The 72,089-nt window shown below is 39.8% G+C and overlaps 2 protein-coding genes across 5 annotated transcripts; both read right to left on the bottom strand.

Moving 5' to 3' along the window:
- Nucleotides 1-52,032: 52,032 nt before the first annotated feature.
- LOC104234556 (transketolase, chloroplastic-like) lies at nucleotides 52,033-57,734 on the bottom strand. Its single transcript, XM_009788134.2, has 7 exons — nucleotides 56,152-57,734; nucleotides 54,951-55,041; nucleotides 54,456-54,561; nucleotides 54,098-54,380; nucleotides 53,846-53,994; nucleotides 53,614-53,767; nucleotides 52,033-53,116 (listed from the first exon to the last, which is right to left on the bottom strand). The coding sequence occupies exons 1-7, from the start codon at nucleotides 56,866-56,868 to the stop codon at nucleotides 52,148-52,150; spliced, it is 2,469 nt and encodes an 822-aa protein (XP_009786436.2). The 5' UTR covers nucleotides 56,869-57,734; the 3' UTR covers nucleotides 52,033-52,147.
- Nucleotides 57,735-59,373: 1,639 nt separating this feature from the next.
- LOC104234557 (superoxide dismutase [Fe] 3, chloroplastic) lies at nucleotides 59,374-68,767 on the bottom strand. Of its 4 annotated transcripts, XR_011407634.1 has the most exons (11): nucleotides 68,242-68,745; nucleotides 65,885-66,049; nucleotides 65,591-65,752; nucleotides 65,420-65,509; nucleotides 64,904-65,095; nucleotides 61,925-62,096; nucleotides 60,376-60,449; nucleotides 60,239-60,265; nucleotides 60,059-60,082; nucleotides 59,682-59,977; nucleotides 59,374-59,600 (listed from the first exon to the last, which is right to left on the bottom strand). XR_011407634.1 is itself a non-coding variant. In XM_009788138.2 (10 exons), exons 3-10 carry the CDS (start codon nucleotides 65,696-65,698, stop codon nucleotides 59,852-59,854), a joined length of 813 nt encoding a protein of 270 aa, XP_009786440.1. In that variant the 5' UTR covers nucleotides 65,699-65,752; nucleotides 65,885-66,049; nucleotides 68,242-68,767; the 3' UTR covers nucleotides 59,374-59,851. The 4 variants fall into 4 exon arrangements, 3 of the variants coding, with proteins under 3 accessions (XP_009786440.1, XP_070030654.1, XP_070030655.1); XM_009788138.2 differs by having other exon boundaries at nucleotides 59,374-59,977; nucleotides 68,242-68,767; XM_070174553.1 differs by having other exon boundaries at nucleotides 59,374-59,977; nucleotides 65,885-66,000; nucleotides 68,242-68,659.
- Nucleotides 68,768-72,089: the final 3,322 nt, after the last annotated feature.

The following is a 72,089-nucleotide window of genomic DNA, read 5'->3' as shown; positions in this document are numbered from 1 at the left end:
GTTGCCTAGATGACAAGGACAGTAGTAAAACCATTCGTAAGAGCTGTTCGATTATGAGACCGATAAGTGCATCAGTCAACATTTAAGGACGAATGTTCCAAAGGGGGGAATGATGTTACGCCATGCAGTATTATGTCGATGTTATACTCTACAGTATTATATTACGATGGCCCCACAGTATTATATTACTACGATATTACACCATGTAGTATTGTACGTTGAATTTGTAGATAATTGACATCAGTTCAATGACAAGATTATTTGGAGATTATAAGTATTATTCTATTCAAACAAGAGATAAGTAAATTTGTGAAGGTCAGAGGGTAAGCAAATTGAAGAAATGAGTTTCATCGAAGTTTGACATTTTGAGATAAAATACGGTCCAAGCTATAATGCCCCGTATTTATGGACTAGTGCTATACAAGGTACCACGTGACCATGATAGCAAGATGTATAAAGTGTGTTAAAAGTGAGTAATATTATAAGTAATTTGAGATAATTTTTAATTATGTGGGTAATTATTTAATTATTGGTTAATGAAAGATTAACAAATTAATTAAGAAATTGGTGGATAATTAGTTAAAATCTTTAGATAAGCTTATGGAACCTTAACGTGGAAGCAAAGTCTTTAGTTAATTAGTGACTCTTTACTCATGTAACAAAGGTGGCAAATGTAGAGGAAAGTTTGGCTAAGTCATACTAAAGTGGGGCCCACTCCCAAAAGGTTAAGATAACCTCTTTAATTCATTATTGAATCTCTACATGTCAAAGAATGCTTCAACAAACTAATTCAAAGTATTAGCAACGTAATTTGCTACAAAGTTCATACAAGACTACTTCGCAACGTGAGAATTGTGATACTAAGGGAGTACGGTGCAATCTTTCTCAAGAATATCATATGAATTTTTCCCTACTTCGATCCGCTGTTACATGATTTGTCGCAATTGACGTGTGTTAGAGGGATTATCAAGAGAATCGGCTCATGTATGTTAAGGATATCCTTTCTTTCCTTTTGGCATGATCTACACGACACAAACGAAACGAGCAAATGCACAACTTCCATAAATGACTTTATTCATAGAAGTATTAGAGGTGCCTATGTTCTTGAATTCCCATGTGTCTTATTATTACATCTTGTGTTCATGGGTCTCAGAAAAATATTTAAGTTGAAAAGAGTTTACTTCATGATATTACTCAAAGGCATAATGGTCATATGACATTCCGAGAGATTTTATTGACGTACTTCTCATGCATTGCATTTATTTATACATGTACATTGACCTATGATCAAATGGTGTTATATACGCGTATATACGTTTATTATATGTATATGGGATATGGGAAAAGGTTACGACGTTATATACCACCACCACCTGATCAACTGGTATACGTTGATGCTTTTGCCTATAGTGGCCGAGATGATATAATGGGATGCCCTCAGAGGCTTGATGATATTGTGAACACATGTACCTATGCATGGCATGACATTCATATGCATATTCATGACATTATAAGTATTTTAGGAGTTATAGAGTTATCCAGACTTATAGGTTAAGTCATTTACTCCATATTTTTTCCATATCTTTTATACTTATTTATGTGCCTTACATACTCGGTACATTATTCGTACTGGCGTCCTTTTGTTGGGGACATTTCATTCATGCCTGTGGGTATAGACAATAAATTTAACGAGCCCTTATAGTAGATGTGGTTAGTATTCAGCGAAGGATCGGTAAGACTCCACCTCATTCACAGTGCAACCGAGTTTATGAGTCATCGTGTCAGAAATTTGCTACAGACTTATGGGTAGGCCGGTACCCTATCCCATTTGATGTCTAATACTCTTAGAGGCTTTATATACGGAGGTTCATTTTGTACAGTATGTCAGAGGTCTTGACGGCCCATATGTACTCATGTTTTAAGAAAGATGGTTCATTGTTACAATGCTTTCCCACTTATAGTAATACATAATGAGTTGTGTCCATGTTGGCCCAGTTACCAATGACAGTACTGTAAGAAAGATATGTTAGTTGGTACTCGGTTGAGTAAGGCATCGGGTGCTCGTCGTGACCTTTCGGTTTGGGTTATAACATTACAATTATGCAGAGAGAATCATGAGGCATACCCATGTGCAATGCAAAATATGATGACACATAAGAATATGTAGAACCTGTATCAAACAACCTTGAAGCATATCTATGATAGAGAAAGATAATACTTGTAATAACTGCATCAGGCGACTCTACTTTAGGCCGACCCAGAAAGGCGTAACAACGAGGCTAAACCCTACCAGTCTATCCTCCACATGTATGATGGCTTCTACCTGGATGACCTCTACCTCTAGCTAGCTAGCTTCCACCCCTGGATAGTTGACCCCCCACCCCTAGCTGGAACAGTGGGTAACATAGCAACCGATGCTAGAATTAAGGCAAGAGTACCCTATTGTGCCATATTGCTTTGTGATTGAGGACAAAACCTCACGACTTGCCTCGAATCCCTAAACACATAGAAATCCCTCTACTTACGTGGCTACTGAACCTAAACTTTTCCCTGAAGACCCGAATAACCACCATGGTAACTCTATATCGTATGTGCACCAAATGGTGGTTGCTAGGAATGAGGTCCATGTGCACTATGGCATCTGATGTACCATGTGAAACCTCGAGTGCTGACTGTACTGGTCGAATAACATGTCCTCAACCAAAATGACCCTTGCCTCTAGATGGGGCAACATTGAATCCTCCAAAATGATGAGGCCTTTTATCAAAGGCCATCTCTCTCACCTGGCCTCGAATGTGCTCAATCCTCCTAGAAATATCCACTATTTGAGTTAAAGAAGTCTCATTCTTGGCCTCTATAGCCATCTAAAGTCGGATACTATAGGTAAGACCCTGTATGAACCTCCACACCTTCTCTTTCTCAGTAGGGATCAAGATAGCTACATGGTGAGACAAATCAAGAAATCTTATCTCATACTAGGTGAATGTCATAAACACTATTGAAGATGCTCAAAATGGATGGGTATCTCATCTCTCTGAGTGAGGGGAATAAGATTCTCCAAGAAAATTGTGAAAACTGAGCCCATGTAAGAGGAGGTGATCCTGCTGGTCTACCTATCTCATAAACCCGCCACCACCTCTTGGCTGAACCATGCATCTAAAAGACAATGAGATCCACTCCATTGGGCTCAACTAGTCCTAAATTGCAAATAATCTCATGACAACGGTCCAAGAAGTCTTGGGCATCATCTATAGATGCACCGTTGAATTAAGGAGAAGACAACTTCAGCAACCTATCCATCCTCTTCAGCTCATCAGCTGACATAGCGGGCATAACCTTAGGCTATGCGGCAGTGATTGGCTAAACTACCCCAACTAGTAACATTCCTAGGTCAAATGGAGGTTCACGTTCGGGAGGTTGAGTGGCCTGACCCATCGCATTCGTAGAGGGCGGTCGCGATCACGGTTGGTGGTTTCCTTTCGTGTTCGCATGGTGCTAGACGCATTCGTGATGGTTTGGTATCTGTGTTCATCATGTTCGCGAGGTTAGTGTAGCGAACGCGTAGCGTATTTTCTGGTAGTGTTCATTTAGTACATCATGATAGCAAAGTTGATCTCGCGATCACATTGGGTTTACCTAGAGCAATTGTATAAGTTTCTATTTTTAGACTTGGAACTTTGTTTTAACATATTTTGAGATATGGAGCTCGGATGTGGGCGATTTTTGAGATAATTTCCGTCACTTGGATTGGGGTAAGTGTTCTTCCATCGAATTTGATTGTTATTCATGATTCTATCTTTGATTTTGGCATTTGATTGATGAATCTAAAAGAGAAAGTGGAGGTTTTTGAAAAACGTTTTCTCATATGAAAAATTGAGATTGGAAAATCAATTTTGAGTATCGGATTTGGATGAAACTTGTATGGTTGGACTCGTATTCGAATGGATTATCAAAACTTGGGAGTTTTATCAAGTTTCAAGAGGTGGACCCGGGTTAAATTTTTGGTTGACTTTGAGTATTTGATAAAAGATTCTACATGCAGGGGTGATGTATATATGAGGTAGCAAGTGTATACACATATGCCATGGGTATTCATATTCGGGGTAGATTCTAGCTTACTCTATGTTTTATTTGATCGTGTGTTCCACTTGATTATATGTATTGTTCCATTAATCGACTATGTGAGCACTATAAATTATGCTAAAGAAATGTTGAGGCTATTGATACCTTATGTTGAACATGATGAGCAAATCTTGAGAGTTATGCTGAGCTTGCTTCGGAGTTACATACTCGTTTGTTATGAACACACTTTCATACTTGTTCTTGTGTTGAGCCTTGATTGGGACATGTGTACTCTATGACACATATGTGATCCTTTATATGACTACTTGAACTTGGTTTCTATATTCTGATTTTATTGTAGTCATATTTTATATGTTGAATCCATCTGCACTTTTGTTGATTATGTCCTTATGCACTTTATTGATGAGTTATGAGGGTATTCTTCTTGACGATGATATGTTATTTTTCATTATTGTGTGTTCATAAAAACCCAAAAAATCAAACCAAACCGACGGAAAAAATCGATACTTTTTTGATTTGGTTTGGTTTGGTTTTGATTTTGAATTTTAAAAACCGATCAAAGTTGGATTGGTTTGGTTTTAATAAAAATCGAACCGAACCCAACTGTAGAAGTAGCTATTTAAAATTTATTTTTATACCGATATGTATGTATATTTTTATACAAATTTTCTAAAACTTTATGGTACATATTAATCGTTTGCACTTTTAGTCTAGTTCTTTGCTATTATAATAATCTAGTTCGTTGCCATTACATTCTAGTTTGATCAACAATTTTTTTGCTAAGTACAAAAAATTATTTCATCTTAAAAATAATCTATTTTAATTTTAATTGAGTCCTTAAATTATTCATTACTATTTGATTCAATTATCATCAATATATCTTCGTAAATGATAGTTTTCTCAAAGAGAAATTAGTTTAATAGTGTTAAGATAAAAATGTAGTCGCTGGAATATGTGTTTGGTAGTGTATATCTCATATTTGAGAAAAATCAATATAATTAAAAAGGCAACATAAACCAAATCGATAAAAAATTGACTTAATTGATTTGATTTGGTTTCGATATTTGAAAACTAACTTACTTGATTGGGTTTCTTTTTAGTGAGAAACCGATCCAAACCGAACCATGAACACCTCTAATTGTAATACATGTAGACATGTTGGGTGAATTATTGGGTGTTGGTGCGAGGTTTCTGTTGTGCTATTGTTATTATTGATATTGCACATGTAGAGATACAATGCGGGCTATATTGGATTTGCACATATGGCAAGACAAGGTGGGATGATATGTCAATACTCGTGTGGCGAGACAAGGCAGACAATTACTTTATTTTAGCACACACGGTTAAATAAAGGTGGCATTGTGGGGGTGTTATGTGGTAGCCTGAGGCTTTTATTGATTATGTTTGTGTGGTGGTACAAAAGGGTCATTCTTGTTTGTGCTTATGACTTCTTTATGTGTGTCATGCATATTTACATGAATTATTACATTGTTTCTAACATGTTAATCTATGCCTTTGTTATTACTTGATGATTTAGTTGCCAAGATGCGTGAAGTTGTTATCTCATATTTTGTTGTGTTGTTGGTAGTGTAGGATTGAAGTAAAAAGAAAGTTGTTATCATGCATTACTATATTTGATTCTTGAAAACTTCTCTTGAACATATTATTTGGTAGTTGACATGGAATCGAATTATAATGTGGAATGAGGTCTTTGCCGTGCAAGTGTGATTTATATTATGGCACAAGGTCCTTGTCGTGCGGGTGTGGCATATGTTGTGTCATAAGGTCTTTGTCGTGCAAAGGTGATTGATAATATGGGTACGAGGTGCCTTATGTGTGTGATTCCATTTAATGACTTGTTGTTGAAGCTGAGCCGTTACTTGTATTAAATTATTATCATTTGTTCTGATGAGATTATAGTTATTGTTTTCTGCTATACTTCCTCTTGCAGTTTTGATATATTGCACAAATTATTTGACTAGTGAGTATCTTTCGACTTAAAAACCTCGTCACTACTTCTTTGAGGTCAGTCAAGATACTTAATGAGTACATGGAGTCATTTGTACTCATACTATACTTATGCACCTTTCGTACAAATTTCTGGAGCTGAATAGCTATGAAGACAGAGCTTTGCTTTTGAGGCGTAGAAGCATGTCAGATTCATTCTACTTTTTTGTTCATGATAGCTTAGGTTCATTTCTGTTTATGTAGTTTTTAAACAGATATTGTATATATTATTTTCACCAAATTTGTAAATTAAAATTATAGTGGATCATGACTTGTACAACCAGTCCTTAGGGTAATTGTATTAAAATATTTTGCGGTCTTATTTATAATATTGATAATTTCTCATTATAGTAGTAGCTTATACGGTTTGGCTTACCTAGCGGGTTGGGTTAGGTTCCGTTATAATATTGGTGGGATTTTTGGTCGTAACACTCGTTGATATACTTTTCCACCAACAACCAATTTTGTTGAAGCACATGACTTCAACACTCGTTGATGCACTTTGTTACCAACACTCAATTTTGTTGAAGCACTTGTCTTCAACTCTAGTTGATGCATTTTGTCACCAACATCCAATTTTATTGAATCACATGTATTCAACTCTCGTTGATGTACTTTGTCACCAACACATAATTTTGTTAAAGCACATGTCTTCAACTACCGTTGATGCACTTTGTCACCAACACTCAATTTCATTGAAGCACTTGCTTTAACTTCCATTGATGCACTTCTCTTCAACATTTAATTTTCTTTCCTACTCCCAATTATTTTAATTTTTTTCTCTCCAACCTTTAGAAGAGTCTCTTCCTCTTGTACCATATTTTCTTGTACCTTTTTAAGCTTGCATTTTTTTTTTGGTAATCCTTCTCAGTGTGACTTTTTTTAATGCATGAATCATTGGCTCGGCTTTTTCCAATATAATCATTGGCCATGCGTTTGCCAAAATAATTTTTGTCCAGACGGGCGACACACATTTTCTAGTGCTGCCTGCCGGAAGCGGAAGCTACCTGATTCTCTCTCATGATCGTAGAAGCTATGATACCAATACGAAGAAAAATATATTATTATAAATCTCTCCACATGTCTCAACACATAAAATAAGCTAACAATTCCTCTATTTATAATAGTACAAAACTTATTTCAACTAGAAATATGAAAACCTATTCCTATATAATTCTGACAACAAATCATATTTAAATATAAATTAAATAAATTAGAAAATATCAAATCCTAAAAAATTAAGATTTCCTACTACAATTTTGTATTAGTTTTCCAGCAGACTTTAATATTCTTGTTTTCTCTTTCTGCCTTCATTTTTTTTTTCTTGGCTCCTCCTTTATTTCCTTTTGTGTAAAGGGGTGGGGTTGAGGTGAGGGAGGGACTTTTTGTGCAATTCCAACCTTGCTATTCACGATTAAAGGAGCTAAGTGGGACAACAACTTGAGAATTGATTAATGTACAAATTTTTTTCTTCTTGGTTTACCATCTGATGTCTCGTATCAACGTTGGGGCCCAAATAAATTCAGATTCGCACCAGAAAGTTTCACTGGGTAAAGCGCTCCCTAACAAAGGCGATTCCATATTCATGAAATCGAACCCGAAATCTCTGGTTAAGGATGAAGGAGTATCTACCACTCTACCACAACTCTTATTGGCGTGGACAAATATGTATAGCCTTTGATATGATCAATATTGATCTTGTGCTATGGATTCTTTTATATACATCCAAATCTTTTCTTTTTCTAGAGTAATGACTGATTTTTATTGTTATTGGTGTCTTAGTTTCAATGCTCAGAACCAAATGCAACTATCTTTACTTCCGTGCATTATTTTACGGTCATAAAATTTGAATTTCTGTCGTTTCAATTTATGTTAAAATTCTTTTCGAGATGTTCCAAAACGTTTTATACTTCAACTTTCATGATTCAAACTCATATAACTTATTCAAGTTTTAAGCTTTGTTGTAATGCTTCTCTATCGAACTAACTTCCCAACTTTTACTTCAATATTTTATTTTATTTTTCTAACTGTAATTTTATAAATAGAGTTAAATATTATTCTGTACTATAACTAATATAATATATTTTCTCCATTCAATTTATGTGAACGTCTTTCCTTTTTAGTCTGTGCCAGAAAGAATGTCCACTTTTTATATTTGGTAACAATTTATCTTTATGTAATGATATATATATATGTCTCATTTTACACCACAAGTTCAAACCTCTCATCTTTTTTCTTAAACTCGGTGTCTAATCAAATAAGTTTGCATAAATTGAAACGAAGAAAGTATAAGTCAAATTAATATCTTAAGTTGTGTGCATATTCAAACACATGACATGAATTGGACAGAGGTAGTAATAAACATCCACCTTGAAGATGAAGTTGCTCATGATTAATTCAATTTTGATGGGAAAAGCTTAAATTTGTTGGAATTGTGAAAATGGTTGAATTAATTTGAGGATTCTTGGGGAAGATAAGTTTTGATTTGATTGTACAAAGTATGAATTGTTTCTGACTTCACTCACATGTTGGAACTGGCTGTGATTGAAATGAAAGTAGTAAATATACGGGAATATATGAGCTAAGATAACAGATATGGTGGGATTGGGGTCTTGTGAGTTGAAGTCAAAGAGATAAGGATCATGGAGTGGAGTCAATGTTAATATGCAGAGCAATATTTCCCTAGTTTTCAGCTCACCGATCGAGTTGTTTGTAGCAATATTCCACCCCTTCTCATCATTTCACTGTCCATAGCTTTGTTACGAAAAGACTCCATAGTAGACTCTCCAAAATACTCCTTGACACTCTCGTTGAGGCATCTTCAACCTTTACCCAATTTTTGGTCTCAAAATGAGGATTTTTCCATTTTGGGACAACTTACTCCAACCATTCACTCATTTTTTCTCCCAAACTTTATTATATTCTTTTCTCTCTTCTATATTATATTATTATCTTTCATTTTAATTTTATTTTTTAATTTCCATTAAACAAATTTCATCTTTTATTTTTATTAATTTGTAATTTCCATTAAAACAATTCCATAAAATTTCAACTAATATAATTTGTAAGCAATTATTATAGATTAACTAATAATTCAAATAAAAGTGCAATCATTGCGATACAAGATTAATTAAATACATATTACATAACGATAAAATTCATTCGAAATACTACATAAACATTCAACTTCAACCTCTAATAAAATTAACTTACAATTTTAGGTAAAAATAATAAATACACGAAAATTAAGTTACCAAAATTATACGCCAAAGTTATGATGTAAAATTAATATTATAAAGATAGTGCCCTCACAAGAAAGAAAGTCCCAAAATTACCATATTTACAATAATAACACAAGGGGCAAATGCACAAAGACGCTCACTCTCAACAAAGAATTTCAAGTGTTACAAAATATCATGCCATAAGCTTGCCCTTATTTTAATTCGCCGCCTATTCAAGAACATTCGGTTGGAGATCCCATAAGGACTTTTTAAGCTTGTAATATAGGTTTAGGAAAGGGTAGGATAAGCATTTGGGATACAAGTGACTACACCCTCCTTGAACACTACTCACATTTATTTTTCTTTTTGCACTTTGCTTCTTTTTAAATCACATAGCCTCTATTGGCATCTTATTACCACATAGAACCACCTTGAAGTTCCTATTTAATTTTCTCAAAGCTCCATATATATATAACTACTTCGTTTTGGAGCTTGAGTAATTATACCTCAATGTAAAACCTTACCAATTTTCACTTTGACACCAACACCCCCAAATTAGGCTTTTAGCCTCATTCTCAATATCCAAGGAGGGACGGGTCCAAAAGATGGAATTATTTCACAAAAGGGTAAAAAATTGCAATGAGGTAGCCAAAGAAAAGGTTGAAGGCTCAAATGGGGTAAGATAGTGATAATATTTATGCAATGGTAGGCTTGAAAGACAAAAGAGATTTTTCAAAGATCACAAAGAATGCCTAAGGTCATCCCTCCAACCAAACATAACTAACATTAGCATTGAAAGACAAACCGGGCAAGTTCTAGATGATATAAGTAAACAAAAGAATTATTTCTAACAAGAACTAACACACATGGCATATGAACTAGTCAAGATTATTTTATTTCACTTTTTTATTAGAGTATTTAGAGCAATATCATGCCAACTAGTGGAAAAAGAGTCACTAAAAGAGCCAAAAAGTATCATAGAAATTATTTCTTCTCATGCATTTACTTTTTCAATTTAAAATCAAAATTCGGAGGGGTATTCTTAATTCATGTTTCACATGCAAGAGATTAATTCTATTAGTACCAAATAATCCAAAAGTCTCCACATAATAAACCAAGACTAATTCTCTTAAGAAAGTCATCACGTCATCCATCATAGAGAGAAGTCACCCGGTTCAACACAAAAATATTCTTCGGAAAAGAGCCGTAGCATAAAGAAAACCCAAGGAACTACTACTAAAAAAATAAAATAATCAAAATTACTAAAAAAATTATTAACAACAACAACTAATATTAAAGGAGCAAAAACTAACATAAATTACAAACTACTAAAGAATAAATAAAGGAGGGAAGAAAAATAACATAGGACAACAAAAGTGACTAATTTGCACATATATAGCTACTCACACTACGCTCGGCAAGAGCACATGATACACAATATCAAAACAATCCCGGCAAGGGCACAAAATATCCATACAACAGACTAAGCTCGATAAGGGCTCAAGTAGAAATGTATAAACAAAATGTACGCCACCCCCAACTAACAACATTGCAGTGTCCTTACTGCACAATATCAAAAATAAAACACAAGTAGTTTGAGGGTCTCCCTGAGGTCTGCATCAGACTAGCCTGATCAATGCTGTGCTGAACTCATAGCCTCATCATCATCAGTCTTATCACCAACAACGTCTGACATGAAGAAATACTCCTCGCTATCATCTTTAGCCTCCACTGGTATCTTCTTGCCCGGCTGCCCCCATTTGAAGATGGCATTTATGCCTCTCCACATCTTGATCATGAATTTGCTCTTCTTTTTGTTCTTCACCTTCTCCTTCTAGAAGTCTAACTGAAGATCTGCATGCGCCTTGGCCAAGTTACCATAGACTGTCTCGAGTCTGCCAACTGATGCTGCTATCTTCTCCTAAGACTCTGCCTGATTTTTCTATGCATCTAAGTATCTCCTTATGTCTTCCCTGGAGAAGTACTCGGGCCCAGGCTGGGAGGATGAGGGCCCACTAGGGAGTTGTAACATTAACTCCCGGATGGATGTCAGCTGGGGGTTTAGTACCCTAAATGGTCCCTCAGGTGCAGCTGCCTGTGAGGATGACTCTGGACCGGCAACAGTAGTGGTGACATTCCTTTTCTTGCTTTTTACTGCACTACCCTCACCCATTACTCTCACTGGATGAAAGGGTTTATCGGTTGGTAACCAACGATTGGTGCTACGCACCTCAACCTCTGCCCTCATGCATAACTCTGTGATCAGCAAAGGAAACTTCAACCCTGCATCATTGGCCAACAAGTACTCTCTCAGCTCCCGCAAGATATAGTAACCGACATTCACAGGAATATCGTCCAGGATGTATACAATGATCAAGGCCCTGGTGTAGGAGACATCTGAGATATTTCCATAAGGTGACACCCTATTACAGAGGATGTAGAGCCACATTTTTGCTTCAGCTGTAAAGTCAATTGACTTCAAACCCTTTCTCATGTTTCCCCATTTTGCTCTCATGCTTGGAGGGTAGAGTTTTGAGACAATCCATTCCCCGTTATCGCACTGATCCTTCTCTCGCACTGGCACAAGTGGATAGTTAGCAATCCCAAGTGTGTCATTAATCTGCTCCATCCCAAACCTTACTAATTTTCCTCTAATGATGAGTTGTGGGTTGGCGAAGTTTGTGCGCTTAAGATTTGGGTAGAATTCGCGTACCCACTCCTCATTAGATTTGTACGTAGTGGGAATGAAACATGACCATCTGGAGGCTTGGAGACGGGCATAGAAATCTGGGAGCCGCTTGGCTAATTTTTCCTCGGCGATCCCTTTTTCAAGCACTATCATTTATGACGAGGTTGTCAAAATATCTACTTTGATAGTTAGGCGAAATGAAGCGTGAGTTATCAAATGGTTCATCAACTCCTCCTCAATTTCATGATGTTGCGGAGCATTTTCGTTCATGTTTGGGTCCATTTTTCTCAAAGTACCTTCACAAAATCAAAACAATGTTAGTCGGATAATAGAATCATGTTAAGCAATTTAAAACACTCCAATTATGCTAAAGAATTAAGTTGAATGGGCCCGGGAGGCTTCAGTTGCAAAGCCACTGGAATTTGGCAAACTGCCCAGTTTCCGCACCTACGAAAAGACTATCGCAAGTGTGATCTCGCTTCTATGGGGTTTTCCTCCGCATCTGTGGTTTTGAACAACATGCCAAAAATTGCACCTGCAGAACAGTAAACGCAGGTGCGAAACCGCATCTGCAGTAAAAGTTTTTGCATCTGCGGTGTTCATACAAGGGTTCAGACACCCAGAATATTTCAACATTTTTCAATTCTTAAACCCGATTTTGGCCCCTAATTTATGCTCAAGACTTTTAAATTGGTGCAATACAAGAACCAAGTCTCTATTAAGACTAATTTTGTGGCACTTAGCATACAATTTTCTTTTGGACAATTTATCAAACACAATGCAAGCAATGACAACATATGCTTTTTGAATTAAAATTGGTACTCAGACTTTCCATCATTTTGATTCAGCAGTAGCAGCACACACACATGCACTCTCAACCAATTTCCTTACCCTAATATCAACATAAATCAGAGGGAAATGGGGAATTAGGGAAAGCAGCCATGAGAACTCAGAAATGGAGAAGAAAAAGAAGAAAAGAGAAGTAGGCCAAGTTACCTGTGTGGTCTTGTGCTTGATAAATTCGAGTGAGATCAGCGTGAGGAACAGTAGTGTGAGATATGGGGGAGTTTGGGGTTTTGGGAAAAGAAAACTTTTCAGAGACTACCTGAGGAAATGAGAAACCTATTTTTTTTAAACCTGTCCGATTTCCGCACCTGTGGAGCTTTTGCGATGCTACTTATGTGGCCAAAGAACCGCATCTGCGGACCCGCATCTGCGAGCATAGTTTCACAGATGTGGTTACACCAGATGGCTGGTGCCCAAATTTTGCAGTCACTGCTTTGTGCCATTCCAACATCCCAAACTTTTTAATTCAACTCCAAAAAATCTGAAACTTGGCAAATTAGTCAAAAATAATATAATAAGCTATTCTGAAAAAGAAAATTTCAAAAATGACTAAAAGATATTTTGAAAAATGATGTGTTGCCTCCCACCGAATGCTGCATTTAACTTCGTGGCACAACGCAAATCAACTTTACCACTTTTTTAGCCACCTGGACGATATGAATTGGGCACCAAACTTGGAATCAAGCTTGTGACCCCGAGCGGTGGGGGGTGGTAAGTAGATGATCAAGCCAAGACTTAATTTCCTCATTTTCACTTCTTGGCTTTCATGTGAGGAATGTCATTTTGCCTTTTTGTTCCCTCAAATTGTAAAATGTATGGCCTTTGTCTTTCCTCCTCGCAATCCCCCATTGACTCGTGCAGTTCAATTCCCATATCACCACACAATTCCAATGTTGAAAAATGCTTGGAATGTGATTTCAAACCTCCACATTCCAATTCTTCCCGGATTTTGATATCCTCTTTTTCCCCCGGACTAGAGTCAATCTCAACCAAATTTTCATTTACACCGGTTGACTCTAATTCCATATTTTTCTTGAAGTCACTAACACTCATGGAGTCGGTTGGCGGATGTTCAATTCTTGACTCCTCAAAGTAGAGCTCACTTTCTTCCTCGTAGTCGGACTCTTCTTGACTTCTTTCCACACTCTCAAGTTGGTGGGCATAGTGGGCCTCAACCGATATTGTCATTTGACTTTCCAAAGCGTGGATATTATCATTATTTTGAGTGCAGACTTGTTTCAAGTCCTCGAGTGCAAAGTTGTGCTTCTCCTCATTTGCAAGAATGGTCTCTAACATGAGCATCATCTTCTGATAACTACGGATTATAGTTCATTTTACACTCCTTTTTGCTTGACTTTTGATTAAAAATGCATACAAAATAGTCCCAAAGGCTTACATGTTGTACTTATTTGCAGGGTTTAGCCAAAAAGGTGACAAATAGTCAAAACCGGCTCAAAAAAGGAGTGAAACATGCACAAGTGCGAAGAACAAGTCCAAGCACAGTTGCAACAGATCCACTATGGCCGCACTCCATTTAGTACGGTCCGCAGTGAGGAGATTCAGAGACATGCATATTTTGGAAACTCAAGCACTACGACCGCAAACCATTTTGTGTGGACAGTAGTAGACTCACCACAGCCGCAATCAAGTTTGTGTGGTCCGCAAAGATGGGGGTTCAGAGAGTTGGGAGTATGGAGGTTAATGCCAATGCGGTCCGCGGTCCTTTTTGTGCGGACCGCAGTTGAAGCCACCACGGCCGCAGTGCATTTTATGCGGCCCGCGGTGGCCAAGTTCAGAGAGCAGAGACTTGAAGCCAAAAAGCCTCACCGCGGCCGCACTCCATTTCTTGCGGTCCGCGGTACCTTCGCAGGGTATTTTTGTCCAAAAAATTAGGCCTAGTATAAATAGTTTCTTTTCACATTTTTAGGTCATCTTTTATAATCTAACTTTTAGCTGAGCACGTGAACGGTGGTTTTTAACTATTTTGAGTAATTTTATAGTGGGTTTATCATTGAATCTTCAATTATTAGCTTGTAATTGAATCTTATGGGTTATTCTTCAGCTATTTCTTTATTTTCTTCCATTATTATCAGTAGCTAGACCCATTAGCTAGGGTTGTGGATCAACCATAGTGTGGGTATTTGATGGATCTTTCAATTTAAGGCTTAGATATTTATGGGTAGTTGATATTTGGATTGATTTGTGTTTTTCATGTTGAATTAGTGGTCGCAAACACTAATTTGTGCCTATTTGACTTGGGTTCTTCTTGAGAAAAAGAACTTGAGTCTAGAAAAATTAATACAATAAGGAATTGGGGTGTAATCAAGAGATTGATAGCCCCAATTAAAGGGTTAAACCTAGAGATAGTAATACCCGACTTGAGCCTATATTCTTTGCACAATTTGGACACCCAATTGGTCTTGAGAAAGTCAATTAGGGCAAAGTCACTCAAGTTACCGAGAGGTATAGTGTGAGTAATTTCGTGCATTGGCTATATCACAATTCCCAACATAACTTCTTTACCTTAGGCTTTTGATCCCATCAAGTATTCACCTAGGAGAAAGTCACTTCCCTAGTGCCTCTTTAACTAATTAGAAAACCCTATAAGTAATCATTCTTAGTTTATTTTAGCTTATCAGTAGCATAAATATTAGAAGTAATATCCAATCAAAAGATGATTGGAAGAGTAATTAAGAGTACTACGCATCTCTAGTTTAGATAGGAATCCAATTCCCACTTATAGCTCCATGTGGATTCGATCCCGACCATCTCGGATAAAAGCTGCTTCGACCGCTCTAGCCACTTTGTAGTGGTGTAGGGTTGGCTGCGATCACTTTTTGGCGTCGTTGCTAGGGCGATAAAGGTTTTGGCTATCTATCTAAATATTTTTGTGTATTGTTCTTCTTTCCTTCTACGTTACTAATTTGTGTGTGTCGCAACTTCAGGTACAAAATGGTAGCAAACAACACAGCTCTTGGAGATCTTCCGCCAGGGGAGGAGGTAGATGACAATATTGATGATGAGGTTCCTATTGTGCCTCAAGGACAAAGGAGAGGCCGCCAGGCCAATGATAATATTCCAGACCCTCCCCCAGCACCTCCAAGAGTGGCTGCTCGAGTGCTCCCCAACCAAGGATATGCTAGTGCAATTGTCCCACCCTGGATCCGGGCGGGTAATTTTCTAAGTACTAATGTGATGCTGACATTGTTGGAGCAGCGAGGGTATTTCACGGGTGCTCCCAATCAGAATGCTTACAAATATCTCAAGGTTTCGTAGATACCTGTTGGGGGAGCAAGCAAACTAATGCGTCAAAGGATGCACTTTGGTTGAGACTATTCCCCTTCTCACTTAGAGGGAAGGCATTGGATTGGCTCTAACGACTTCCTAACCATTCCATCACTACTTGGGATGAGTTGGCGGATAAATTCATTGCAAAGTTTTCTCGTCGGGGCACATGGCAGCATTGAGAGATGAGATCTTAGCTTTAAAATAGGAGCCCACCGAACCATTACATGAGATATGGGAGAGATATAGAACCATGGTAAAGGAATGCCCTAATAATGATATGATTGAGGTAATGATACAACAGACTTTCTACCGGGGCATTAACACAACAAATCAGTGTATAATGAACTAACTTGCTGGGGGTAATTTCATGAAGCTGTCTTATGATGAGGCTTGTGACATTCTCGACGAGATGGCTGACACGTCTTCTGCTTGGCACAGTAGAGTCAATGTGCCACAGGGTGACCCCACGGTCACTCACTTGCACAAAGAGCTACATGATCATGGGCAGGCTATAGCAGAGCTGACAACAACAATGAACTATCTAGCAAAGGCACAATTATAGCAGGTTCAAAATCCACGCCAAGTAAATGCTATGGAGGGTGCCAACATGCTAGTGAAAAAAAGAAGACAAAGAGGTCAACAGAACCAAGAGAATTCGGACCAATATGACAATGATTGTGGTGGATTCCAAGATGATGGTTATGATGGGCAGAATGAAGAAGTGCAATATGTGAACAATTATCAAGGCCAAAGGGGAAATTCTTCCAACCAACAATAATGGAAACTCCAAGGAAATTGGGGCAATCAACAACAACAAGGGAATAGTAATTGGGGAAACAACAACCAAAATTCCAATTGATGCAATCAGAACAATAATTAGAACAATCAGGGTAATTGGAATGGAAACAATAACAACTGGGTGGTAACAACAATCAGGGGGGTTGGAACAATGACAATCAAGGAAATCGGGGGCTAGGCTTTCAAAGGCCCCCAATGTATCAACAACCGAACAATCCAGCCCTATTTCCATCCCAAGGTCCTACTTCTTCCAACAATGAAATGGGGAGAATTGAAATGATATTTGAACAGATGATGAAAAAGAATGCAGACTCTGATGCTCAGTTGGCTTCCCACAATACTTCAATCAGAAACTTGGAGGTTCAATTAGGTCAAATCTCACAATCCTTGAATACTCGTCCTAAGGGGGATCTACTAAGTAATATGGTAGTTAACCCTAAGGGTGGGAACAATCATGTTATGGTGGTAACTATAAGAAGTGGACGAGGCGGTGATGTGAATGACTCCAAACAAAGAGAAATTTTGAGTGATGAAGTTGAGTTGCAAGAGAATGAGATCCATTTGGTGGTTGAAAATGTGATTGATGAGAACGTAAATGAGGAAGTGATGATTGATATTCAAGATGCCGAGGTGGAGACTCAGAATGATGTGAACCCATCTAGGGAACACGTAATAAACATGCTGGAAACGGTTGTGCCTAAAGCCAAGGCTCCTTTGCCAAGGCCACCTCCACCTTATCCTTAAAGGCTCGCGAAGCAGAAAAATGAGAATCAGTTTAAGAAGTTTATTGACATGATGAAGAGCTTATCCATTAATGTGCCTTTGGTGGAAGCTCTAGAGCAAATGCCGGGTTATGATTAATTCATGAAGGACTTGGTGACAAAGAAAAGATCCATGGATTGTGAAACTATCAAGATGACCCACCAAGTTAGTGCAATAGTGCACTCAATGACCCCGAAGCTAGAAGATCCCGGTGCTTTCACCATTCCTTGCACTATTGGGAGTGCGGACTTTGCAAAAGCTCTATGTGATTTGGTGGCAAGTGTCAACTTGCTGCCCTACTCAGTTTTCAAGACTTTGAATATTGGGCAACCGAGGCTGACCTCCATGAGATTGCAAATGGCGGATAGATCTATGAAGATACCATTGGGTATCATTGATGATGTTCTTGTCCGGCTGGACAAATTTATCTTGCCAGCTGATTTTGTGATCTTGGATTGTGAGGTAGATTATGAGGTTCCAATCATATTGGGAAGACCTTTCCTTGCTACTGGGAAGGCCTTAGTTGATATGGAAGCAAGAGAACTCACCTTCCGGGTGGGTGATGAGAAAGTGATCTTTCATTTGTGCAAGTCAATAAAGCAGCCCAACAGTTTGGAGATGTGCTCCTTTATGGACCTTGTCACGGTAGTGATAGTTGATGATACTAGTGCAATGATCAATATGGAGGGCCCTCTAGAGGCAGTATTGTTGAATTTTGATGTAAATGACGATGAAGGCCCAGTGGAGTGTGTGAATGCTTTACATGGAATGGGCTCTTACTCTTATGAGACTAGGAAGCTCTCTTTGGATCTTAAGAATCGGAAGACTCCACCAACAAAACCTTCAATCGAGGAACCTCCGGTGTCGGAGTTGAAGCTGTTGCCTCCACACCTCAGGTATGAGTTCTTAGGCCCTAGTTCAACTCTGTCAGTATCTTCTTGTCTTACTAACATGTAGGTTGATGCCACATTGGCGGTGCTTCAAAAGCAGAAGAAGGCAATTGGATGGACCTTAGCTGATACTCGGGGGATAAGCCTCGCATCTGTATGCACAAGATTATTCTGGAAAATGATGCAAAGCCCTCCTTGGAGCATCAAAGGAGGTTGAACGAGGTAATGTAAGAAGTTGTGAAAAAGGAGGTGATCAAGTGGTTGGATGCTGGGGTTGTATACCCCATCTCTGATAGCTCTTGGAATTCACTGGGGCAATGTGTGCCAAAGAAGGGTGGTATGACTATGGTTACAAATTCGCAGAATGAGTTGATTTCAACAAGGACTGTCACCGGGTGGAAGGTATGTATGGACTACCGCAAGTTGAATAAAGTGACCCTCAAGGATCACTTTCCATTGCCTTTTCTTGATAAGATGTTAGATCGACTTGCTGGGCATGCCTTCTACTGCTTCTTGGATGGGTATTCTGGGTACAACCAAATCTTGATTGCTTCGGAATATCAGGAGAAGACCACCTTCACTTGTCCATATAGCACATTTGCCTTTTCTAGGATGCCTTTTAGGTTGTGTAGTGCACCGGCTACATTTTAGCGGTGTATGATGGCCATTTTCACCGACATGGTGGAAGATATTTTGGAGGTGTTCATGGATGACTTTAGTGTTGTGGGTGACTCGTTTGATGAATGTCTGAAAAACCTTGATAGAGTGTTGGCCCGTTGTGAAGAAACCAATCTTGTTCTTAATTGAGAGAAATGTCACTTCATGATGGAGGAGGGCATAGTTCTTGGGCATAAAATTTCAAAGCATAGTATAGAGGTGGACAAAGCAAAAATTGATGTGATTTCAAGGCTCCCTCCCCCACCTCTATCAAAGGAGTTAGAAGTTTTCTTGGGCATGCGGGGTTCTACCGGAGATTTATCAAAAACTATTTGAAGGTAGTGAATCCCTTATGCAAGTTATTGGAGAAAGATGCCAAGTTCGTGTTCGATGAGAGATGTATGCAAGCTTTTGAACTTCTCAAGCATAAGTTGACCACCACACCTATTATTACCGCACCCAATTGGAACTTGCCTTTCGAGCTTATGTGTGACGGAGTGATGTTGCGGTTGGGGCGGTCATGGGTCAAAGAGTGAACAAAATGTTTCATTCGGTGTACTATGCGAGAAAGACAATGAATGATGCTCAAGTGAACTACACGGTGACTAAGAAAGAGCTTTTGGCTATTGTGTTCGCAATGGAGAAATTTTGGCCATATCTCATGGGTGCCAAGGTCATAGATCATACCGATCATGCCGCACTCCGGTACTTGATGATGAAGAAGGATTCCAAAGCTAGACTGATGTGATGGGTCTTGTTACTTCAAGAGTTTGATTTGGAGATTGTCGACCGGAAGAGTAGTGAAAACCAACTGGCGAACCACTTGTCCCGCTTGGAGGACGAGGGGAGGCCTCTTGATGGCCTAGAGATCAATGATTCATTTCCTGATGAGGAAGTCCTTTCTATGTTGGTGAATGGTATGCCATGATTTGCTGACGTTGCTAATTTCCTTGTGACTGGTATAATCCCATGTGAGCTCTCTTCTAACCAAAGAAAGAAGCTCAAACGGGTTAGTTTGGACTTCTATTGGGATGAGCCATACTTGTTCAAGATCTGCACGGATGGTGTGATCTAAAGGTGTGTCCTAGAGGAGGAGCAATTGAGTATCTTAGAGGCTTGTCATTCCTCTCCCTATGGTGGCCATCATGGCGGGGCGAGGACGACTTCCAAAGTTCTTTGTTGTGGGTTTTATTGGCCAACTTTGTACAAAGATGCAAGTGAAATTGTGAAGAGATGTGACGAATGTCAAAGAGCGGGTGGAATTTCGAAGAAAGATGAGATGCCTCTCAATACCATTCTTGAAGTTGATATTTTTTATGTATGGGGCATTGATTTTATGGGCCCTTTTGTTAGCTCGTGTGGGAACACATACATTCTTGTGGCGGTTGACTATGTTTCAAAGTGGGTTGAAGCTGTGGCTTTATCCAACAATGAGGCCCAGAGTGTTGTTGCGTTTCTCAAGAAGAGTATTTTTACAAGGTTTGGCACTCCTCGTGCAATCATAAGTGATGGGGGTCTCATTTTTGTAATAGAGCTTTTGACACTTTGCTTGCAAAGTATGGTGTCAATCACAAAGTTTCTACTCCTTATCATCCTCAAGCGAGTGGCCAAGTTGAAGTCTCAAACAGGGAAATCAAGAGTATATTATCAAAAACGGTCAATGCAAATATGACCGATTGGTCAAAGAAGTTAGATGATGCTCTATGGGCTTATAGGACTGCTTACAAGACTCTGATTGGTATGTCTCCATATCGGTTGGTGTTTGGTAAAGCTTGTCATCTACCGGTTGAGTTAGAGCACAAGACCATGTGGGCTTTGAGGAAGCTAATCTTGAATAGGATGTCACAGCAAATCTTCGTGTGGAGAAGCTTAATGAACTTGATGAATTCCGATTCCAGGCCTACTCCAGTTCGTCCTTGTACAAGGACATGATGAAGTACTTTCATGATAAATATGCTTGTGGAAAGGAGTTCAATGTGGGTGATTTGGTTCTCTTGTTCAATTCTCAGTTACGTCTGTTTCCGGGAAAGCTTAAGTCGAAATGGAGTGGACCTTTTGAAGTGGTGTTTGTGACTCCGTTTGGTGCATTGACTTGAAGAACAAAAATGGGGAGGTATTCAGAGTTAATGGGCACAGGGTCAAGCACTACTTGGGCAAAATTGATGACAGCCATGTGGTGGCACTGCTCCATCTAAAGTGATTTGATTGTAACCTGCGTCGTACCACGAAGTTAAATCAGACGCTTCTTGGGAGGCAACCCATGTTTCTTTCTTTTTGTTTTTCTTCAATTTTCTTTATAGTGCAGGATTTGCTTTTTGACTAACAGGTTGTGAGATATGTGTAGGATTGTTTTGATGCAGTGTCGGACCAAGTTAGGAAAAATATGCACTCTCTGAAGTTTGCACTGCGACCGCATTGCATTTCTTGCGGTCGCAAAGGCCTTGGTACGGGGCAACATTTCAATGCGGTCCGTAGAGTTAATTGGTCAAGAATGGGGTTCTCTGAAGTTTGCCACCGCGGTCGCAATGCATTTTGTGCGGTCCGCGGTGGACCACTGCAGCCGCATTGCATTTCTTGCGGTCCGCAGTGGACGTCTCCTCAGTGACTCATACTTGTGAGTATCGCGGACCACAGTGTCATTTTGTGCGGTCCGCGTTGGGTAGGTGAAGCGGGCCCCAGGTTCTTTTTCTATAAATATGACCTCAGGCCCTCATTTCGAACTTTTTGATCCTTTGCTCTCAATAGTAAAAAAAGTATTGTTCATCACGCCTAGCTGCACAAATTCAATTGCTGAGTCTTATTTATCTACATTGCATCTCATTTCTGGTATTTTTAATCTTTCTGTAGCTTTTAATTGTGTTTATTTTCTTTTAATTGATTATTTAATACATCTTCTTCCCTTTTTTTAAAATTTTTAGCTTAGGGTTACATACTGTGTTTAGTTTAGGATTAATTAGTTACCTTAATTAACAACCTAGTGGGATCATAATATATGCATTTAGGCTTAAATTGAGCAAAATATAAAACCCTAGGTTGGTATTGCTGGTTGTGGTTTACCGCGGTCTGCAATGCCATTTTGTGCGGACCGCGGTGGTGAAACTTCTGAAAGTTGAGAATTGAGGATCGTGGCCGCGGTGGATTTTGTGCGGTCCGCGGTACCTTAATATGGACCACGGTACCATTTTGTACGGTCCGATGTAGCCTTTGTCAGAAAGTGGGTAGTCTGACCCCCACCTCAATGCGGACCGCGGTGCTATTTTGTGCGGTCCGCGGTGGTCCCTTTACGGTCGCACTGCATTTTGTGCGTCCGTAGTCTGCAGTCTGCAACTATTTCTTCTATGTTTGCACTTGTTTTCTTTTCTGATTCGTCTGATATTGTGACACTAACAAGCTTCAACTGAATTCCACTTGCAAACAATGGTTCAATCATGAGGCGGTGGTAGAAAACAACAAGGAAAAGGAGAGTCCTCCCGTGGTAGAGGAAAAGGCATGATCAAATTGACTCCCCAAGTCTGACAAGCCATCAAAGATACCAAGAAGACAATAAGGGTTGTTGATAGAGCTGCTTCCTATTCGGGAAGTAAGTATGTTCCCTCCCGGGAGGCATCCGTCTCAGACTCCGTGCCAGAATATGTTTTTGACTAGCCGGAGAGGAACGGATTGAGAGATACACCTCCGGCACCCCTACTACCCAAGCATCAGTGCAAATTTCTTCTAAGTCGTCTAAGAGCACTACGCATCTCTAGTTTAGATAGGAATCCAATTCCCACTTCTAGCTCCTTGTGGGTTCGATCCCGACCATCTCGGGTAAAAGCTGCTTCGACCGCTCTAGCCACTTTGTAGTGGTGTAGGGTTGGTTGCGATCATCTTCTCATTTTAAGCATTTGAGAGTTCTTCTTGGTTTTGATCAAGTGCCAAGGAAGGATTTTCGGCTTCCACCTCTAAGAAAAATTCTTGGCTATCATTAACTTCCAAGGCTTTTTGGACCTCTAAAAATTCAAGTATTTTTCCCATTTGTGAGTGCAATCTTTCAAGTGCCAAATCATTTTGGAAACTATTTTCCAAAAGCTCCTCTAAGGCACTTTGCTCTTTGTTTCCTCCTTCAAGTAGGTATTCTAACTTTAGCTTGAACTCTCCATTTTGACCATGCTCAATTTCTTCCACTTCCATAGCCCTATCATTTTCATCACAAAAAGTAGAATCGTCATAGCGGGGGCTTGGGGAAGGGAAGGAAAAATAATCACAATTATCCCAATGACCATTTTGATGACCACACTTATCACAAATACTCCACTCATGAGTTTGAAATTGTGCGCACAATCCACTTCCGGGAGAATTTAAACAATTTTGCCACGAGTGTGGTCCTCCACAATAAGGACAAGGGTCATCAAAGTATGAACAACTACCATCCGACCAATTTTTATTATATGATGCCATTTTTTTTCAAAAATAAGAAAATAAACAAGAAACAAACAAGAAAAATAGACCAAGGTAAGAAAAATAATTACACAAATATTCACAAGTTTGGACCAAAGAACTTACGCTTATTTCTGAAACAACCTAAATTATGCCAAATTGTTCCCCAAAAATGGCGCCAATTTTGATGACGTCCAAATCTACTACTAAAAAGTAAATGGACATGGTCGCATGCAATATAATTTGCCCAACTATGAGTCGGGGTCGAATCTCACAGAGAACAATACGTAGGCGATTAGGAATGTAAGAGAATTATCACTTGTTATGCAATGCCAAACATTTAGAATTGGTTTTCAGAAAATAATTATACCTAAATACAAAAATGTAAACTAACCTAGAAAGCAAGTAAAATGATCAATGGCTACAAGTATGGATGCATCGGGAATTACACTCAAGTAACGATCCAATGTATTTTCATGATATTACAATTATGAGCGAGTTTATGTTAATTAGCCACGAGTAATAATTCTATATTAGCTTCTTCTAAAGACTAACAAGACTTCCAAATTGAATTATCCCTAAAACAATTAAGAGATTAAGCACTTTTGGATATGTCTACAAGTAGTTCAATCCTATCCCTAGGTAGAATCTATAAAATGAGGGTTAAAGCCTCAAGTTCTTGTTAATTAATCTTTCCCAACCCCAAATAATCTTTCCCAAAATTAATTCGGAGTTAATGGGCGAGTCCTAGGGTTAGCTAATCCCTTTAGAAACATTAAAGAATAAGAATAATTAAAGAAATAATAACTCACTTCATAAAAAGATAAAAATCATTCAATACATAGGCACAACAAGGTATTTAATCCACACATTAAATATTATTATTTCCATAAACAAGATTCAAGTGTTGGATAAAATACTACACACAAAGGAGTAAGAAATTCTTAACCACAATCTTCAAATCTTCAAAACCCTAGTGTAAATGCATAAACCCTAGCTTCCAACCTTGTTCTCTCTAGCCCTAAGACTGAAAATAAGTCAAATGATATGTTCCCAATAGGTTTGGTCGTGTATTTGTGGGTTAGGAATTGAGAAAATGTAAAATGTCAATCCAGCCCAGTTCTGATGCCCGTTGACCGCACATGCGGAAGAATTCTCGTAGGTGCGGCTCCGCATAAGCGTAAATCCTAATGTAGAAGCGAAAAATCAAATAAACTTCTGGCACCACAGATGCGGGATACCAAGAACAAATGTGCAATCGCAGAAGCGGTAATCTAATTGCAGATGAAGTTTCTTGAAAAGTCACTCATCTTCACAGATGCGGGCCTATTCACGCAGAAGCAGGATCGCTTCTGCGACCAATCTTCCGCAGATGCGGAATCACTGGGGAGTTTTGCATGGTTTTTCATCCTTTATTGCTCAATTCCACTCCAATTGAATCCAAATCACATCATGGAATCATTTACCTGAAAATCTAATAATACACACCATAAACGACCTCATATTATAGTTAAAGGACATAAAAACTAAAGAAAAAAGACTAGAATGAGTGGTTAAATCACCACTCATCAGACGTGATCTTAAAAGTGGATTGGATTCTTTGGCTTTTGTTTTAGCTTCTTTGTTCCTGTGCAAGTATCCTTCGTGGGCGTCGTAGTTATACTTTGTAATCATTTTTTGGAAGTATAAAAGGATCCTTTTGTATCCCCTTCGGCCCACGCTGAATTTTATTCTACCTTTATTTGTAAAAGACTCGAACATATGATTTCTATGACTAGCCCAAATACCGAGCTTAGGACATAATAAACCCTTAGGTTTTTAATCGATCAATATAATGCCCCTCGAGGTTCTTGTTAATCCTCAAGTTGAGCTTAAATGTGAACTCAGAGCATCGTGATCCCCGAGCCTGAGTTAGGTGAGAGCAAGATCTTGGAATGAAGTTAATCCTTAGATCATTTTTGTAATCCTCGAGTGAGAAATTTCTCCAACCCGGGTAGCCCTTGGGCTTTGTAATTCAGCGAGCATTTGCTCGAACTTGTAATAATGATAGCCCTTAGGCCTTTTTGCAATTCTCAAGTGAGAAACTCTTCAACATTTGATAGCCCTTAGGCTTAGTAATCAAGTGGATATTCTACTTGAACTCGACTTATAGGTTGCCCTTGATGATTTTGACGTATTAATCCTTGATGCCTTGATCATGATGCCAATATTGTGGCATCAGCAACAGAAGCGACTGAAAAGTTGCTTTTTGTGCGATTCCCAAAATCATTAATTGGAGGTGGCTGATGGTCGGCCTTTTGGCTTCCCCATCACGCTTAAATGACCTCTATAAATAAACAAATTTCACAACCTAACAAACTTTATTCTCATATTGTCTCAAAGTCTCATTAGCCTTTTTCCAATTTCCTTGAATTCTCCCTTCTCATCTCTATCAACACTCTTCATTTTCTTGGATCTTCTGTATTGTGATGGCTAAAACCTCTAAACCGGTTTCCCAAAAAGAAAAAGCTTCTTCATCTTCTTGATCGACCAAGAGTAAACTGGTAGTGCCTCCTCGTATCGAGGAGTGCATCCCCCCCGCCATGTGAAATAACATCCGATTTCAAAATCGAGAAACCTGCTTCGACACCAGGCCGATGCGAGCCCTTGTCTCGATATGTTTGTTTGGTGACCAAGACCGAGCTCAGGGAAGTAAAGGAGGATTGCAAATGGGATAATAAAGAAATAGTTATTCCTTCCTCCGAGGAGGACATCACCACATATAAAACGGGGTACTTGAGCGTATATACCAACCCTTTTACGTTGGGTCCTGCAATTCCGGCTCAGGGTCCCATAGATCCAGTTATTCTTGACTTTTGCCAATGATACCGAGTGACGCTCGGTCAGATCTACCCCTCTTTTTGGAGAATCATTTACTTAATCAGGTTCTTTTTGAGCCAAATTGAGGGGGTGTCTTTTACCCTTGATCGTCTGATCAGACTGTACAGTCCCCGACTTTATGGGGTTTGATAAAATTGCAATACCGATCCTTAAAAATATCTTTTCTCTAGTATCGATAAGGACAAAGACCATGGGTGGATGAGCCAATTTGTCTGAGTTAGGACCTCTGATTGGATGTTGTTCCTCGAGGAGTGGAACATAAAATGTGAGTACGCAGCAGGTTTATACCCTGCTTTCTTTTCTTTTCCCTGGCTTTATATTTTTCGTTAGTCTAACCCCTTTACGATGGTATTGTCACTACTTGGTTTCCTGGTAGGGTCCTGGACATCGAGGGCTGGGCTCTTTTTATTCGGAGCATTGCTGACGAGATCTGGCCAATGGTTGATGGGAGGCCAAAAGCTATGGTGAGTTCTCTTGTTTGTTTTCTTGTGCTTTTGTTATGGGATACTTACCTCGGTTTCACGTAGGTCTTGGAGACGCCGTTGATTTGCAGCCAGCTTCGGCTGATGAAGTGGAGGTTTCGAAGCCTTCTAAAGAAAGAAAAAGAATAAGAGAGTCATCTGAAAATCCCTCGAAGCCAAAGAAGAGCATGGCTCGAAGGCCTAATGCCGATACATCGGCCTAATCTCCAAAAATGGCCCAATGCCTTTGGGAACAAAAGGAAGAAAAAGATGACGACTGCCTGCTGGTAACCCGAGAAAGGAAAAATGTCGATGCTTTGAAACCTATCGAGCCGGTAGCAGTTGATGTGGCTCATTCCAGAGCCAAAGAAATCTTTGAAGGGAGTTCAAACAAAGTCCCCGGACCATCGTCCAGAAAGAGGGTGCCTCGCCTAGGAAATCATTTGGAGGGTGAGGTCGAACGACCTGATCCCGAGCCTCTTCAAATAAAAGAGAATGTCCGAGTGGATCACTTGGGGCAATCAATGTGGATGATTCACCTCCTGGCCCGAGCTCTCTGAGGGACAAATCTGAGATGCTCAGAATATGAGGTCTTCTGAAGTGAAAGCAAGCCATGAAGGGCACGACATCTTTCGAGAACATCTCACAAGTCTTGAAGATGGCCTTGACTCTGATGCTTCTTTCATCTTTGATGAGGCTCGTAAACTCTTTAAACAAGTGAGTTTTCTATTTTTTATGCTTGCGCCTTTGTTTTAGTTGTTCTGAATCTATCTTTCCTCCCTTTTCATGAAGGTTGCAGTGCTTTATAAAAGGGCATTTTCCAAGTCCCGAGCCGATCTTGCTCGATGTGAGGCTAAGCTTAAGAAGACTTTGGAGGAGAGGGACGTCTCCAAATCCCTCTATGCTAAGAAAGAGATGGATATCTATGATCTACGAGTTGATTTGACGCAGGCATGCCAAGGTCGAGCCGAGTATGTTGAGAAGGTAATACAGCTTTTGAAGGTCTGTTACGCACCTATTTGTTTTGGCGACTGACACTTTTAATTTCGCAGTTTTATTAGAAGGCTGACTTGGAGGCGCAACTTCGGGAGGAGATTAAGATGAAAGAAACCGAGACCCTGGGGTAGAGGCAAGGTATGGACAATCTCGCCTCTGATAAGAAAACTTTAAGAGAGCAGTTAGCTTCGCTCGAACGCCAGCTTCAAGTCATGAAAAAGGAGAGCCTAGCTCGGGGCCTTGAAATTGAGGTGCTTAAAACCAGATCTGTTGTTAAGCTAGCCAAGGCTAAATCTGATGTTGCGGCAATTATGACTTCGATCAAGTCGATGCCGAAGCAGCTAATGCTCGAGCAAAGGATATCTCTTCAGCGGTAGAGGCTAAGTTATGAAGTACCCTTGATCATGCTAGGTGACAATCCCGGAGGATGACCCTCGAGGAGGTACAATGTCGCGGCTTCGATCTTTCAGCCGATATTGAAGCGGCGAGGATTTTGGAAGAAGAGGTTGCCGCTCTGCTTTCCGATGAAGATGATTCAGCCAGTGGCTCTAAGAGTGGAGGATATGGGGATGAAGTCCCCGAGGATGAGGCTCTCGAAGATGCGACTCCTGAAGATGTGGCTACCAAGGATGTGACCCCGAAGTAGTTTTAGGTTACTTTATTTTGTTTCTTTGCAAGCCTCCTTTTTGTATAGATCTCCTATAATCATTTTTTGGAAATATGAGGGGAACTTTTATTTTGTCTTTGGTTTGTGCTGGATTTAACATTGTCTTTATTTATGGAAGACTTCATTTAAATGATTAGTCTGAGGATTGGTTTGGGGTTCGGGGTATTATAAACCCTTAGATCTTTATCGATAGATCTAAAAATCTTCGAGCTAAGTTTAAATCGATCCGATGTAAGCTCAGGATATTGTGAACCTTGAGTTCGGATCGAAGTTAGAGTGGAGTCTCGAACTATAAGATTTTGGACCTTAAGCCTTTCGAGATTGGCCCTTGGGCTCTTATATATCGGCCCTTAGGCCCTTTTAAGATTGGCCCTTAGGCTCTTATATATCGGCCCTTAGGCTCTTTTAAGATAAGCCCTTAGGCTCTTATATATCAGCCTTTAGGCTTTTTAAGTTGGGTCGTTTTGGCCTTTAAAATGGCTATGTAATATTTCCCTCATTTTGGCTAAAAGACTTAGTGAAATTTTAGTTATGCCTTAGCATGTGTTTTTGTACCCGTTGGGTTTTTCGAAGGCTCGGCATATCAGAACCTTATTTCGTTTGTGTAGGCATAATCGAATACCTCCTAAGGTTTTTTCGAAGGCTGGTGTTATCGAAGCCTTTGGATTATTCGATGGCTAATTTATCAAAGCCCTTAGATTTTTTGAGGGCTAAATTTATCGAAGCTCTTCATATTCTGCTTTTTCCATGGGTAGCCTAATTTAACGAGTTTTTCAATAGTTGAAGGACTTTAATTTATAGCGGAAGTTGGACGTCTCCGAACCGCATTATTTTGGCCGTAGCCTTTATATGACCGTAGTCTTTAGTGTGTCTGTAGCCTTTGGGTACGTCACTTGGACTTGTTTTCCGATAACTTTTCCGAACTTTTTCGGAAAGTTAATCCTCGAGTATATTGGCCTTGGCCTTTGTTTCGAGGGGGTGCCTCTTTGGGGTCTTATGAGTCCGAGTTTTCGATGGCTCGGATGTATTGGCTATCACTGATAGTCCCCGAGTACTTCGGGGTGTTTTGGCCTTTGAGCCGCTTCCCGTAGGATTGTAAGTGTAGAGCTCGTATGATGGTAAACTTCTTTGAGATACAAAGTGTTTTTGATATAACCAGAATGCTTCTTTAAATAGTTGATACATGCATACATGTTTTGCCGTCCGTCGGAGCTCGACTATTCTATATGGACACGGTTCATTTGACCATTTGGCCCATTATAAAGTTCTCCTATCAAGCCCTCTTCGGTGTGAAGTATCTTTCTCAAAAATATAACCTCTGAGGGTGATGCCCCCCAGTATTCGAGGTTAAGTGAAAAAAGCATTGAATACTCGTTGAATGTTCCTTATGTAGGACATAATTGTTGTCTCGTTAAAAACCTTGTCGGTAACACCCATTTGGCACAAAATCCGGTCTAAGGGAAAAAGGGTGTCATGCATGCTTTAAAACCTAGGGCCTTTGTGTAGGAAATGATGCCTCCGAGATCGTATGTCGTCGATCCAAAATCTGTAATGAAATAGCTTTAAACCCAAATGGACAAAATGATAAAATCGTACCTTAGATGTGGTATCGAGGATGACTTTTTGTAGAACTAAGTCGCTGACTCGGTAATGTCGGAGGTCGATCTTTTGATTTTGCACGACCATTCGAACAAGTGTTGTTTCTCGTTCTTCATCTGCCATTGTGGTATAAGGCAAAGGCGAGCTCTGCGGATATCGTTATAATTCTTCTGCCATCTCGGGGTCCATGCAAAGCCTTTTTCCTTTTTGAGCGAAGAGAAAAACTGGTGACTTCAATCTAACGACCTTGAAATGAATTGACCCAAGGTAGCCATTTGCCTTGTTAGCCTTTGCACGGCCTCAAAGCTATACTTGATCGTGATACCCCCGATAGCCTTGATTTCGGTGCTTCGATTTCATGTCACGGCGTCGAAGGACTTACTTGTGCCAACCCCGAAGGCACATTTTTCCGAGCTAAGCTTCGTGTTGTATTTGCTCAGGATCACAAATATTTCCTGTAAATGAACCAAATTGTCCTTTGTGCACAGGGACTCTTCACTGATGAACGCATGATTTACTTTGGATTGGGATCTCCTCTTTTGCTTCACCAGCTTAAATTTGGATCGACACTTAGTCGATGGGTAGTTATCTCTGGTGGGATCCCTGTCATATCTAAGTAGGACCAGGCAAAGCAGTCAATGTTATCAATAAGAAATTGAATGAATATTTTCCTAAGTTTGGGGGTTAACCCCGTCCCCAGGTATACCTTTCATTCCGAAAGATGCTCGATCAATATAGCCTGCTCGAGTTCTACAATCGTGGAATTTGTCACGTCCGATTCCTCGGGGGTAATGAAGGCTCGGGGGCGAGGAAATCTTTTCTTCATCATTGACCACCTGTTCGTCGATCACCTATCCCCCGGGCTCAATCGAAGGCATGGGCTGTGATTGCTATTTGGCTGCATGTTTGTTCTTTGACTTCTTCGATGTAGATGGTGTTCATACCGGTGTCAGGTCGTGTACTGCAAACATCTCCTTAACTGCATGTTGCTCTCCATATACTTATATCCCCTTCAATGACATGGAACTTGGTGTCTTGTATGGTTCCGACCATGTTAACCAAGAGAATGATTTCCCCTTTCGTTGTTTTGCTTGCCATGTTGAATCCATTCAAGACTCGAGAGGCAGGTATGATTTGGTCAAGCAGCCCGAGATGCTCCACGACCCTTGATCTGATTATATTTGCTGAGCTACCTGGATCCACAAGAACACGTTTAACTTGAATTTTATTTAAAAGGATAGAAATTAGCAGTGCATTGTTGTGAGGTTGAGATAAGGTCTCGATGTATTCCTTGCTGAATGTGAGTGTGTCCTCGGTCACGTAGTCTCGAGTCCATTTCTCCCTTGTGATGGAAACTTTGGTACATTTAAATATAGGTCCTTGTGGGATGTCAACTTCACCGATGATCATGTGAATGACATGTTGAGGCTCTTCCGGTTCATTCTTCCTGTTTGCATCTCTTTCTCGGAAAGGGTTTTTGGCCCTATCGCTGAGAAATTCATGAAGATTCCCTTCGTTAAACAATTAGGCTACCTCCTCTCTAAGCTTCCTGCAAACTTCGGTCATGTGCCCATGAGTACCATGATATTTTCACATCAAGTTAGGGTTCCTCTGAGAAGGATCGGTCTGTATGGGCTTGGGCCATCTACTTTCTCTAATTTTCCAATGGCTGAGACGATCCCTAAGGCATCGATGCTGAAGTTGTATTCTGATAATCGGGGTACCTATGCCGATCCCTGGGAACTTTGACCTCGATCCGTTCTTCGATCGTTCTAAGGTATGTTACGCTTTGAAATGTTCCTTCAATCCTCGACGTATGGCTGATATCTTTCCTTATTCGATCTTGAAACCCTGTCTGTATTTCCTGACTCCCTTGCTAGTAACCTACTTGGATAAACTGAGCCCGAGGGGGCTCCCAGCTGGTCATCCTCGACCCTAATTTTTGATTGGTACCTGTTATGCACATCTGCCCAAATCACAATGGGATACTCGAATAAGTTTTGCTTCAGCTGCTTCAAAGATATCGAATATTGTTCATTAAGCCCTTGAGTGAAGGCTTGTACGGCCCAGTCATCATAGACTGGTGGTAACTCCATTCATTCTGATTGAAAACAGGATACAAACTCCCTCAGCATCTCATTCTCCCTTTGCTTTATTTTGAATACATCAGACTTCCTTGTTGCAACTTTTATGGCACCTACATGTGCCTTCACAAATGAGTCTGCCAAAATGGCAAACGAATCGATAGAGTTCGGGGGTAGGTTATGGTACCAAATCATGGCACCTTTAGATATAGTTTCCCCAAACCTTTTTAGCAAAACAGATTCAATCTCATCGTCTTCCAAATCATTCCCTTTTATGCCAAAGTGTATGTGGTGATGTGCTCGTTGGGATCAGTGGTTCCATTGTATTTCGGGATATCTGACATCCAAAACTTCTTTGGGATGGGCTTCAGAGCCGCACTCTGGGTCTGGGGGAATGGTTTTTGCACGAACTTCTTCGAGTCTAGTCCTTTCAAAATTGGAGGTGCTCCCGGTATTTGATCGACCCATGAATTATATGTCTCCACCTTTTTGTTATTTTCTTCAATCTTCTTTTCTCCGGTCTCAATCATTTTAGCGAGCTCTTCGAGCATTTTCATAATTGTGGGGTCAGTCCCCGAGCCACTTTCATCGGGCCTCTCTAGCGCTGGTTCAACACACCGCGTGTTCACTGGTTCGGTTGTGTTTGGAGTTCTATTCTGACTCTGAAGTTGAGCGATGGAGACTTGCTGAGCTTGCAACATTTCAAATATCACCTGGAGGATGACTCCTTCTTCTTCCATTCCTTGTGTTCTTTGGCCGTCTGGCCGGGCTTCCCTGTGTGCATTCCTTACGGGGTCTGTTCCTGCTTCCGTATTTAGAGCGTTATGCGAACTGATATCAACTGGCTCCATATTTGGCACTCCCTCAGGGTTTATGGGTGGTACACTGACCCTTATACTAATTTTTTCTCCAAGACCTTTGTCCTCGTGAATAGGTGCATTCTGTGTGCTAGACAAGATTAAGCCTGAAATCACAGAATCTTTAACAAGAAAAAGTGTGAAGAATAACGTATGTTATCAGAAAGCTAGCACTAAAATAATCATTATTATCTTTAGCCCCATGGTGGGTGCCAAAATGTTTACCTCAAAAAATGGGAGTAACAATTAAATGTGATTTGTGGTTATAAAGATATGTGATTTATTCCAATACCAGTGAATATACAAATAATATTAAGTTTAAGTAAGAGGAATTGATAAACCAAACCAGTGTTGCTAGATCAATAAAGACCTCGAGCTCTACTTTCTTGGGGGCCTCGAGGTCAGCTAAGAGCAATGAAGTATGAATAATAAAGTGAAAACAATAAATCTGAAGAACAATTATTGAGCACGGTAAACAAGAAAAGCAGAGTAGAATATTCTATTGCAGTGAATAATGTGTCTTTTACAAATGATTGGGGTCCCCTTTATATAGGAGGAAAAACCCCATTGTAGTACATTAACAATTGTGGTAAAGAATTCTGTTGGTATAGGTGTATAACCACCTAGTACGAACCTGTACCATTTCGTACAAATCTTATCCTTTGATTTAGGCCTTGATCCACGTGCCCTTAAGAAATACCTGCTCTTTCTTGAGTGTCTTCGAGATTGTACTACCCTCGATGTAGGTCATGCCAGGCCTCCGAGCTACTCCCTCGAGGTGTGTGTCCTTCAACTGGGTTTGAACCCCGCTTCGAGTTGCCCGGACTCGGACTCATAGCCCAATTTAAGACTTTGAAATCGGGCTCCTTAATTTTGACCGTATACAAATGATTTTATCTGGAAGTGGTATGATGAAAGATGTCTCAAGTTCTGGATCACTCGAACAAATATACTCAGTACAAGCTCGACGTACTGGGTGTACCTCTAAACTGCAGTTATTATGAGAATTACTTAATTTCTTTCAAAGAAATTGTTCAGTTGCATGCAGCATAATCACCTTTCAGTTAATTTGGCATGTCTTCTTTGTTCTTGTTGCCGTATTGATTATCTATTCCACTATTTAAAGTTATTATAGCTAACTATTATTGTTTACCCTTAAAAATGGATAACAATTTAATTTATACGCGATTTTAAGAATATGTGGGTTAATTCAATGAACCAATGACGTTTGATTAAGAAAATAAAAGATGTAATAAATGACCAAACCAATGATAAGAGTAAGACCGAGCTTGGTTAAAGGCTTAACGAGGGACCTGCCTTCGGTATCGAGCTTGCACTTGTGAAGAACTTATGAACATGAACAAGAACTTTGAATAGCTTTCTGAAATAGAAGTATATTGCCTTGATATACGTGTTTCAGTGTCCCTAATTAATAATAAGTTTTCCCTTTATATAGCAGGGGAGTTTTACCCTAAGTACAATTCTAAGAAAGGTAAAAATATTCCTCTTCGCTAATCACTAATTTTTTGCTTATATGGACCGAGATTCACGCTGTGATATCCAGTTGGGCGCGAATATCACGGCCCTTTATTTTTTGTGTGTGGTTGTTTGGTAATGCTCTCCGAAGACTTGGGACTCGAACCTAAACCGGAGGACGTGGTCCCGATATCCCCGAAGGCATGTGTTTTGCTCGAGCCCCGATATGAGGGGCTCTTTGCTCTGATCCTGATTCCTTACGATCACGTTCCTGCTCCATTTGCCTCATCGGGAAACCGAAGTGCTCAATACGCTTAATTTTACCCATATACAGATAGTTTCCTTGTTTCTCAAAGAGTAGGCTTGTCAAAACGATGGGAAACAACAGATGTTCTCCAATTCCTTCCTTCGTAAATTACGATGGGGGAGCCGAAACGTCCCATTAGTCACATCATTCCGACTTCGAACAAGTGTCTTTCTTTGGTTGGTTGCCCCCGAATGCAAAGCGTCAACTATTTCCCTATAAAAGATTCCTCCATTTGCTCTTTTTACACTTTTCAACTAACTTATTACCTTCGAGCTTTCCAACCATCATCAGACTTTCTTCAAACCTTCATATTTTAATCCTTGTTCTTCAATTTTTATAGTGATTTCCTGATTTTTACCCTGATTTTCTTTAAATCTTCATACTCTGTTCTTCATCTTCAAAACCCTTTTTTCCAAAACTTTGCACTCTTTCCTCAAATTTTCAAACCTCCCCAAGATAACAATGGATAAAACATCAAAATTTGTTCCTCAACAAGTTTCCTCTTCATCTTCTCAATCGGTCGCTGGCGGCTGCCCCTGAAGTAGTCGCCCTCGAAATGGCCTCCCCCAATGTGGCTGCTAACAATCCATCCCCTGATCCTCCCTTGAAAGTGTTCATTCCTGAGAGCTGCTCAATTGCAGACGACTTTAAAGTCAAGAAGCCTTGACGTAAATAGGACCGGGGTGAAGGAGTATCGAGGTACATATGCTCCGTGACTGAAGACGTTCTTCCCAAAGTTCTAAAGGACTGCAATTGGGAGGGAAAGGATGTAGTAGTCCCCGGGACGGAGGACATCGTTATTACCCACGTGGAGGGGTACGTAAGTGTTTATACATACCCCTTCACACTGGTCCCGGTGGATCCATTCGTTCTGATCTTTTACAAGAGGTATGAGGTGTGCCTCGGGCAAATCCACCCATCGCTATGGAGGATCGTGATCCTCCTTCGCTACTTTGTGAACAAGACTGAGTCTTGTCGGTTCACTATCGACCACCTACTTTGATTATACAGTCCCCCAAATGTTCCGAAAGGGACTGATCAAGCTTACTCATCAGGCCAGCAAGGCCCCCTTTTTGAGCATCGACAAAGACCGAGACCGGGTCTGGCAGAGACACTTCGTTTGAGTGAAATTCTAGGATTTGATCCCTCCCGAATACATGTCATTCCCCTAGAAGTGGATTGCGTCTCGTAAGTGCAATCTCTCTTTAAACTTCAAATTTATTTTTCTTCAATTTATTTTTTCTTATTTATGCTTGTGATTGTGCAACTATTGCCCGGGTTCCGAATGTGGTTCCCTGCCTAAAGGAATGGATAGAGGGCATCTATACTCAGTGTCGTGCCCTATTTTCTCATGAAAGCGGGTTTCGACGTGTGACAACTCTTTTGAATGGGTGTTAAAAGAGAAGAGTTGGCACCTAAAGATAGTGCATTAGGCACCTATTTGCAAGTAACTCTGTTTGGCTAGTTTACATCACCAAAGATCGGGTAAGGGATCAAATTACCTCGAAGAGAAGAGGTTAGGAACTTTTCGAGGTCCACAATTGTGGGTCCCGACCGAATTCTATACTATGTGGATTAGATAATTAATCTAGGTGATCAAATAAGCAAAGAAAGGTATAGAAGTTGAAGACTCTATTATAACATATAAGAATAAATGATCGGTACAAATCTTAAAGATTACACGGGTACAACTGCATTGGTCTATGTCAAAATGACTAAGTGTGAATAAAAAGTATATAAAGAAAGGGGGTACTAAGTTCTTTAGCCTAAAGAATCACCACGTGCAACATAAATAATACTTAGCAACTTCCTTAAGGTAAGGGTTGCTCATATTATTCAGCGGGCACAAACTATCATCTCCTGCTACCCAATTACTATGTTGAAGTTATTACTTAAAGCGTTCTAGTTCTATTATAAATTGTATCCTATGTGTGCACTACCTATCCCATGCATATGGTCCAAGAGGCTTTAGACCTACTATTAGGTGGTTCTAGACTCAACTTAGGTTGCTTAAAATGATAAAGCTAGGAGATATTCAAAATAGATAGGACTTCACATGAAGACAACTAAGGGACCAAGTTAGCCTCCACACATAAACAACAAATACACGCGGGCAGAATAGGTAGTATAGGTTTCTAGGTGATTCAGATTTCCAGTAGTGTACGAGCAGCAGTGCAGCTTTAGGCTAAAGTTTTTGCAGACTAAGACATCACAAACTTATAGGCCTAACATCTAAATATGGCATGATGAGGCAGTAAAACAACTTCAAGAACCCAGAATTAACAGTGACAATATCATATAGGCAGGATTTCTAATAGTCGATAGGCGCAATTGATTTTATAAGGTTTTATCCTCATAGGCATGATTTCTATGTGGGGTAACAGAATGAAGTAATAAGGTATTTGATTAATTAATACCATATAGTTGTGATATCCAAGTTAACAGTGTACCAGAACTATAGAAGTAACTGATTGATTAGTTGGAATCCTATAGACATGGTATCTAAATGGTCGTTAATAAACATACGTTATTGTATCATACGGACATACTGCCTCAGTGTGCATAGTAGTAATCCTGAAAACTAGTATAGCAAATACTTAAATATGTTTTAGATGGATGGGGTGAAGTGCATGCGGTTTTTTATAAGCATGATTTCTGTAAGTGTGCAGAATAGGAACATACTGGTCAAAATAACAAACAAGGCATGCTAAACGAAATAGCAAATAAAACATATAGATCCTATAGACATATTTTATACCCATTCATGCGAGAATTCAAACATCTCAAGCCCCTTTTTACTAATTTCCCCATCATTCGTTATTACAAATTATTACATGCCAAATAAATAATACAAACAGAATAAACAGTCATAAGCCCAATAGGATGACTTTAATCCCAAAACAAAGTAACCCTCCGATTTTCTGGGCCTTCAACAATCTTATTCTCCGGACCACCAGCAGACCTAAATCTCAAGCTCACAAGGACAATTATAATGCACCTGAATCCAGTGCTCAACAACACATATGGCCCATCAAACTAAGCATGAAGACAATTATCTTGCTTGTCCAGTAACCAATAACAAATGGCACAAGTAACAACCTATGCGAACTTATTACTCAAATAAATTTACATATAGACATACGTACAGGGGAACACCAAGGTGTTATAGCTAATAAAGAAACTGGACTTGTTAAACATGACATACCAGAAGTAAGGAAGCATATGAATAGGAATAGAATAAAATTCTCAAAGCAATTTCAACAGATAGGGGTTTAAGAACAAACATGGTGCAGAAGTGATTCAATGGGAGATCATACATAGAATATTTAACAAGAAGGTCTAAGGTAAGTCATGCGTGAAACTAGTTCTACAAAATAAGCATATTAGACACAGTTCCATAGGGTGATAGAGTAACTAGCAAGTATTCAATTAATTCTAAAGAAAACAGAGATTCTTTAGGTTGATCACGTATAGCATGTTCAATTATGCATCCAGGATTACCCAAATGCAATAGACTCAAGTAAATTTAACACTAGCATAGTAGGAAGATAATAGAATTATATAGAACAATTAAAACTTTGCTGAGGTTCACATAAATCATGCTTGGTTCTTCATCTTCAAAATCCATTTTTCCAAAACTTTTGGCTCTTTCTTCAAATTTTCTAACCTCCCCTAGATAACAATGGCCAAAATATCAAAATCCGTTCCTCAACAAGTTTCCTCTTCATCTTCTCAATTGGTTGTTGGTACTGCTAACGAGTCCGCCCCCGAGCCTCCCTTTAAAGCGTTCATTCCTGGGGGATGCTCAATTGCATATGACTTTAAAGTCAAGAAGCTTTCACGCAAAAAAGGATCGGGATGAAGGAGTCTCGAGGTACATATACTCCATGACTAAAGACGTTCTTCCCATAGTTCTAAAGGATTGCAATTGAGAGGGCAAAGATGTAGTAGTCCCTAGTCCCGAGGACGCTGTTACTACCTACGTGGAGGGATACTTAAGTGTTTAAACTTACCTTTTGACATTGGGCTCGGTGGACCCGGTCGTTCTAAACTTTTGTAAGAGGTAGAAGGTGAGCCTCGGGCAAATCCACCCATATGGAGGATCGTGATCCTACTCCGCTACTTTGTGAACAAGACCGAGTCTCGTCGGTTCACGATCGACCATCTACTTCGATTATACATACCGCCAATGTTCTGAAGGGTAATGATCAAGCTTACTCGCCGGGCCAGCAAGGCCCCCTTTTCGAGCATCGACGAAGACCGGGGCTGGCAGGGACGCTTCGTTCGAGTGAAAACTAAGGATTTGATCCCTCCCGAATACATGCCATTCCCCAAGAAGTGGATTGCTCCTCGTAAGTGCAATCTCTCTTTAAACTTCAAATTTCTTTTTCTTCAATTTCTTTTTTCTCATTTATGCTTGTGATTGTGCAGCTGTCTCCCGGGTTCCGAATGCGGTTCCTCGCCTAAAGGAATGGATTGAGGGCATCTGTACTCAGATGTCATACTTTGAGCACACATGGCGTGGACTCTCGAAGGACCGATGGGAGGCCCGTTCTCATGGTAATGCCTTTCCCCGAATAGGTAATATTAGGCTTTCCTATTTTCATCATACTTATTCTTCTTTCCTCTCTTTTATTTTTGTATTTTCGATTAAGACTATTGAACTTAGGCCTTTAGAAAGGGATGGGGATGTGTCCTTGTCTGTTGATCCTTCCGCTTCAGGTAGCTCGAAGCTATAGCGGGTGAAAAGAAGAAGAAGAAGAAGAAGAAGAAGAATAAGAAGTTTTGGGGCTCCTCGAGTTCCGTACTAAAGCCAAAGAAGAGATTGGCTCGTAAGTCAAAGAAAAGCTCCAGTTCTCGAGCACTGAACTTGGATTCGCTTCTTAAGAAGTTATTTTTGTAGCCGACATGCCGATATCTCCCGAGGAGCAGGCAGCAGCTAAGGGGGAGATATTGGAGGCCGATATCCCTCAGACTCGGGAGACCGATGTGGAGATGGGGGATGAGACCCCCCGGAATGCTGGCTCCACTCCAAAGGAAACGCCCGATATAATAGAGATTTTACGGTCACCCACCTACACAGAGTCCATGCTTGAGGATGCCTGAGCAGGAAAGGAGAGGTCTAATGAAGGGGTTCATGGCGCGAACAATCCCTTTCACTCCTTTTTCGATGTTGTGGACTCATCCATTTTGGAAGATTTTTTCGAGCTGGGTGACCTGGAAGTTTCGAGGAAGGATTCTTCTTCACGATGTTGGTAAGCCGAGTTCGAGCCCGAAGTTAATCAATCAGTTCCCCGCCCCCGAGTGTGGATCCCGGTCACAAGAGATCGATAATTCTTACAGTCCCGGAGGATGCCCGAGTTCCTTTTGCTCATGTAGGAGTAGCAAGCTACCTTCGATGCCTGGTGACTGAGGAGGACCAGACAAAGATGAATGAGATGAATGTGTCGTGCCTTTTTAATAAGGCGTAATAGGTATTAAATCGGGTAAGACATCATTATGCTCCTTCGAACTTTTACTTAGGTTTTGATATTTCTCACATTTTTCACCCTATTGCAGTCCTCAGTACTTCATCATGAGAACTTCCTTCGGTACCGGGCTGAGGTCAGCCGGCTCGAGCATGAGGTTAAAGAGCTTTCCCAGAAAAGGGATCTATACAATCTTCTTAGTGAGCAGCAAGAATGGGTCATTAACAACCTTCAAGATAGGCTAGACATGGCTCAAGAAGAAGTGTCGGACCTAAGGAGGGAGCATGCTAACTTGGTTGAAAAGGTAAAGGTTTTTGAAGTTAGAAACGAGGAACTAATCGTAGTGTCTAACGACCAAACCTCGTAGGTCCAACAAAAGATCGACCATATCGACTAGCTTCAAAAGGATATGGACGAGCTCCAGGCCATGGCCAACGGGTTGAAAATAAGATAGATCTTCTGGCCTTAGAGAAAGAGACCACCCAGGCCAAGCTTTCTTCGGTAGAGGTTCACCTTAGGGTGGCAAAGGAAAAAGTTGATAAACGGGCTCAGCTAAATGAAGATCTTCGAGAAAAGCAGAATTTGACCACCACATTACGGGATGCCCTTGGGAGAGATCTTGAAGCTACGAGTTCCCAGCTGAAGACAAACTCTGTCGCTAACGAGGAGATGGTGGACCAATACAAGGCCGATGTTGAGGCAGTCGAGGCCTTCCTGAAGATCAATGTTGAATATGTAAGGTGACTGTCTCAAAGTGAGACCATCGAAGAGATCCATGCTCGAGGTTTAGACTTGTCTGCCGAGGTCGAGGAGGAAAAAGATCTTGAGGTCGATGCCAAAAGACTAGCCGAACCCAAAGGTGAAGAGGGCTCCGAGGGTTTTGAGGCCTCCGAAGGCCCCAATGGTTCTGGTAACGAATTGGGCTCCGGTGAGGATTATACATGAATGCCTTAGGATTTTGTAGTTTTTGTGTACAAATTTTTTGTTTATTTTGAGGCCATTTTTTGTTGGTCATATGTAAAGATATTCCTGAATATATAAAATCTCCCCCTTTTTTGGCAATTTCAACTATTTTAGCATCTTTTCACAATTTCCATTCTTGTAAATATTTCTAATGCCTTAGCATAGAATCTAATGTATTAACAAGTCATTTGATTTTTGGAGGCCCGACAGAGCATAGAATCTAATGTATTAACAAGTCATTTGATTTTTGGAGGCCCGACAGAACCTGACCTCGATGTAATTTATTATCTGCTCGAAGCATCAAAAACTCGAAGTGACCGGGAGTTTTCAAAAATGCTTAAGTATTCTTAGACGATATTTTTTGCCGAGGGTAACCTTTTGGAAGGTTTTAAATTTTTATTGAAAGCCTTATATTTTGATAACGCGCTTCAGACGTCTCTGAGCCGTTGTTACCGTGGTCGTAGCCTTTACGGGTTTAGGCACTACCTAATAGGTTTTGTGCCTCCAGTATTTGATAGCCCGAGATTCCTGAATTTGTTTCACATTATAGTCCCCGAGCGAGGGTAGTCCGTGGGCTCGATAGTCCCCAAATAGGGATATCCTTAGGCTTGGGTAAGGGTAGCCTTTGAGCTCGTAGTCCCCGAATAAGGATATCCCTTAGACTCGCTATTTTTAAAAGGCAAAAATATGTAATAGCAAGGTGAGAACTTTCTTTCATCTCTATGTGTAATGTACATGATCAAAGGCGAGTAAAAACTTGTATTACGGCTACGGTGGCCTATACGGGCACGATTCATTTGACTGTTTGGCCCTTACAATAAATCCTAACCACCGGGCCTAAGCTGTTCAAGTACAAAGTTCCTTTCTTTCCTTGCTAAGAAGTCTAACCCGAGGGTGATAGCCCCCAATATTCGAGGTCAATCTTTGAGAGGGCTAGGATAATATTGATGCAACCATGAACTCTGATTTAAAATCGGTTTTTGAATCTAAGTTAGTACGATCCACTGTTGCCTCGTTAAAAACCTTGGCGGAAAACTCATTGGGGACAAAATCGGTTCAAGAGAAAAAGAGTTCGTGTGCTTTCAGACTTAATAGTCATACTTTCCCTTGGTCATTGACTAAGAAATAATATCACCTTAAGTGCGCCACGTTCCAGTTGTTTGGTAGTTGAGCTCCGTTTCCTGCTTTGAGTTTGTACAAGCCCTTGCTTGTAATTCTGATGACTCGATATGGTCCTTCCCAATTCTCCCCAACTTCCTCTCATTCGGGTTCGGGTATGCAGCGTTACTTTTCTTAGAACCAAGTCCCCGATTTTGAAGTGTTGGAGGTTGGCTCTTCGGTTGTAATATCTTTCTATCTGTTTTTTCTGGGCATCTAACCAGACTAGGGCGGCCATGCGCCTCTCGTCCAATAGCTCCAAGCTCGTGTTTATAGCCTCACCGTTAATTTTTCAGTCGCATATGGGAACCTGAGGCTTGGTTCCCCCACTTCGACTGATATTAGTGCTTCGGCACCGTATACCAATAAAAACGGAGTGGCCCCTATACTAGATTTAGAGGTCGTACGGTATGGCCACAAGACTTCGGGCATAATTTCCTTCCACTTTCTTTTGGCATCGATTAGTCTTTTTTTCAAATTTTGGAGTATGGTCTTGTTTGTAGACTCTGCTTGTCCGTTCCTGCTAGGGTGATAGGGGTGGATAGAATCATTTTGATCTTGTGGTCTTCGAAGAACTTGTTTACCTTGCTGCCGATGAACTGCTTCCCGTTATCACACACGATCTTGGTCGGTATCCCGAACCGGATTATTATGTGGTCCCAACTAAAATTAATGACTTCTTTTTCTCGGACTTTCTCAAACGCCTGAGCTTTGACCCATTTAGAAAAATGGGCAATCATAAAGAATATGAATTGAGCCTTACCAGGTGCCTACGATAGGGGACCGACAATGTCCATGCCCATTTCATGAACGGCCAAGGTGACAAGACCGAGTGTAATGGTTCTTTGGGCTGATTGATCATCGGTGTATGACTCTGATAGCCATTGCATCTTTGTACAATGTCCGTTGCATCTTTATCCATGTCGATCCAGTAATAGCCGGCTCTGATTATCTTGTAAATCAAAGACTCCTCCCCTGAATGATTCTCGCATGTACCTTCATGAACTTCCATTAAAACATATTCGGTGTTTCCTGGCCCCAAGCATATGGCAAGCGGGCCGTCAAATGTTTTTTTGGACAGAGTATCTTCGGATAGGCTAAACATGGCTGCCTTCGTGAACAAAGCTCTCGATTATTTAGGATCCGATGGCAACTTTCCCGTCTTCAAGTAGTCTATGTACTTATTTCTCCAGTCCCAAGTCAAACTTGTTGAGTTTATTTCAGCATGACCTTCTTCCACTATCGATTTCATGAGTTGTACGACCATTCCTGAGTTGAATTCATCGTTATCGACCGATGATCCCAAGTTATCCAGAGCATCGGCTTCGCTATGTTGATTTCGGGGCACGTGCTGTAGGATCCATTCCTTGAATTGATTCAGTGTGACCTGTAATTTGTCTAGGTACCTTTGTATTTGTTCCTCTTTAACTTCGAATGTCCCATTGACTTGATTTACCACAAGAAGGGAGTCTCACTTAGCTTCGACCACTTCGGCCCCTAGGCTTTTAGACAGTTCAAGACCTATAATCATGGCTTCATACTCGGCCTCATTGTTAGTCAATTTCACAGTTCTAATAGACTACCTAACTACATTACCCTTAGGCGGCTTCAATACGACGCCGAGTCCGGACCCTTTTGCGCTCAAGGCACCATCCTTAAATAGGGTCCAGATTCCCAAGGAAGTTCACGGGGTTAACAACAATTCCTTTTCAATTTCAGGTATTAAGGCCAGCGTAAAGTCGGCCATGATGTCTGCCAAAATTTGGGGTTTTATTGATCGTCCGGGGTTGATATTCGATATCGTACACGCTAATTTATACGACCTATTTGTCCAACCGGCCCGAGAGCTCGGGTTTGTGTATTATGTTCCTTAGTGGGTAAGAAGTTACAATACATATGGGATGGCATTGAAAATACTGCTTTAACTTTCTGAAGGCTCTTAGAAAAGCGAGCACCAATTTTTCTAGATGAGGATACCTTGTTTCGGCCTCACCTAGATTTTTATTGACATAATAGATAGGAAATTGCGTACCTTCATCTTCCCGGACTAAGACTCCACTTACTGCTATCTCGGATACTGCTAAGTACAAGTACAACTACTCATCTGCCTTTAGAGTGTGGAGCAAGGGTGGACTCGAAAGGCATCGTTTGAGTTCCCCCAAAGCTTGAGGGCATTCTGGGGTCCATGAAAAGTTATTATTCTTCTTCAATAATGAGAAGAACTGATGGCTCTTAGCGAAGGACCTCGCTATGAACCGGCACAGGGCGGCTATGCGCCAGGTTAGCCTCTGAACGGCCTTGACATTGTCCACCACGGTGATATCTTCTATACCTTTTATTTTGTCGGGATTGATCTCGATCCCTCAGTTGGAGACCATGAATCCAAGGAACTTTCCGGATCCGACCCTAAATGCGCATTTCTCCGAGTTCAGCTTCATATTATATTTCTTCAGTATGTTGAAGGTTTCTTGCAAATGTTTTAAATGGTCCTCTGCTCGCATGGACTTAACTAACATGTTATCATTGTAAACTTCTATTGATTTTCCTATTTGTTCTTTGAACATCCAGTTTACTAGGCGTTGATAAGTGGCACCAGCATTTTTTAGTCCGAATGAAATTACGTTATAGCAATAGGTGCCGAATTTAGTAAAAAAAGAAGTTTTTTCTTGATGGCTCGGGTCCATCCGGATTTGGTTGTACCCGGAATAGGCGTCGACAAAGCTGAATATCTTATGCTCAGCCGTTGCATCGACCATGCGATCGATGTTAGGCAAAGGAAAAGAATCCTTGGAGCACGCCTTGTTCAAGTCTTTGTTATCTACGCACATTCTTAATTTATTTCCCTTTATAAGCACTACTACTATGTTATCCAACCAATACGGGTACTTAACTTCCCGAATGGAACCTATTCTAAGGAGTTTAGATACCTCGTCTTTGATGAATGCATGCTTGACTTTGGACCGAGGCCTCCTCTTCTGTTTAACCCGGTGGAACTTCGGGTCCAAGCTTAGTTTATGAGTGGTTATTTCAGGTAGAATCCTTGTCATGTCTATATGGGACCAAGCGAAACAATTTACTTAACCATAAGGAAATTAGTAAGTCTTTTCCTGAGCTCGGGGGTTAACCTCGTGCCCAGGTATACCTTCCAATTGGGCAAGTGTTTGATCAGTATGACTTGCCCTAGCTCCTCGACCGTTAATTTGGTGGCATAGAAATTGTCAGGGGTGATGAACGACCTAGGAACTCCATAATCATCATCCTCGCTCGCTTCTTGCTTCTCCGATTTGGTCGGTGTCGGTGATTGCTATTTAGTTCCTTCCTTCCTAATAGGCTCCAGGTTCTTTGATTTCAAGAGTGTCAAAATTGGGATCACCTCATCGACCATGAACATTTCTTTTGCGGCCGGCTGCTCCCCGTAAACCATCTTGACCCTTCCCGGTGTGGGGAACTTCAGTGCCTGGTGTAGTGTCGAGGTTATTGCCCTCAAGTTGTGAATCCATGGCCTTCCGAATAGAGCATTATATCTCATATCCTCTTCAATCACATAGAACTTCTTCTCCTGAATGGTCTCGACGATGTTCACCGGTAGGGTTATTTCCCCTTTAGTACTCTCACATGCCATGTCAAATCCGTTTAAAACCCGGACTACAGGAACTATTTGGTCTTGTATACCCAGTTGTTCTACGACCCTCGATCTAATGATATTGGCTGAACTACCTGGTTCAATTACCACACGCTTAACTCGAGATTTATTTATGAGTACAGATATTATCATTGAATCATTATATTATTGCATGATGCCTTCAGCATCCTCATTGTTGAAAGAGATGGTCCCCTCCGACATGTAATCTCGAGTTCGTTTTTCCCTTGTGATGGACACCTTAGTGCATTTTAGTATTGGCCCCTAAGGGACGTCGACTCCACCAATGATCATGTTGATGACATGCTGGGGTTCCTCTTGTTCGGTTTGTTTGTTGGAGTCCCTATTCGTGAAATGATTTTTGGCTCTATCACTCAGAAATATTCGGAGGTTCCCGTTATTGAATAATCGGCCACTTCTTCTCTTAGTTGTCGGTAGTCTTCGGTCCTATGACCATGAGTGCCATGATACTTACACATCAGGTTGGGGTCCCTTTGGGTAGGATCAAATGGCAAATACAATGTCGGCGACATCAACACTGAAATTGTATTCCGATAATCTTGGTGCCTCCTTGGCCCCGAGTGGCCTGTCAAAACCGTGTTTACTCATGAGTCCCCGACTATTGTGGCCTCGATTGATCCTTTTTCACTCCTTTCAAGGTTACATGTGAATTTGTTACCCTTCGATCTCTGCTATATGGTTGATACTGATCTCTGTTCTGTCTTGATTCATGATCGACGTCTCTTTTAGTCCTGTCACTAGTTTTGATGGGATACACGGACCTGGAGGGAGCCCCCAGCTGATTGTCTTCGACTCTGATTTTTGATTGGTACCTGTTATGGACATCGGCCCAAGTTACCGATGGGTATTCTATCAAATTTTGTTTTAACTTCTATTAAGCCAAGGAGCTTCGGGGGTTGAGTCCTTGGGTGAATGCCTGAATGGCCTAATCGTCTGCGACTAGAGGCAGATCTATTTGCTCAATTTGAAACCTCGACACAAATTTCCTAAGCATCTTGTTATCTCTTTACTTTAGTTTGAAAAGGTCTGACTTCTTGGTCTCGACCGTGATGGCCCCGGTGTGCGCCTTTACAAATGCATCTGCAAGCATAGCAAACGAATCAATAGAATCAGAGGGTAAGTTGTGATACCATATCATAGCTCCTTTTGATAGGGTTTCTCTGAACTTTTTCAGCAGAACAGACTCGATTTCGTCATCTTCTAAGTCGTTCCCCTTGATGGCACACGTGCAGGAGGTCACATGTTCATTTGGATCTATTGTTCCATTATACTTCGAAATTTCGGGCATACAGAACTTCTTCGAGACTGGCTTTAGAGCCGCGCTCGGAGGGAAAGGCTTTTGGACAAATTTCTTGGAATCTAGGTGTTACGCCCCGCAATATTACGTCGATATTACGCTTTGCAGTATTAAGTTACGACGATGTTGCACCCTGTAGTGTTGTACGTTGGATTTGTCGTAAGGTAATTGACATCAGTCCAGGTAAAATATTTTTGGAGATTATAAGGATTATGTTATTTATAACAAGCAATGAATAAGTGTTATGAAGGATAATGGATTACGCGGATTAACGAAAATGAGTTTTATTGGGAATGACCAATTTGGAATAAAATACGGGTCGAGCAATAATATCCGATAATTATAAATTGGTGCCATGCAAAGTACCATATGACCACGGTAGTGTAATATATGAAGTATTTTGAAAATAAATAGAATTTTAAATAATTTCTGATAATTCTTAAATTATGCGGATAATAGATTAATTACCGGGTAACGAAACATTACCCGGTTATAATGAGTGGATAAATTTAAAAAAAAAATCACCTCCCAAGGAGGTACGTGGCAGCCCCCTCCGTTTATCAAGGTGATTCATCAATCACCTTTAATAGGTGTCAAAAGCTTAACTTGGAAATCTTATATGATCAAGACCATCATTTTGTCAAGAACTAACAAAAGCAATACTTTGGCATTTAAGCCAAGAAGCATTCCATTTCGTCCAAAATTTCTTAGGCTCATCAAAATTCTGCTGTGAATTTTTAAATCCAAGAACCTGGAATAGATTGTTTTCGTCCAAATTATTTAGCCAAGGTTCGATTGGAAATTCAAAGAACAACAATTTTGTTCAAATAAATTTCAGGAATAGGTATGTTAAGGTTAAGCTCTTTCTTTATTTTGGCATGATCTCGTCGTTACACAAGTTTGATAACGAGTCATAAAGAAAAATTCATATCCCGGAATTTACGTATATTTTGTTAGTCTTGCAAATTGCGTATATTTCCTAGTTTTGTAAGTTATATCCTTATCGGGACTTCATATTCAGTTGAGTATTTCCTTCTTCCAGTCAAGAGAGCAGAGAGTTCACATATATACAGTATTAAAAGTATTTTCATTACCATCGAGCTATAATCGATGGGCAGGACCCTATTGGGCAACCTCCAATCAGATGGTAAGTTATATACCGAGCCTACTATGGCCGAGCGCTTATGAGCGAGCCCAGTTGGTCGAGATACAGAGCCTAGTATGGCCGAGCGCTTATGAGCGAGCCTACTACGGCAGAGCAAATATATATGTATACCGAGCCTTATAGGGTCGGACAACTATTTTACTTACTTTATTGAGAGAGTTAAGTCAGTATCAGCAGGTAAGCATATCTTCAGATTATCTTTGACTTCCAGCTACTTGTAGTTATTATATTATCAGTTCAGTTTTAGCTTTCAGTATATTGCCTTACATACTTGGTACATTATTTTGTACTGACGTTCCTTTTCTGGGGGTGTTGCATTTCATGCGTGCAGGTTCAGACTGACAGACAGGTAGGCCTTCTCAATAAGTGTTGCCCGAGTTCAGCTTGATCGGTAAGCTCTATGCCTTTCGGAGTTTCCGGGTCTAGAGCCTTATGTACATCTTGTATATATATGTATATATGTTATGAGTAGGTCGGGGAGCTGTTCCGATCACAGTATATTCATCAGTAGAGGTTTGTAGACATATCCTGTCAGTTAGTGTAGTATGTTGGGCTTCCAGGCCTTGTATGTATATTTGGTTGGTTTGTCAGCTGTAATAATTATGACGGCCTTGTCGACCCAGTTTTATATTGACATTTAGTCAGCATTCGAAGTCGTCTTACAATGTAGCCCATGGCCAAAGTATTACATCATATGTTCACAGCCCCTTAGTTGTAAGTTGGTACGCAAGGATAGGTGAGGCACTGTATGTGGGTCTCGCTCCCAAGTTCGGGGCGTGACACTAGGCCTTTCAATATCAGGAGTGCTCCCTGGATTTAAGTAACCCTGGAGTTATAGGTCTCCATTTTTTTGTCGTTGGCTTCGATCTTTTTTCCCCCAATTCCACCTGCTTTGTTAGTTCTTCAAGCATCTTTATTATTTCGGGGTTGGTACCGGGTTCAACTTCACCCAGCCTTTCCGTGGTTTATTCATTTCTTTGGATATTTTCCCGGGATGGTCAGGCTCAACTTTGCTGCGGGCGCAGTTTTGGTTTTGTAACTGGGCTATCGCCACCTGTTGAGCTTGTAACATTTTGAAGATCACCCGCAAATTGATCCTATCGCCTTCACCATCGTGCGTAACTCGGGCTACCGATTGGGCTCTTCCTCGAACGTTATTCTCTAGGTCGGTAGGCAAGTTTAAGTCGATGGCCACATGTGAGTTGGCATCGATTAGGTCCGCGACCGGGACTCCGTTGGGGTTAACAGGGGGCACCTCGTTGCTGGGCACTATATTGTTGTTCTCGCCATGGTGGCCAGACTCAGCATCAACGTTCAAGTGAGCAGATTGAGAGTTTGACATTCTTAAATTGACCTGAAATTGAAATCTCAAAGAACAGGCGTAAAACAGGGTGTGTTATAGAAATTTGTATCAAGTTACCACTATTATCCTTAGCCCCACGGTGGGCGCCAAACTGTTTACCCTTAAAAACGGATAACAATTGAATTTATACACGATTTTAAGGATATGTGGGTTAGTGTAATACAAGTGATCAATGAGGTTAGGTTAAGCAAATAAAAGATGTAATAAATGACCAAATCAATTATAAGAGTGAATCCGAGCTTGGTTAAAGGCTTAACGAGGGATCTGCTTTCGGTTCCGAGCTTGCACTTGTGAATAACTTATGAATAGGAACAAGAACTTTGAATAGCTTTCAAAAACAAAAGTATATTGCCTTGATATGCATGTTACAGTGTCCCTAATGAATAATAAATTTTTCCTTTATATAGTAGGAGAGTTTTACCTTAAGTACAATTCTAAGAAGGGTAAAAATCTTCCTCTTCGCTAATCACTAGTTTTCTGCTGATATGGACCAAGATTCACGTCGTGATATCCGATTGGGCACGGACATCACAGCCCTTTATGTGTATTGGGCGCGGACATCACAGCCCTTTATATGTGGTTGTTTGGTAATGCTCTCTGAAGTCTTGGGGCTCGAACCTAAACCAGAGGACGTGGTCCCAATGTCCCCAAGGACAGGTGTTTTGCCCGAGCCCCGATACGAGGGGCTCCTTGCTCTGATCCCGATTTCTTATGATCACGTTTCTGCTCCGTTTTCCTCATCATGAAACTGGGATGCTCGGTGGGCTCGGTTTTACTCGTATACAACTATCGAATTATTGCTATATAATTAAATGCGTGTGTTGATGAATTCATTAATATACTATCATCATCCTCAAATTAAACACATATATAATAGAGACACAAAAGACGTACAAGATCATCTCGACAAAGTATGTGAATGACAGATGCCCAAAGAAAATTACATTTTCTTGGAAATTAAAAGATGAAGTGTTGTGGAAGTTCACGTATTAGACTTAGAAGTAGATTAATTACATTAGCGTAGGATGATTTAAGATTTGCATCCCAAACTCATCCATTGACATAGAAAATATAAGAAATCATACAAAGTGAAATACTATTACAAACGCAGATAGGCATGACATCTAGGCCAAGCATACTCTTATAACAACAACAAAAAAATTGGATTTAAATTAATTTTTGGAACGGATTTGGGTGGCAAATTGTTCACAAGCTTTTTCACAAGATGCAATAGTAGAACCTTTAACAGCCAAGCAAGTTGGCATGCATTCTTTAGCTGAATTTGATAGGGCTTCTGCCACATTTGTATAGTGCATCAATGCAATAATTAGCATGTAGAGTATAAAGAACATGGTTAAGGCATTTCTCATTGCTGCCATCTCAATTTGGTTACTCTTCTTAATTAAAAGTTTATTAGATGAATGGAGAAGAATGCTACTCATGTTTTTTTACATATATTTATAGCCTTAATTCCCGAGGGAAAGGTATTCCTTTATTATCTCCATGTTTTTTCCCCTTTCACTTATTTAAGTTTTAGTGCGTGGTTTATTGAGACCTTACTAGCGGCTTGTAATATTTTATCTGAAAATCATCGAATAATTTTGGGAGACAAAAAAAAAATTGTGAATATTAACTCAGGACATTTTTCTTTATTTTTTGAAGAGCATTCGAATAGACGAAAAAAATAAATAAATACAAAATTTATTAACTCACACTAATGTGGCCAATGAGGACCGGGCTATGTCGCTGCACCCTCACATCTTCCATAAATATATTACTTTTGAAGGATCTAACACAACACCCCATAAATATATTACTTTTGAAGGATCTAACACAACACCAATAATATTTTTTGAAGGATCCGATAAAAACCAAGATTTTGTAAGAAATGTATTGTTATATTTACCAAGATCAAGCACATAGGTTTATCTTGTTTAATATTGGTTATTAACATATTATTGTAAACTGTGAGATAATAATCTTAAAATATGCATTTGTTTGCATTTGTACATATACATCTAGCAGAATACACTGCATCTCTTGACAAGGTATGATATTGCCTCTAATAACAGGTGTGGTAATAGAGCTTCATTTGGAAAGCAATGATTTTGCTGTCTGGGTTACATTTTCCTCTGTGAAACCATATTTCTTGAATACTTCTGAATATGGTCCGCTAGCCCCAAAGTCGTCGATGCCAATCACAACGCCTTCATCTCCAACATACTCCTTCCACCCTAAGGGCGATCCTGCCTCCACGCTCACACGTTTCGAAACGTTTGATGGCAACACAAGCTCCTTGTAATCCCTCGGCTGCCTGTCAAAAAGCCTCCAACACACGAGGGAAACCACTCTCACTCTCCTCCCTTCGTTTCTTAGCACGTTCGCGCTGGCTTCACATAGACACAGTTCTGATCCAGTGCCAATCAATATGATTTCTGGTAGTTCCTCGGAATTGTCGCTAATAATGTACCCGCCTTTCTCTACTGCATCAGTCGATGTTCCTTCGACGTTGGTTGCCACCTTTTGCCTTGACAATGCAATAAGACTAGGTACATCTCGGTTTTCAACAGCTACCTTATAGGCTCCAGCAGTCTCATTTCCATCAGCAGGTCGGAAGAGCAGCAAGTGAGGAACAGCTCGAAGACCAGCTAAGTGCTCAACTGGTTGATGAGTTGGTCCGTCTTCGCCTAATCCAATCGAGTCGTGGGTCATAATGTAGATGACTCCAGCGCGGCTAAGAGCGGATAATCTGATTGAATTCTTCATGTAATCTGAGAATACAAGGAAGGTTGCCGCAAATGGTATCAAGCCGCCACCATGCAATGCAAGTCCATTGGAAATTCCAGCCATTGCATGTTCCCTGACTCCATACCTAATGTTTCGCCCCCATGGGGAATCGGGCTGCTTGAAGTCTCCGAGATTATGGAGATAGGCTTGATTTGAGCTGGCAAGGTCTGCACTACCCCCAATTAGTCCAGGAAGCACTTTAGCGAGCACATTCAAGCACTTCCCCGAATATCCTCGGGTGGCATCCACAGGGTCAGACATGGACCATTTCTGATGATAATGTAAACAAGTATTAGATAAAGAACTCTCGATGAAGAAGAGTAAGCAAGTATGGAGGCTCAAACTATATCTATTATGAAATGTCTTAAACAACAATTGCAAACATCTAATGTCCAAAGGCTACCAAATGTAACACTAACATTCACCGTAATACTTATCAACAGCATTTTTGGCTCCTCCGAAGCTCAGACAAAATAATTTGGTCCTAGTTCTTGACATTATTCAGAAATCACCCACTGAGACGAGCGATTTTGTTTGCTAACTTATTGTGATTTCGTTGATGAACAATTAGTCTATCAGGTATTTCCCTTAATCTCCTGTTTAAAAGACTGAATTTAACTTGGAATTGTTTGTCTTTCTTTGAGAATGCATCCGCAAACACAGTTCAAATGAATTAGTTTCTAGATGTGTTTATGTCTTCTTAGAGATCCCTCTTTTTTATTTAGTTTTTTAAGTGTATAAAGGTACAAATTAGATGCATATTTTACCGGTAATGAGCTTTCCCAGCCAGGAAGCATTCCATCAGCAAGGAGAAGTTCGAATTCTGCCGCTTCCTCAGGGTATTTGCTTTGATAATAATAAAGTTTGGAGTTCCACTCCTGCTCCAACCTTCCACCAAGATCTGTTTGTGCTTGCATTTCCCTGATAACAAATGCGCTTACAACACGCTCTTCTTTGTCCTTATAGAAGTGCAAAACAGCAAACACTGAACATTATTACCTGTAAACCATAGGAATAACATGGAATGGTTCTCTATCATCCCATTTAACTTTCTGTTTCATTTGCTTTACATCATCTTCATCAAAGGTTCCATGGTGAGCTTTTGATGTTCCTTCCTTTTTTGACAATTTCCCTATTCTTGTTTTCACCTGAAAATATAGAACTTTTCAATTGTAGAGAATCTCCATCCAGAAGAATTAATGAAGACGTTTCTTGTCATATATTATTGTCACAATTCTGACACTGCCATACCCGGATGAAAGTTGGTTTCTCAGTCTCACTATGTGCAGAGATTAGTGCACTCTTGAACGCTTGTATATTTCCTTGTGTGTTATCTACAATGATAGTGTTCCATCCTAGAGCTTCAAATCGTGCGGATATGTCTTCTGAAACTGCAAGGTCAGTGCTACCGTCAATGGTATTATGGTTAAAGTCATATATCAATGTAAGTTTGTGCAGCTTCCAATGTGCGGCCAGGGATGCAGCCTCATTTGATATGCCTTCCATAGAACAGCCATCACCCATGATGCAATACCTGAAGAAATATTATCCAAGAGAAATGCTGTTCAGTTTCGTCCACAAATTAAAAAGGGATAGTACACCAACTTACGTTCTATGATCAACAATGGCGATATCAGGCTTATTGAATCTAGCAGCCAAGTGAGCTTCTGCTAAAGCAAGACCAACCGCATTAGCGACACCTTGTCCCAAAGGGCCTGTAGGTTAACACAAAAATTGGGACTATCCTGATCAGATTTCCTTAATCCAAGGAGGAAAGAGAACAATATTGTGGTATCATATACAGACAAATCCAATGCCTTCCTATCAAGTTATGCAGGACTCTTCATTCAATATCCAGCGCTATTTGCCTAGGTTTCTTTCTAGATGTGTTCCTTCATATCCAAGAGGCTATTTGCCTATCTCTTAAAGCAAAGTTAACAAGATTTTCTTCAGTATGAGTTCCTGTGAAGGGGTGTTTCGTGATTGCGTGACATGCATACAAGAAATCCATAATTCTGTGACAAAACTATCATCATACTATATTGAGAATATAGCTCTAAATTCTATCAGGTGTCTTAAAAAGAAAAGCGACATTTTACTATACCCGTTGTCACTTCAATGCCTTCTGTCACTCCATTCTCTGGATGCCCAGGGGTCCGGCTTCCAAGCTTGCATAAGCGTTTAAGGTCTTCAATCTGAATGACACAAAACTTCCATGCTTATTTAATTTGTATTTTTTGTCAAAACTGTTTGCTGAACCTGACAAAACATAAATCAAGAATGTCCCTTTTAAGTGCACAAAGCAAAACACTTGAATCCATTGGTGTTACCGTCGGAATCGTCTACGTTTGTACGTAGAAAAAACATTGCAGAAGAATCCACTGTTTTCCCCCTAACAGCTTGTAAAGTACTTTGAACTCTCTTCTCGGATGGAAACCACAAAAAAAAAAAAAAAAAAAAAAAAGGAAAGCGGAAAGCAAACAATGTACGAAGAATTTACTTCCAAATAACAAACAGAGGAAAAGAATCATATTGAAAAGCTCCTAACCCAACCCCTTCCTTCGTACAGCCCGTGTATTGTATGTAATCCAAATATTCAGTATGTTCTGTCATTGTCGTGGGTCCTTCACTCTCTCGTGGGTCCTTCACTCTCGTTAAATCCATGTGGATTGCATCATGAAATAACAATAGAACTTTTCCAGACATTAATAAAGTCGTGGTCTAATTAGACAACATCTTGCTTCAAACATAGGAGCTGCTACGAGTAAAATTCGAGAAAGAGAGCCGAATGTATAGGAAATTGATAAATGTTAATTGGCAGCCTACCTGATAAAAAGATAATTAACCTACTATAATAGTTTAAACTACAATGACTGTGCAAAAAGAAAATCTATACTTCCACTGTATAAAGTAGATCCTTACTTCAATGATAAGAATTTCAGATTAAACCTAATTTCACTAGTTAAAGAGGAAATGATATGAAATGTCACAAGGTGCCCCATTCAGGCCTTGAATTATGCTAATACGAAACATAACTCATGCCATTCCAGATTCTTCTTTCCCTTTTTGGACTTATTCGTCTATCTCTACATATTTGTGTTTAACGAATCCAAAAGGAACTATAAGTTTGATACACAAATTCAGAACCCATAAACCTCAAATTGTGGCTTCGTTGGTTGACGTGTGTATCTCAGTAGTTAGTTTTAGGCTTTATTATCAATGTAAATTAGCCTGGTTACAAATACAACAATCTGAAAGCATCAAAAATAAAATAAAAAATGACAAACATTACTTTGTATATATACCTGAACAGATTGGAAACCAGCAAGATGAAGGCAAACATAGTGAAGAAGAGATCCATGGCCAGCACTCAAAACAAACCTATCTCTATTAAACCACTTGGGATTTCTTGAATTGTATCTCATGGCATGCCTATACAAGAAATAAGCAATTTCAGCCATCCCAAGTGCCATTCCACCATGCCCTGCCTTTGCATGTTGCACTGAGTCTACTATCAACATTCTCACATTCTCCACACATCTCTTATCAACCAATTCTTGCAAATATTCCTCATCTGAAATCTCAAAAGGGTATGCTCTTTTTAGCTCTTCCTGCCAGGAAACCTTGTAATCTTGGTCTTTGAAAAGACTAGGCTGTTTGCTTCTTGGAGTAGTATTATTGTCTGTTCTTATACTGTTCTTGCACCGGAAATTACACCACAAGGCTAGTTTGTTGCTATGGTAACTATATGATCTGTTGGTTTGGATAGTGAGTTTGGGCTCATTTAAAGTAGGAAATGGCTTGAACAGAAGATTAGAGATGGCCATTATTCTTTTCTGGGGGGGGCGGGGGGGAAATGTAGGTGCGTATAGGAGGGGATGGATATATAAGAGGGTAATCTTTGGTTTTGGTGATGAAACACGTAGCGGTAATAGTACAGAAGATGAGAAATGGGTACACGTATTTGTGAAGAAAGGGCTGGCATGCAAAGAGGAGTAGTGACATGTAGCAGCTGAACGCATCAGGTTGAGCCACTTATATTTTGGAACTTGTAAGCTCTTCACTATCCCTCATTTGACTATGGAACATTGTCATTTAGTTGGAAAGATGGCTTTGGTGAGCTAGCCTGGGAACGATAAAGATTAAAGAATTCTAGGGGAAATTTTTGACGTGTGATAATTGAATTTGATCCACTATATATAACATAAATTATTTGAGGTAAGTCGAGATGTCACCCCTAAATACTCTGACAACTAGTTTGGGCAGAGCCATGTGTAAGTGCGGACGACCATATAACTGGTTTGGAAGTGCAATTTGAAATCATATCGAGCTTTCAGTCAATGCTTTTGATAAATTTCAGTATTGCTTATTACAGGTTGAAATGTATGTATTTATATACATGTGATTATGCATAGCCTGCATTCTTTGAGCTTGAACATGAGTTGCATGTACATCCTGCAGTGAGCAGCTGCATCTCAATCAGCTTATATATATATGTACGGTTTTATTCTGTAAGGAGAGTGCTTGTGCTGTAAAGAGTTGAGACATTGGTGGTGAGTGAGTCAAAATACCACCATGGCACCATGGCTTCGCTGTTACTAAGAAAGAGATAAATCTGATCATTCATGGTGATTGAGAAAATCATGCATTCACAGTGACAAGTGCAAAAACCACAACATTTGAGCCGAACATCTATAAATATATTGTGATGTTACATTTATCATTTTGCAACTTGTCTTGCTATTCACCCATTCCACCTACTCTCTTACAGTCATCTAACAACAACGACGACGACCCAGTATAATCCCACAAGTGGGGTCTGGGGAGGGTAATATGTACGCAGACCTTACCCCTACCCCGAAGGGTAGAGAGGTTGTTTCCAGGAGACCCTCGGCTCAAAAAAACAATAGGAGATGCTATATTAGTACCATAAAAATGCGTAATAAAAATAACAACAATATATAAGAGATACGAAATATGAAATACAGGATACGAAATACGAAATACGAAATATATGGCTTGTATAGTACAACTAGAAGGTAAAGTCCTGCATCAATAGACGACCACTGACATTCCTAGTCTAACTCCTAACTAGATAGTCTCTCTCACTTGTGCTGTAGAAATATTCACACTCTCCCCTAACCTACAACCTTAATGCTCGACCTCCATAATTCCCTATCAAGGGCCATGTCCTCAGTAATCCTAAGTCGCGCCATGTCCTGTCTGATCACCTCTCCCCAATACTTCTTAGGTCTCCCTCTACCTCTCCGCGTGCCCACTACAGCCAGTCGCTCACACCTCCTCACCGGTGCATCAGTGCTCCTCCTCTGAATGTGCCCAAACCATCTGAGTCTTACTTCCCGCATCTTGTCCTCCATGGGGGCCACACCCACCTTCTCTCGAATATCTGCATTCCTAATCTTATCCATCCTTGTATGCCCGCACATCCACCTCAACATCCTCATCTCTGCTACTTTCATCTTCTGGGTGTGTGAGTTCTTTACCGGCCAACATTCAGTTCCATACAACATGGCAGGCCTAACCACTGCTCTATAAAACTTACCTTTTAGTAACGGTGGCACTTTCTTGTCACACAAGACTCCCGACGCTAACCTCCACTTCATCCACCCCACCCCTATACGGTGTGTGACATCCTCGTCAATCTCCCCGATCCCCTGAATAACCGATCCAAGGTACTTGAAACTACCTTTCTTGGGAATGACTTGAGAGTCAAGCCTCACTTCAACTCCCGCTTCCGTCGGCTCAACTCCAAATTTGCACTCGAGGTATTCCGTCTTCGTCCTACTCAACTTGAAACCTTTAGACTCAAGAGCATGTCTCCAAATCTCTAGCCTCTCGTTGACGCCGCCTCTTGTCTCGTCAATTAGAATAATGTCATCAACAAATAGCATGCACCATGGAACCTCCCCTTGAATATGATGAGTCAGTGCATCCATCACCAGGGCAAATAGGAATGGGCTGAGCGCAGACCCTTGGTGCAATCCCGTAATAACTGGAAAGTGTTCAGTTATCTAACATGGCAGAGATTGGCAAGTGAGCTACTGAGCAACATGACAATGATATGGCACTGATGGGTGAGCTGAAAGTCGCAATATCAAAGGAGTCAATGGAGCGAACAAATGCTGCCCTTGCAGTTTCAGAGTCTAAAGGAGTTGAAAATTTCCACAAAATGGAACGATAGAAGAATACATGTCGAACATTTTCTACTAAACGAAGTGGAGAATCGGCAACGAGAAATGCAAAGTTCCACCATGTATTTGTGAAGATCTTACCAAAGATAATCAGTAAGGAGGAATTGCAGAATGCTTTCAGTTACTACTAGTGCAGTAGTTGACAAGTGACGGTTCGAAAATTAAAGTTTGTCGGGGTTGTCAACTTTGGAACTGCAGAAGACGCTGATAATATCGTGGAATCTTCAAATTTGTATAAATATGTACGTACTTAATATAAGATTTACTCTTGAAAAAAATCCTTGTAATAATATTACTTGTAAGAGAACTCAATCGTAATCAAAATAATAGACAAATATATTATGAGATCGAAATGATATCAACTCGTTGATTTATGTAAAGCCCATTGCTCAGTCTACAGAAGTCATTCAGTACACAAAATACATAGCCCATGATACTATTGCTTGTTGATCAGTCGCCTACATCTGTATCAAACTACGAGCGAGCTAGCACTTACCTCTTTGCGCTGATCCACAGTAGAAAGAAATCTAACATGTGCTGCACTAAACATTTTTCCAAATTACATAGATGCACCTTCCACTGAGGAAAGAAGCAAATTCAGAAGGTTTTATTACTAAAGTTACCTGCTCTTGTGCATGGATTTGCTGAAAGAACTGTTAAGAGAGGACCATGTCGCGCAACAGGAATTACGGTGCACTTTCTGGTTGGGAACAAAGCATGTGCAGAAGCTTTTTGTACTAAAATACATTTTCTTGCACATTGATTTGCTGAAAGAACTGAGTAAAGAACCATATCATGCAACAGGGATTTTGGGTTCGCCTAAATTTACAAAAGCCTGTGCTCGAGCCATGCGTCCCAGTGCCGCATCCCAAGAGACAAGGTGATTCATAAACACATTAACGTACTTTGCTTTATCATTCTGTGAAAAGAGAGAAAACAAAGACGGACACATTAGAAACAGTCTCCTTGTAGAAAGCAAAAGGGAAGAACTATCGGTTACCTTGTAATCCAGATAATAAGCATGCTGCAAAATGGGAAGAGCAAGTAAATGATGAATATCTTTTCTCAATATATAATATTAGCATGTGGAATGCAAACTCTAAAAGGTTTAAGATTTCTTTCAGAGACTGAGTGAAGGGTACATGGGAAAAGGAGGGCAAAATACTGTCTAAGAACTCACCTCCCACAAGTCCAAACCGATCAGGGGCTGCAGAATCAAAGAGATACCAAATGAACATGCAAGTACTTGTAATCAAGAAAATGTAATTTCTAAGGTAGTATTACAAGTTATTGAACATTAAGAAAAAGAATCCTCACGATGTCATTCCACACAAGAGGGTTGACAGCATTTGATGTCTTAACAATTGCAAGACGCTTCTCCTCTCTCTTCACTGAAATAATCAAACTGAAGGTGTTATCGAAGAACTTAAAGGAGATGCATGGACTGCTCAACTGTGGTTGAAAAAGGCTATAAAACTTTCCAACTGATCAATCAGGAGGTTTGTGCGATGAAAACTTTAGGGGTCTAGCAAAAGCATGAATATTTACAACAACAATATCAACAAACCCAGTGTAATCCCACAAGTGGGGTCTGGGAGAATAGTGTGTACGCGGGCCTTACCCCTACCTTGTGAAGGTAGAGAGGCGGTTTCCGATAGACTTTCGGCTTAAGAAGCGGAAGCAACCAAGAATAACAACACAAGAAAAACAAAGACAAAAATACTATGTGTAATAACAAAGATCTAAAAATAAGAAATACAAGAATACTACTAACAATACTGGTAAGAATGACACAATATGGAACAACAAAGATCTAGGAACACAAAAATGTAAGAATAATACTAATACTACTGGTACGATTAGGAGAACTCTCGACTACCTATCAACCTACAATCCTAATTCTTGACCTCCACATATTCTTATCGAGGGTCATGTCCTCGGTAAGTTGAAACGTTGTCATGTCCTGTCTAATCACCTCTCCCCAATACTTTTTTGGCCAACCTTTACCCATGGTCAACCTCTCACATCTCCTAACCGGGACATCGATGTATCTCCTTATCACGTGCTCGAACCATCTCAACCTCGATTCCCACAATTTGTCTTCCACGGGGTCACTCCCACCTTGTCCCTGATAACTTCATTCCTAATCTTATCTTTCCTGGTATGTCCACACATCCATCTCAACATCCTCATTTCAGCTACTCTCATCTTCTGGACATGGGATTTCTTAACTGGCCAACACTCAGCACCATACAACAAAGTCGGTCTAACTACCACTCCGTAGAACTTGCTCGTAAGTCTTGGTGGCACATGAATATTTAAATGCAGAGAAAAATGACCATGTTTGAATGATAGTTGATGACAAGAAATTAGAGATTTTGCTAAACCTTTCATCTACTTAATCCTCATGATTATACAAAAATTGAGTCGACGGACAATACGAAGTCCAGAACTTCATTCTGAACTCAGTCCATACACACTATGTAGAGAGATTAAGGCCAAAATATATGTTTGATCCTTCTCATTTTTTAGCTGTCCAAAATATTTTAAAAAATGATGGGGAAGTGGAAGTTTAATATACGAGTTCAAAAAACAAAAAGCACGAGCTATCCTCATGACATAGTTTAGCTGTTCAAATGTCCACCAGCTGTACCTCAATTAAGTTAATTAGTGATTTGGTTTTGAGAAACACATATGCAAAGACAATTGAAACTATATTAAAAGAAGACTACAAGAGAATATAAATTCTAGTTCCCAAATACTAGAGCTTTCTCATTAGAATAAAGAGCAGCCAAAGAAGAAAGCAAACAAGCGTGACAGCCAAATCCATATGGAACATTAGCTATATTTTTTTGGGGCAACTTACAGACGAGCCAAATCCATCCAGAGCCAAATAACGCGAGAGCTGCTTCTGTAAACTTCTCTCTAAAGTTGGTAAATGAACCAAAATCCTTCTCAATCTGCTGAAGGAGTCCTAATTTAGGCATGTCACCGCCTCCCGGTTGCATGGACTCCCAGAAGAAATCATGATTCCACACCTGGAACGAATAAGATCCATAAGTATTGTCCTAGTAAAATTAGGCTCATAGAATATGGACGAATTAGGTGAAAGGGAAGCTGATATTTCTTCTTGATTGGAAAAATTCAAAAATTTAAAGACAGAAATTGAATAACAGAAAAATTGTTGAGGAAATCCTCACAGATATAATTTTGATAAAAATTCATAATCAAAAATTTAGTAGTATCAATTTCCAAGAGTATTTTCACTCAGAACAAAAGAAAACAACTCTTGCTTATACGACGTGTCTGCAAAACAAATACTCCCTTCGTTTCAACTTATGTCACACTTTCCTTATTAGTCTGTTTCAAAAACAAATAACACATTTTTATATTGGGAAACAATTTAACTTTAAATTTTTTATTTTACCCTTAATGAGAAGTTTTTATAGCAACATAAATGTTATGACCGCATAAAACTTTTACTCTTTAAGCTTTTACGACCACAAGTTTCAAAAGTCTCTTCTTCTTTTTTTTAAATTCCGTGGCAAATCAAGCTACGTCACATAAATTAGAACGGAGGTTAGTTTGTAGCATCTGATTACTCACTGTTGAATTTTGTGATAACTTCATCAAAAATTTTGAGCCGGTAGAGAAGGAATGCATTTATTTATTTATTTATTTCATGTCTGATATCCTCATGTTCGGGCCTAATCTATTTTTTGGGTCAAGCACATGGAATATTTCAAAGATGGTAGCAGTGAGACTCAAATACAAGACCTACCATCTTGGATTGTAGGACCACTCATCCAAAAGCTTAACCCATTAGAGAGGACCACATTAATTTATTTATATTATGTCTGCAATACTCAACACAGAATATCCTAATGACTATGTTTTTTATTACATTTTTCCATTTAAAAATAACTTTTGTAGTATAACACATCTGATGGAGTTAGATTATGGAGATCCATCAGGTCACTTTGGCCTATTCTAAAGAATCACACATCCATTAAAGTGCAAGATGGCAATAAAACCTAATTCTCGAAAGATAACTAGCTGGGAGATGGATGTTCAAAGGACCTCTTCCTGATATGTATGTTCTGGCACAACATCAACAGAACACAATAGCTGAAATATGGTCCCCCAAGGATGGACACTTGTTTTCAGAAGAAGTTTGAATGATTGGGAGGTGGCCAGAATGACTGACTTCTACAAACATCTGGAAAGATTCAAAGGTTTACAAAGTGGGATGGATACAATAAGGTAGCAGGGACATAACAGTGGCATTTATAAGGTGAATGCAGCATACAAGATCCTGAATCGAGCTAACCTGCAGATTAACAATTGGCCTTGGAAGCATATCTGGAAAATCAAGATTCCCTATAAGGCAGCATGCTTTTCCTGGTTACTAGAAAAGGAGGTTGTTCTGACACAAGATAATCTTGTAAAGAGAGGGATCTCATTGTGCTCAAGATGTCACTTATGTGGAGAGGATGTTGAGACAGTTAGCCATCTATTTTGCAATGACCAGCTATGGAAGACCTTTATTAATCTCAGAGGCATAGCTTGGACAATGCCTAGTAAGATTACTTAAGCTCTTTTCAGTTGGGATGAAACTGGAACTGGTGCAAGAGACAGAGATAGATGGAGAACTGTCCCAGCATGTATTTGGTGGACAATCTGGAAAGAAAGGAATTCCAGATGTTTTGAGGATAGTAGAAACTCAGTGCGGAAGATCAAGCTTAACTGTGTTTTGCTTTTTTGCTTTTGGTGTAAACAGATCTATACAGAAGATACTGTTTCAATTCTAGATGTCCTAGAATCTTGTTAGGCCTAGGCCTGAGGATCAGTTATTTCTTTTGTCTACTCGCTTGTAAATATGGTTTCAGTACAACCTATGTACTAATTTTATTATAATATACAATATGTTACCATCTCAAAAAAAAAAAAAATAACATATCTGAAATAAGAGTATAAGTCGCAACTTGCAGAAAATAGTAAGCATGGTGAGAGTGAGTGTAGGAGGGAAGAAGTTGAAACAGAGAGGAAGAGAACCATGTTAGACGCAGGGAAGATTGTTTTAGCTGCCTCGAGCTATTGGCTATAGTGTTTGAACTTAAATGTACAACAACAATCCAGTGGAATCCCACAAGTGGGGTCTAGGGAGGGTAGTGTGTAATGAAAATCTTGAAGTAAATTAGGATGTTGACCGAACAGGAGATCACAAATGAGAATGTAATTTATAAAGACCGCACATGATTTTATGGACTGAAAACTATATAAGCCACTGCATAAGTGATTATTATCACATAATCAACTAATATGTGTTGGGAAAGTAACACTTGTAGTTCTGCTCCTCTCAAAGGTTTTTTCAGATCTCTTCAGGTCTCTCTTCACCATGAAATACTTTTTGCTTTTATATGCATTTCATGTATCTAAATACTTAATTTCTTGGTTCCGCCAATTAACACTCGTACGTCTATAGCATCAGGAACTATAGATAGAGGATCTTTTTCATCACTCTGGCTCCTGTATATGAGGCTGAACATTCTAGCAAAAGGCAGATGGAGAACTCCCACCTAACAATAATATCTGGTTTCCTAGCAAGTGACTTGCTTAGGCCTTCCATTTAAAATATTGGAACAAAAGATGCTTAAGCTCACGATATTTGGTACACATAGTATAAAAAGAACCACCAATTATTTGTCAACGAAGGCATGATTCGAAATGGAAGATATGTTTTACCTTCCAGTGTAACTGTGCTAAATTTGTAAAAATCTTATAGAAGAAGGAAACCAATCTATGGCAAATGCAAGATAGCATGATAGAGTCTTGACGCCAATACCTGGGCAGCATCACTGAATTCAGGTAATGGATTTCCGTTGTTGTATGTCACTTTGATAAGTTCCTCCATAGTGCATCCATAAAGTATGTCATTCTTCTCAAGCTGTTTGTTAAGAGCTTCAACATAACTACGATGATGCTCTCCCCAATGTACCTCGAGCATCTTTTGGCTCATATATGGTTCTAGTGCATCCTACAAGGGCAGAAGGAAAAACGTAAATTAGTAGCCATTAGGACATTGTATATGTAAATTTGACATATATATATAGGTGTTATTTTTTGTTTACTCCCTTTTTTTTAACTTTTGGCATTATTATTGGAGTATTATTATTATTTATCATTATTATTATTATTCGATGACAGAGAAATCTGTCGAGGGAAAATAGTTAGGACCAAAGCAACCTTTGAAGCTCGGGAATAATGGGTTCATCCCTCTATCTTTCTCTGCTTAAATACCAGGTTTAGTTCACATGGCGTATTAACACCGAATATCAAAAGCCAAAAACATAAAACTTACAAGCTTATAAGGTGGGGTTTTAAGGCCATAATAAGCAAAAACTTTTGGTACTCCATGATGTCCATGAAGGCTTCTCTTCTGCCTCAAACCCTGCATTTGTAGCACAGCCATTTAACACTTACATACAGAGAATATATAAAAAGAGCACGACATAGAGTCCGAATTACGTACAACATTTGATAGCCTTGAGGGTATGTTCAGTTGGCTCGATAAATCAGTAGTCACCAACAGTTGTCTAGAACTTGAAGTACAAAGACTGTTACAAGAAGACCAACTCATTTTTTTTTACAATTTCCTTTCCCTCTGCTTATCTTATAGCTCAAGAAAACGTCACTGCAAACAACACATTAACATTATTGAATCCAGAGAGGAATAGGAGAAGCACTTAGCTTAGTACAGTGGTTTGTTATATTAGTCATTTCAACAAACAGGTTGTGCGCAAGTTTGGAGGTGCAAATAACTTACATGTGGGGAATGACTTCTCTATATAACTTCTTTTAGATTGTTGCCTCAATTATCAGCTTGCACTCTCTTTCGCTTCTTCTGTGCGTGTGGTGCTATCACTGTAAGCTTTTTTGGTTCTGTAATTCCACTTTGTGAGTTCCTTTTCCCGCTCAACTATAGACAAGACTGTAGAAAATAATGGAGTTTCAAGATTTTTTTTTTTCTCTGTGACATCTGAGCGAATGAACATTATAAGCCCATACGTCATCTATTGGGCTACTTCATGTGGCCAATATGTATAAGCCCATATAAAACGGGTAGTAATAGGGAGAAATTCAAAAATAGCCAGATTTACAAGTGGTCATTCAAAAATAGCCACAGTTTCAAAAGTCATCGAAATTTAGTCATTTTTCATGTAAAGATAAATTTGAACAAAAACACTGTTCAAAATCCGGAAAATACTCCAGAATAATATACTGGAGTTCCAATTAAAGTGACATTAATCGAAATGGGATTATTTATTTATTCAGAGTCGCCACTTGGGATAATTGTTATGGTGTCCCAAGTCACCAATTTATTTTAAATCCCACATCGAGGAAATTAACTCTTATTTATGGTCCGCGAACACAGAAGACCGGGTAAGGAATTCTGTTAACCCGGGAGAAGGTGTGAGGCACTCCCCAGTTCCGTGGTTTTAGCACGGTCGCTCAACTATTAATAATTGGCCTAATTATCTGATTAATTACATGTTTTAAACCTATTGTGCATTTTTAACTTCCAACCGCTTTTAATTATTTATGGAGTTATTTCTGGAACAAGTCATGATTGTCATACACTTGTTTGTTTTTGTACACCTTGTGAATCGCATCACCGGAACCGTACCCACGATCTACAACATATTTATTTTATTATTGTTTGAAGTTATGGTCGGGTCACATGAAATGCGCACCCAAATTGGAGATTATATATCATGACTATGCCACGAGAACCGTACCTATAGTTACGATGGTTATCATTAACGTGCCTAAAGCAAACTACGGTGTTCATAATTTGAGATTGTTTATTTTTCTTTTCCTGTTTTCCTAAGGTTTTAGATCATGCGTGGAAGTCAAAAGTTATGGAATCATTATGATAAAGACACATTGATGCCAATCTATAAAACGGGTGTATGGGAATTTGAGAATACAGTTAACTTTTTCCATGTTAACTATGGGAGATATTGGGGAGGAAATGACTTTAATTCTACCTTTTCAACCTTGATTTCTTAATTCTTTTAGGGCCAACGATTGGACATGCAATGCTAGAGGTCACGTTTAATTAAGGAATTGCACTAAACTTCTATCAAGTTGCAGGTGAATGTCATTGGGTCTGCATTGAAGCACAGGCGCAAGCCTACGTGCGCCTACAGTAGAGGTGTACATGGACCGCGTTGGTTCGGTTTTTATCAAAACCAAACCAAACTAACTATATCGGTTTGGATTGGTCCGGTTTTGTCGGGTTTTCAGGTTTTTTTGTTACATGAATATTATTTCAATCTTACTTTGTTAAAATTATAGATAAAGCTTTGATAAGTGAATATATGTTTAGTAAATATGGAAAACATTGACAAACATATGATCTATTAAAATATTCTAATGGGAGAATTTTTTTAGTAACACATGATAGTTATTTTCTTAGTCGTCTAACAATAATTTTTCGTTAATTTATGCTTTCAAGGTTAATAAACGAGAGGATCCCACATATTTCTACATTTTCTAAAGAAAAATCACTATAGTCTTAAAAATATAAATAAAATTTATATATTTATATGTCAGTTTGGTTCGGATTTTTTTACTCAATACCAAACCAAGTCAAACCAAACTTAGTCGGGTTTTTTAATCGGTTTGGTTTGGTTTTTTGGTTTGGTGCAGTTTTCCGGTTCGGTTTGAACACCCCTAGCCTACAGCATCTCAAATCAACTTTGTGGGCTTTAAAATAATTTAGGCTACTGGAGCAAGCCCATGTCACCAAGACAAACCCAATTCAAGGTTTAAGAAACTATATTCAGCACATAATTGCGGGGATTCAACAATCAGTATTCATGAATTATAAGATTCTAATCTAAAAAAAAAAAACAATTTCATGCTTATATTACATGCTAGATAAAATGAGCTAGCTAAATTTTAGGGATTATACACAAATAGCAACCAGTCACATACTAATTTTTGCCAATCAAAAGTCCAGTTCATATTGGCTTTATTTCAAACATCCCATCCGAATTTATAGTTAAACAGTGAATGAGTATTTAATCAAGTATATAGATGAACAAAATTGAGGCAGATTTTATAATGCTATGATATATGTGTAGTGGTTATATGATTTGAGACTAAAATCAGTACCTGAATAGCAGAAAAATAGTCCACAACGAGCCAAGTAAAGATAGAGACGAAGATGAACAGAGCTTAACAAAGCAGCAACAGCGATTTCAGCAACAAACGGTCCTTTAATCCCAGAGATTGCCCAAAATATCGGCTAAGTGAAGCAACTTGTGAAATGTGGGAAGAAAAGAAATCAAGCTCTTCTCTTCAAATCCCAACGTCTAATTCTTGTTTCTTTTTTGTTTTTCTTTAGCTCTTTGCTTTTTTTCCTTTTTTTTAGAATTCCAGATCCTTCTTTGAGTCCAAAGAGAGGTGAGACGAAGAGGGGTGTGAGCAGACCGGAAGGAGTGATGGTCTCTTGGGTTGAGTGGGAAGTTGGGAAGAAGAAAGAGAGGGAACGACGCTCAGTTAGGGTTTTCTCATGGGGAATCTCATCTTCTGGAATGGGTGAGGCTGCTGGTTGTTGAGGTTGTTAGACAAGGTGGATAACGCTGCTACGTTTTTTTCGTTGTATCTCATTGTTTTCTAAGGGTTTGGGAATTCAAGTATTTTTCAATTTAATGTCAACTTGGACTAAAAAGATTTTTTTCCAAACTACATCTACTCCCTTATAAATATTCATATAAAAATTTGGTTATAAAATGAACTAATTTGACTTCGGTCAACGTTTTGGGTAAACGGAGCCGGACCCGTGATTTGACGGTCCCGGAGGGTCCGTAGGAAAATATGGGACTTGGGCATATGCCCGGAATCGAATTCCGAGGTCCCAAGCCCGAGAAATGAATTTTTTAAAGAAAATTATTTTCTGGAATTGTTTGAGAAAATTTGAATTGAAAATTGAGTAGAACATGTTAGTATCGGGCCCGTATTTTGGTTCCGACGCCCGGTACAGGTCTTATATGTGATTTAAGATGTTTCTGTGAAATTTGATGAAAAACGGATATCATTTGACGTGATTCGGACCTAAATTGCTAAAGTCGATAGTTGATGAAGTTTGAAAAAAATCCTTTGATTTTGAGGTTTAATTCGTTGTTATTAAGTTACTTTGGCGATTTGAAGCACAGATAAGTGCGTATGATGTTGTTGAGTTAGTACGTGTGTTTGGTTAGGAGCCCCGAGGGCTCGGGTGTGTTTCGGGAAGTTTTGAACTTGTGGAAAAGTTGCAGATTTCTGCTGTTAGTGCCCAGGGATTTAACCCTTCGCGTTTGTGTGGTCCCTCTCGCGAACGTGTAAGGCAAAAATCCCAGGTGCCCAAATTCTTCTTCGCGAACGCGAAGGTTGTGACGCGAACGCGAAGCTGAGGGGGGAGACCCTTCGCGAACGCGTAAGGTGTTGGGGAGGGGTCACCAAATTATTCATCGCGAACGCGGCCACTGGTACGCGAACGCGTAGGCTTGAGGAGCCAAAACTCCGCGAACGCGAGCCTTTTCACGCGATCGCGAAGGCCTAGCAGGTCTGACTCTTAGCGAACGCGATGAGCCTGTCGCGAACGCGTAGAGTAAATTCGCCCAGTTAATTTTTAAAATCCAGAACATTAGCCTTACGGGATTATTGCAAAATTTCATAAACCCCTTCTTCTCCAAAGCTCTTAGGCGATTTTTGAAGCCTTTCTTCACCGTAACCTTTTGGGTAAGTAATCATTAACTTGTTCTTCATTTTTCATTAACACCCACTAGATTTCTAGACCTAAAACATGTAATTAAGGGTAGAAATTAGGGATTTGGGTAAAATTAGGGTTTTTTGATTAATTGTGATTTAGACCTCGTTTTGGGGTTGTGAGCACGTGATTTTTGTTTCGCGCGACAATCGCTCCAAAAGAAATAAAAAATAATAACAATGGGTCCTGCTGTACAATTTTTGGATTTTTACATGGCACTCTGTTAATTATTTGTGATTTTTGCCCATTTTTACCTTATTAAAACAAAATACAAAAAATGTACGTGTCATGCGTAATCTGAACCGCAACACGGTTGTTAAATAGAAAATCATAAACAGGCATCTTTGTCCGTGATTTTGTTTTGTTTGATTTTTACCTGTTTTGAATTATTTTAATGTGTGTGTAAGTGTTATTTAATTTTAATTTGATTTTTTTACTTAGTTTTGTCTTTTTTTTAAAAAAAATGAAAAAAAAAAAGAAGAAGAAAAGGAAATAATAAAAAGACCCCTTCCTTTTTCAGACTTGGGCCAATTTTAACAAATTGGCCCAAACAAATTCAACCCAAAACCCAGGCCTGCCCGGTCCAGACCAGTTGATGCCCAGGGTGTCTAAACGACGCCGTTTTAATCCAGTATGATCTGGGCCGTTGATCTCAGATTGATCAACGGCCAAGATCACCTCCCCATAACCCACTAATGACCCCGACCCGTTTCCACTCGGACCGACCCAAACCCTCTAAAAGATGAAACGACACCGTTTCCTTCAAGCTGAAGGATCCTGGCCCTTCATCGTGCCTCATCCGACGGTTGAGATCGACCCACCCATTCCATATATAAGCCTCTTACCTTACCCTGCCCCCCTTATCCAAACCTCAGCCTTCGTCGTCTTCACCAGAACCCCAAACCCTAGAGCCGCCCCTGTACCCTTCACCATGAAAACCGGCGGCACGGACGCCGGTGACCCCGCCCTTAACACCATAGAATCCCCTTGCCATCCTAAACATGGATCTGTTGACTACTTAGTTCGAATCCCTTCCCATCTTCTCGAATCTTCATTTGAAGATTCGAGTCAAACTCGATCTACACCAATCTGCCCTAAATTCATACCAGACACTCCCCACATCCCCCTCGTGACCAAACCATACTTGGTTTGGTCCGAATCTGACCAGGGAAGCATGAATCCCGGATCTAGTTTTTAAACCTTAGGTTTCCTCGTCACTGGTCCTTGTCTTGTTCGAGCCAAAGAAATTAAGGTCTAATGGACCTTAATCGAAGTGTTTCTCATCTGAGAAACACTTCGATTAAAGTCCGTTCAGCCTTAAGAAAGGTCTGTCCGAGTCCGAGTTAAGGTTTTGATTTTTCGGGATTTAAGGTGAGTTCTGTTCTCTTTTCTTTATTCTGTTAATCCATGTTTTGTTTAAAAGGCTGTTATTGTTGTTGTGTGATGGCTGTTTCAGATTTTTACCAACTGCGTCCTGTCCACCTTGCCTGAACCTTGTTTTGTTTGATTGAGTTGTCTTCTTCTACTTGTTCTGATAATGTGTATGTATGTATTCGTTGTGCAATTAGTTGAATTCCAAATTTGTACTGATCAATTGGTTCCTCGAGTACCACTTTGCTTAGTCAGTGTAATTCAAATCATATGTCGATACTGTTAAATGTCTGATTTTGGTTACGATTGTATGTGTTATAACTAGTATAGTCGAGTCGACATATGTCGTCAATTAGTTTCAGCTGTCCGAACAATAACAAATCGACTTATCTTCTGCTAAGCATTTGTTGAATCAATTAGGAACTGAGTTTGTTTACTTATGGTCGTTAATTTGAATCAGAAATGTAAAAGGAATGCTTTGTTTAAGTTCTGAATTGGAGGGCATGTGCACTTGTGCACAGCATGTGCATTTGTGCACCACAGGTGCATTTGTGCACAGCCTGTTTCCTGCATAAAGGGGTTTTTGATTTTAAAATAGTTTGACAGCATATGCTGTCAGATTATGCCCTGCTGCCCATATCCTGCTTTAGTTTAGAAATATTAAACCTCACTTAAAAGATGAGTCTGCCAGGGAATATCATGGGAGTTGGTTTATATTTAAAGTAAGTGGAAACTGAAACAAGACAGACCACATGGGAGGGGTTTTCTTTGGTTGTTGAACAGGCTGTGTTTAGTATGACTTTAGGCTTATAAAAGGGGGGGGGACAGACAGAGATAAAGA

Source organism: Nicotiana sylvestris, chromosome 5 (genome assembly GCF_000393655.2).
Source record: "Nicotiana sylvestris chromosome 5, ASM39365v2, whole genome shotgun sequence".
Taxonomy (NCBI): Eukaryota; Viridiplantae; Streptophyta; class Magnoliopsida; order Solanales; family Solanaceae; genus Nicotiana; species Nicotiana sylvestris.
Note: the sequence above shows the minus strand (reverse complement) of the source record. Positions and strands in the feature narration are given on the sequence as shown.

Coding starts and splice junctions, on each gene's coding strand:
- LOC104234556 (XM_009788134.2), bottom strand. CDS start 56,868: ATGCGTTCAGCTGCTACATGTCACTACTCCTCTTTGCATGCCAGCCCT. Junction 54,562..54,950: donor AGGCATTGAAGTGACAACGG/GTATAGTAAAAT, acceptor GTTAACCTACAG/GCCCTTTGGGACAAGGTGTC. Junction 53,117..53,613: donor GCTGGGAAAGCTCATTACCG/GTAAAATATGCA, acceptor CATTATCATCAG/AAATGGTCCATGTCTGACCC.
- LOC104234557 (XM_009788138.2), bottom strand. CDS start 65,698: ATGAGTTGGTCTTCTTGTAACAGTCTTTGTACTTCAAGTTCTAGACAA. Junction 60,266..60,375: donor CTCTTGTGTGGAATGACATC/GTGAGGATTCTT, acceptor TTGATTCTGCAG/CCCCTGATCGGTTTGGACTT. Junction 59,978..60,058: donor CTTATTATCTGGATTACAAG/GTAACCGATAGT, acceptor CTCTTTTCACAG/AATGATAAAGCAAAGTACGT.